The 60,948-nt window shown below is 39.1% G+C and overlaps 1 protein-coding gene across 3 annotated transcripts; it reads left to right on the top strand.

Moving 5' to 3' along the window:
• The first annotated feature begins 1,255 nt into the window (after positions 1-1,255).
• Positions 1,256-34,029, top strand: LOC307145726 (interferon-induced very large GTPase 1-like). 3 transcript variants are annotated; one of them, XM_079849188.1, is made up of 7 exons: positions 1,256-1,331; positions 3,408-3,449; positions 15,074-15,739; positions 23,180-23,221; positions 23,474-24,100; positions 24,706-26,567; positions 28,995-34,029. In XM_079849188.1, exons 1-7 carry the CDS (start codon positions 1,316-1,318, stop codon positions 33,678-33,680), a joined length of 7,941 nt encoding a protein of 2,646 aa, XP_079705314.1. In that variant the 5' UTR covers positions 1,256-1,315; the 3' UTR covers positions 33,681-34,029. The 3 variants fall into 3 exon arrangements, with proteins under 3 accessions (XP_079705314.1, XP_079705315.1, XP_079705316.1); XM_079849189.1 differs by lacking the exon at positions 3,408-3,449; XM_079849190.1 differs by lacking the exons at positions 1,256-1,331; positions 15,074-15,739; positions 23,180-23,221 and having other exon boundaries at positions 3,416-3,449.
• The last annotated feature ends 26,919 nt before the right edge of the window (positions 34,030-60,948 follow it).

Raw genomic sequence — 60,948 nt, 5'->3', positions numbered from 1 at the left:
AAAAAAAAACACTTTTCAGGATTTAATATGCTGATTACCGTTAAAACGCGTCATCACAGTTCGTGAAAGACAAGCACAATTTAAGAAAACAAGATAATTTATCATAACGACTAACATTACTTGCGCGAAAGACTAAACATGAAAACTTTAGCAATCACTCTTGTTGCGAGTCATGTAATATAGTACACATATTTAGCAAAATACTCTCTATAGCTCTTTTTTTTCTAGCCAACATGCTATAGGATATAGACTATATTATGGTCATTAAATGGCTTTCCTGAGGTAAATGTTATGTGACAATTGTTCTCCAGCTGTTTTACCTCTTTCCGCGGTTGAAACACTGATTGATCGATATTATGTATGAGGAATACATTTCGGTAAGTTGGACTGTATCTTTCAACATTGTTCATTTGTGTTTATTTAGCTAACGTTAGTAGAGATGATCGGTTCACGTGCCGCTTGGGATCTGTCACGTCACATTTAAAAGCGCCAAAACAGTATTTAAATTTTATACTAGCAGCTAAGTGAGTGAGAGGGGCGAACTGGGGAGAGGTGAGGTTGCATTTGGCTCTAAGCAAATCCACCATGAGTGTGTATATCTAACGTTACGTATATCCATGTGAGTGTGTTAACGTTATCCTAACGTTAGCTGCTGCAGCGGCATGTTCAACGCTTTGGACGTTGTTTTGTCTGTAAGTAATCCCCAACAGTAACTTAGCCGTAAAAAAGTTTGTAATCTTTGGCAGCGTTGCCAAATACTTATCTGCGTCTTTTCGCTTTTTTCTTTTATTTGAGCCGTTTGGGTAACTTTGTTTCATTTTTGCGTTTAGACTCACCTTGCTAAGTTGCTTCGTCTCTGTTTGTGTTCTTCCCAGTCCTCCTGTCACTGCGTGTTTTATCCAGTCTATGGTTCTATCTCATAAAAGGTTTATCTTTCGCGCCGCGCACCATTGGACTAGTCCATTTCATTGTGAAAGTAGGGGGTGTATGTGTAGGGACAGATAACCATGAACTGGACGTTTTAACTACTACTTCAACGTTTCAACGTATTTTTTAAGAATGTTAATAAAATTTACCATGCTTTTGAAGCGTTCATGATGATAAGGGGCTTTTTCTTTTCTTTTTTTTTTTTCTTTTCTTTTTTTGAAGTTGGTTGGGGGCCCCCCTACTACGACCGCTGGTAGGGCCCCAAGCAGCCGCCTACCTCTAACATAGCGGTATTAACCTCTATGTTAAGACCGCGACACACACACATCACACGTGTTCTCTTCTTCATCTTAGAACAACCTTTTACTTTCGATTAACATGTAGACTAATGGCGTCCAGTTTAGGTAAGACTCAAATCAGACCATATAAATATGTTTAACGAGCCAAAATACCGTATTTACTGAAATCCTAACTGTAATTATTATTTTCTTTTTAAATAATACAATATCTAAATACTTTAAAATGGCCTATGTCGGTACAAGAAGGATAAGGCCTGCTTTACGGAAATGCGCGTTTCTTCTATCGCTATCTAATGGAGCATGAATGAGCCGAATGATGAGCTTCAGCAGAACATCAGACAGTGAAAATATAGAGTCAGCACATCATCAGCACATAGTAAATATAGAGTCAATCTTTCTTAACTGGTGGGTTGCAAGACCGTTTTGAGTAAGTCGAATAGTGTGCAGTCAACAACAAACATAATTCTCTTTTTTTCTGATGCTACTTTTATTTTAGAAAATGTGTGTGAAAGCATGTCAGATGCTGAGAAAAGCGCGTTGCCCTTATTCAGTTAGCTATTCAGTAAGATGAGATGTTGTCAGGCCAAATGTCAGTAAAACTAACTAACTTTCCTGTCATCAGGCTGAAAGCTGTGCTTGCACATATCACGCGCAAATGCGGCGTGCTGTAGCCGTAGTTCTGTCGTCAATTAACTCGAGATTAAATATGTCAAAACTGCATGCATGTATTTGATATATGCGTCACATGTGTCTGGATTAAAATATTCTGCTATGTGAGATCACAATATAAGGCACAAATTGATATGTAATGTTTTAATGTCCAAATAAATGTGAGCACTGTGCATTTAGAAGATAGGCATCCATTTTGCGTTAATTTGTAAAGGACAAACAAAAATGGATAATTTTTAAATCCATAAAATAACTAATTTTACATTCTGGCAACATTACATTTTGAAAAACCTTGTTTACATTCTTGCACAAGGGGATTTAAAAGAGAACTTTTGTTTTCCTTTTTAATTTAGGTATGATAGAACTGTTGCAATTATTCATTTTGACAACAAATATAAAAAGTTAATTTGTTTTTGACAAACTCAGAATTGGTCGAAGATAAAATGCTATGAAGGTTGAATAATCTTTGGACTACAGTAGATATCTGCATGTTATCTCATCCATGAATATGCAACAATGTAGAACAAGCTATTGGAGATTTAGCTATAGTGTGTGCCCTTTTATTACTATTTAATTCATTTTAATATGAGGTGGTGGGTAATAATAAAAAATATATAAAATTCACTCAGTATTCCATGATTCCTATTCACTACTATCTCAATTACAATTAAGTACAAATGAACTTTATTCAGTTGCGTAGACACTAAAACAGTCCAATACATTATAGTCAAATGATTTTTTATGATAAAATAATTAAGATTTCTGTGCCACCCCAGACTGGTTGCTGGCCCTTGCCTGGCCACCCCTATGAAAAAATCCTATCTCCGCCATGTGGTAAATGTGATATAGCCTAGGCAGAATTAATAATAATAAGGCAAAGCTTGTCACCTCGAGAAATCATAAGGTAGCACAACTTTTTTCAGTAACATTTTGATTAACCATTTCATCAAAGGTTGTAACTTTACCATTTTATTTTCCCTTCATTTCGGAACACTCATACAGGGCTAGTAGACATATTCCTGCAATATTTTGCTCATACTGTAACTCATACATAACTTCAAAAGACGAAGTTTCATTTTTAAAAGTTTTTGAGCATGTTGGTCAGAATAAAAAGGGTTACGGAGATCCATGCATGCGCTTCAAAAAAGCATTTTGAATAGGAATAAAAGCAAGAAATAAATAAAGAGCATATTTAACTAAAGATATGCGACTAATCTTTGACAAGCATTGCCTTCAATATTAGATATGGTCATACACTGCAGCCATTCCAGGCAGTATACATCTCAATCAAAAACAGGGAAAATAAAAATATATTTATTGTTTCTTTTATTTGCAATATTTTTCCTCCTACTTGTATTCAATTGACAGATTTGTATTAGTCTGCAAAGACAATGAGGTAGAATAACATGTCGACAAATCGTTATTTTTGTGTGAAATATTTCTTTAATATAAAGATAGAATTTAGTAAAAGAATTTGTGAATTTTTGAATTGCATGTTATTTTCTTTTGAAGTGAAAAGAGGACGGCGGAGTCCATCTCTTGACCGACCTAATAGTAAGTAAACAAATATGATAATTAATATTCAATACTGAAAATATCATCAAAATCCTTAAGAAACTGTATGTGTATCAGGGAGGTTGATATATACCTAGAGAAAGGAGGGGGTTAACATTTCCACTCATCTCAAAGGCATTTACTTAGCTGGTCCAGGAACTGAAGTATGCAATCTGAAATCTGCCATGCCATTGATAGAGTCGGCAGTCTTACTATATCAATACCACGATTAGTTTTTACAGTATTTAACCATTGCATATCAACATAAAATATACTTCCAAATCATCTACATGAATTATAGCTGCGTATTTATACCCTAGAATGCTTTGACGCGCTTAGACATCCCTAAGGGAACCTCTGGCAATTCCACCAAGGTGGTTAAAGCGTATAATTTATTATAATATAATTTGATAAATAAAAATAAAAACCATTTGGTGAACTGCAGAATTACAGGAAGGTACTGGCACAATTTCACCTGTAATAAGTCAGTCTGGTCACCAGGAACCTACCACAAGCTTTGGGACATATAAAAAAAAGAAAACCTTTAGGTGAATTACAGTAACTTAGGTAACTTAACTAATGTTTTTATGAAAAATAAATTGTGTGCTGTGCATATAGGAAGCTATTGGCACAATTTCACCTGTTGTAAGTCAGTCTGGTTAATAAGAACTATACAACCTTTAAAACATGATAAAAGAAAAAAAACATTTTATTATATTACAGAAATTTCCTACAAAAATAATTGTTTACTGTAATGAAGGGAGGTATTGGGTAAAAGTCAGCTGTAGTAAGTCAGTCTACTACCAATCAAGCTTTGGAATTGGAACATGTCTGTTTTTGAATGTTAAAATTTATTTTAATTAATACAAATTATACATTTTAACAACTTGGAAGAATTGGTGGACGTTCCCTTAGGGATCATGCGCTGGTGGCGCGTCAAAGCATTCTAGAGTATAAATATGCAGCTATAATGCATGTAGGTGATTTTGAATTAAAGGTCCCCTATATGCCCCTTTTCACAAGATGTAAAATAAGTCTCTGATGTCCCCAGAGTGTGTATGTGAAGTTTTAGCTCAAAATACCCAACAGATAATTTTTTACAGTATGTTCAAATTGTCATTTTTTGGGGCTCAGAAAACGCTGTTTTAGTGTGTGCCCTTTAAATGCACATTAACTGCTGCTGGACGACACAGGGGGCGGAGCCTCACAAACTCGCGCGACCTCAGTCTCTCAGGACAATTTCATCTCACGGAATGATGATAATATCAGAAACTCAGTAACGGTGTTCATTTCGAGTAGGACAATAATGCCTACAGAGTCAGAGTGTGCTGTATAGAGATGAAACAGGTATAGTTTAATAGTTTAATTACGCTTATAACGTATTTGTCATCTGCTTGTATGTATCCATTATTCGCTAGTTGCACGTAGCCGCCATTTTGGATTTCGGATCAGCGAGGGTATGCTAAGACACTTCTGGTTCTCTTACGAGAGTCCTCTCGTACTGCGTTTTTATCAAAACGCTACGGGAAAAATTGTCTCTTTTCACGAAATACTGAAGCAAAAAATTATCCTTAATTTTCATACATGTAAAGCGCGTTGCAGCTGTAGTCAGCTTATGGCGAGACGGCTTGCTCGCTCATTGGCTGCTCTGCGGCAACTGCATAAGCCTATCGAGCGAGGCCTGAGGTGACGTCAGGCCAATGAGGGCGCTTCGCGCCCTCCTTGCCATTTCCCGCCGAGACGGGTGTGGCTAACCTCTATAAAAGGAGCTCGAAAAGGCTGATTCACTTGATTTTCATCTCTTCAGCGAAGCGCACGCATCGCTGGATCACGAGGAAGCAAGCGTCGTCTGAGGCAAGCACTTCAGCGGGACGAGCCACTTGAAGCCGCTGGCCTACGCCGCCTTCTACAGCCGTACCTGCTGCGCTTTCCGACGCATATCCTTTCATTCCTATTTACTGTTCTTGTGTGTGTGTTCGCCTTGCGACACTCACCCCCTAAAAGAGCTGCGTCTTTTTAAAGATGCCTTCATGCGGCTCGTGCCGAGACCCACTCACCGAGGGAGACCGCCATGTCATCTGCGTCTCCTGTCTGGGTGAGGACCATGCAGCGCTCGCGCTCGCTGACGGCGGCTGCCCTCACTGCGAGCTTTTGCCGATGGTGACTCTGCGGACTCGCCTGGCATTCTTCTCAGAGCCTGCATTCCCCGCCGCGCTGCCGCGCCGTAAGAAGCGCTGCTCGCAGCGGGTCCCGGAACCTGCTCCAGCCCGACTAAGCTCGCCGGTTCGCCCGCCTGCTTCACCGGCTTCTCCCGAATCACTTCCTGATGCTCAGCGCCCGCAGTCTGCCGCCGCTTCATCAGAGGAAGTCGGTTCCGAGGCCGCGTCGGGGGAAAAGGATTCCTGCTCTCTGCTAGCTTCAGGCAGCGAAGACTGGGCGAGCTCCGAGGATCTCGCGCCTGCTGCCTGCAAGCCCACTACGAGAGCCAACATCGAGAGAGAGCTCATGCGAGTACTCGCGCTGGCCGCGGCGAGCCTCGGCCTCGAGTGGTCTGCACCGGAGCTCCCCTCTCGCACCCGGCTGGATGGTAGCTTCCTCCCTGGTGAGCGCACTTCTCCGGATTCAAAGCCCGCTCCTTTTCTTCCTGAGCTGCATGAAGAAGTTGCGAAGGCCTGGAATGCGCCCTTCTCTGCGCGAACGCGCTCGTCTGTGTCACCAGCATTTTCCTCTCTGGATAATGCGAAAGACCGAGGCTACCTTTCACTTCCGCCAGTGGAACAGCGATAGCAACCCACCTTTGCCCGCCCTCTGCTGGACGGCGGACTAAACCGGTGTTGCCTTCAAAAGCCTGCCGCATGACGTCGACGCTGCTCGCGCGAATTTTCTCCGCCGCTGGGCAGGCCGCGTCAGCGCTACACACCATGGCTACACTGCAGATATTTCAGGGTGATCTCCTCCGTAAGTTGGACGAGATGGGACCTGAGGCTATCTGCATCGCGGATTTGAGGAGCGCTTCAGATCTAACACTCCGCGCTACCAAGTCTGCTGCACAAGCCATGGGAAAGTGTATGGCTTCCGCCACTGTTGCTGAGAGGCATCTATGGCTGACGCTCACGGAGATGGCTGATTCCGAGCGCAACGCGTTTCTCGATGCCCCGCTGTCTTCCGCTGGCCTTTTCGGTTCTTCTCTCTCCGAGTTCGTGGAGAGATTTACTGAAGCCCAGAAAGCGTCTCAAGTCTTCAAGCACTTCCTCCCGAAGCGCTCCGGTTCTGCAGCGAGTCGTGGAAAACAGACTCCGCGGAGAGCTCTCAGCCTCAGCCCCCGCCTTCGGCCGCATCCTCACAGCAGCGACAGCAGCGCAGCTCCAGGCCCCGCTCTCGCTCTACCAGCTGACGCCCCGCTCTGCGCGTTCCGCGATCGATGATTGTGGTGAAGCCGGAAGCCCCGAAGAAGTCCTAGCATGCCTAGGAAAGCGCAGGTGTGTGAGTCCCGCTGCGGCCGGTCTCTCACCCAAGCGCGCCGCTGTTTCAGTCCCAAGACTTGCGACTGTTCCAGCGTTTTCTGCAAGACGCAAGCCCGCTCAGCCGCCCGCTTGCCTGCACACAAAAGCCGTTTTTACGGCTACCCAGATATATCCCGAAAAGAGTGTATTTTCTGGTGTCCCGGCCACGGCCAATGGTGCTATAAGTGTAGTGCCGATGCCCACTCCTCAGTGCCCATCTCTACACACAAGCACAGCCCTACACTTAGGGCTCGCGCACATAAAATCGACTCAGGTCGATTGCGCTTCCAACATAGTGAAAGTGCCCGCACAAACACTATGTCTCACAGACCACAGGCTCTCTGTAAAAACGAGACCGGTGCGCGCTCGCTCTGCTCAGTCAGACAGCGCGCCCAAAGCAGTGAATGTGCCCGCTTCCCGCCCACATTTACTCGCAGACATGAGTCCCACAGGACCCGCTCAGCCCTCCCTCACTCAGTCAAGCACTGTAGTAAGGTCGAGGACGAGCGCTCTGCCCGCTGTAATAAGCGCGCCCCCCGCCTCAAATGCCACAGGCATAATGCCTACGTTATTGCGCCCCGAAGCGCCTCTGTCGCACGGCGAACAGAGCGCGCTTCGCATCCAGCCCTTAGCCAGCCATGCAGAAGTATCAAAAAATATCAAATATCAAAACTGATAAGCAAAGGGGCGATAGAGCGTGTTTCCCGAGCTCAAAGCGAAGGGGGGCTATACAGCAGATACTTTCTAGTCCCCAAAAAGGATGGCGGTATCAGACCCATTCTGGATCTAAGACGGCTAAACAGAGTATTAGTGAAACGCAGTTTCAAAATGCTCACGACCAGCAAAATTCTCGCGCATGTTCGCCGAGAAGACTGGTTCATGTTGATAGATCTGAAGGATGCGTATTTTCAAATACAGATAGCGTCACATCACAGGCGATACTTGAGATTCGCCTTCGAGGGTCAGACATACCAGTATACAGTCCTGCCCTTCGGCTTGTCCCTGGCACCTCGTACATTTACGAAATGCATGGACGCAGCGCTCGCTCCTCTCAGACTCAGAGGCATGCGAGTGCTGAACTATTTGGACGACTGGTTGATCCTAGCTCAATCACGATCTCAGCTCGTGGAGCACAGAACCATTTTACTCGATCACCTCGAGAATCTTGGTATCACAGTCAATTGGGCGAAGAGTTCACTGAACCCCAGTCAAACGATTTCGTTTCTGGGTATTGTTCTGGACTCGCAGTCTATGACGGCGCGGCTGTTGCCACAGCGCGTGCTGCACATTCAGCGCGCGGCGAAGTCTTTCCGCCGCGGCGCTTTCACCCCGCTCAGGAAGTTTCAAAGGATGCTGGGTCTCATGGCCTCAGCATCATCAGTTCTCCAGCTGGGCTTGCTCCGCATGCGCCCGCTGCAGTTCTGGTTGAAAGCGCGAGTACCGCGCGGAGCGTGGGTGTCCGGCCGGTTACGCCTCAAGGTCAATCAAAGCTGTGTGACAGCCCTGATACCTTGGTTGGCGGACGGCTGGTACCAATCAGGTGTAAGCCTGGGGACTTCCTCGAGAGTGAGGATGGTGTCGACAGACGCATCCACCTCGGGATGGGGAGCGCTGCTCGAGGGCAGACCGTTCTTCGGCCTGTGGTCGGAACGAGAAAAGCTCCAACACATCAACTGCCTGGAAATGCTGGCAGTGCACAACGCGCTGACGCGTTTTTGTCCCCATATCAAGGACCAACACGTCGTAGTCCGTTCGGACAACACGGCCGTGGTGTCCTATATAAATCGCCAGGGCGGTCTGAAATCCACATCCCTGTACAGGCTGGCGAAACGCCTCCTAATATGGGCTCAGCACAATTTGCGCTCGCTGAGGGCAGTGCATGTGCCTGGGCTCCAGAATGTGGGCCCAGACAGACTGTCCAGGAACAACATTCCCCTGGGCGAATGGTCTCTACACCCACAAACAGTCCGGCTGTTGTGGGAGAGATTCGGCAGAGCGGAGGTGGACCTATTCGCGTCCCGCGAAAACGCTCATTGCCCCGTGTTCTTTTCCAAGAACGACAGCGCGCTGTCCCAGATGTGGCCGCGCTGCCCGCTATACGCTTTCCCCCCCGTCTCCCTCCTGCCACAGGTGTTAGAGCGGGTCAGGGAAACAGAATACCCAGTGCTGCTTGTAGCACCGTTCTGGAGGAACCAAGCATGGTTTCCAGTCCTGATGCAGCTAGCAGACTTCGCTCCATGGCCAGTGCCATTGAGGAGAGATCTCCTCTCGCAGGCCGGGGGCTCGATTTGGCACCCACACCCGGAGCTGTGGTCCCTTCATGCGTGGGCGCTCAACGGATATCCGTTGACCTCGCAGAGGGAGTGATAAATACCATCACTCAGGCCAGAGCGCCGTCGACTCGGCGGCTTTATGCCTCAAAGTGGTCGGTTTTCTCCGGCTGGTGTACAGCTCGGAGCCTATCACCTCTCGATTGTGAGGTGACGGAGGTTCTCTCCTTCCTACAGGAGCTGTTGGATAAGGGCAGATCCCCTTCCACGCTCAAAGTTTACGTGGCGGCTATTACAGCGTTCTCCGGAACAACGCTGGGTCAGTCACTAGGAAGGAACGATTTAGTCATCCGCTTCCTCAGGGGAGCTAGGAGGCTGAATCCACCCAGACCTCCTTCAGTTCCTATGTGGGACCTTTCTACAGTCTTGGCGGCCATGAAAGATGCCCCTTTCGAGCCTATCCAATCTATTAGCCTCAAACATTTGTCTTTCAAAACAGTGTTTTTGATGGCTCTCGCTTCGGTGAAGCGCATAGGCGACCTGCACGCGCTCTCCGTGAGCCCAGCGTGCTTAGAGTTTGGACCTAATGACTCTAAAGTCATACTCAAACCTAAGCATGGCTATGTGCCAAAGTCCCTCAACACGCCGTTTCGGGCTCAGGTTATCTCCCTGTCTGCCCTGCCGGGGTCAAGTGAGGAAGGGGACTCAAGTTTTCTTTGCCCTGTTAGGGCTTTAAGAGCTTACGTGTCCCGCTCCGCTGTCTTCAGACAGACTGAGCAGCTCTTTGTCTCGTTCAGTGGACGTTCCAAGGGAATGGCTGTTTCGAAACAGAGCTTATCCAGATGGATAGTTGACGCCATAGCGCTGGCTTATACTGTCAAGGGCATTCAGTGCCCGTTGGGAGTCAGAGCGCACTCCACGAGGGGCGTTGCCTCCTCGTGGGCTTGGTCCAGCGGGATTTCCTTACAGGATATATGTACGGCGGCAGGCTGGGCCTCGCCGTCTACATTTATCAGGTTTTACAACCTAGAAGTTCCCGCCTTGCAGGCTAAGCTACTATCGGTGTAGTCGATTCAGCTGTCTAACTAGAACACTGAAATCGCATGCGCAACGCGCTACCGACTGTCTTATGGGCAGAATTGTGTAAGACCCACATTTCCCACATTCAGTTCAGGTTCCCCACCCTGTCTATGTGATGTCATATTCGCGTCTGCTGGCGCGACCATATAAGGACGGAGGGAATCCCCTCTTGTCTCTAGACTCTCTCTGTGAGGTCATGTTTACGTCTGCGGACGTTACAGTTTAGGGAATTAAGGTCCCCCATCCCTTATTCCCGGATTCTTTGTGAGTCTATCTGGTGATTATGCACTGTACATCTGGCTTAGCTTCCAGTGATCGGTGTTGTTATCCCAGCACGCACGGCGTTTTACAAGGGGTTCCCGTAGCGTTTTGATAAAAACGCAGTACGAGAGGACTCTCGTAAGAGAACGTACTCGGTTACTAACGTAACCTCGGTTCTCTCTAGAAGAGGGAACGAGTACTGCGTTCTCTGCCGTGCGTACGGTTCACTCTGGTTCGCTTCGGCGATGAAAATCAAGTGAATCAGCCTTTTCGAGCTCCTTTTATAGAGGTTAGCCACACCCGTCTCGGCGGGAAATGGCAAGGAGGGCGCGAAGCGCCCTCATTGGCCTGACGTCACCTCAGGCCTCGCTCGATAGGCTTATGCAGTTGCCGCAGAGCAGCCAATGAGCGAGCAAGCCGTCTCGCCATAAGCTGACTACAGCTGCAACGCGCTTTACATGTATGAAAATTAAGGATAATTTTTTGCTTCAGTATTTCGTGAAAAGAGACTTTTCCCGTAGCGTTTTGATAAGAACGCAGTACTCGTTCCCTCTTCTAGAGAGAACCGAGGTTACGTTAGTAACCGAGTACGTTTCGCATTACGCCCGGTGCAGGGAGCCGGAGAAAGACGAAATTTATCTTTTATAGTTGTTTATAGAATCAATTATCACTTAAAATACTACTAAGATCGATTAATAGCCTACAAGTCTGCTTTTTCGGACCAGGTCCGAATGATGATCAAACATATACTGATGAGTTTAATAAAGTTTATTGTACATAACACAAAAGATGAAGCGTCAGTTTTACTTCAGAAAATCACCTTAAGAGCTGAGTAAACACAGTAAGTTATAAGAAGTGCGCAAGTACATAAACGAATTTCGGTAGAGTTGAGGGAGCATTTTCTTTGAAAACAAAATAATTCCACCTCGTCTTCAGCGGCTGCCTCAGATTTCGAGAGTAATAGAGAGAGCTATGTGGATTAATACATCCAGCCACACAACACACTGCTGACACTGCTGATGATTTATGGGGATTAATAAAAAAGGAGTGAGTGGATTTTTATCACTATTGGGTGGTTGTGTACACACACTGCCAACACACATTTATGTCCAAACAGCATGCAAAAGTGAATTTTGCATAATAGGGGACCTTTAATAAATGTCGATATACAATGGTTATCTTCATACTGTTAAAACTAATAGTGGTGTTGATAAGTTTTTTTAGACTCAGTGGCATGGAAAGCTAACTTTATCGCGCTCCGAGAGCCCTCTAGTGGTCGGGAGCATTTCCGTTGTGTTGCGGCTTTATTTCGTTGTGTTGTACATTTTCCGTTGTGTTGTGGCTTATTTCCATTGTGTTGTGGATTCGTTTCATTGTGTTGTGAATGTGTTTGTTTTTTAAATTTCGTTGTGTTGTGTACTACTGGGCCACCATACAATGGGCTTCTGATGGCAAGCAAAAAAAAACGTAAACATAAAGGCATTGGGAGAAGCTGAAATAAACAAAAAGGGAAGTCCTTAAAATGCAAAAAAATAGGCCTAACAAAGATGTTTGGCAACAGTTCTGCAGTGGCAGTAGCCCTCATCTTGAGCCTGATGAGAGAGCCAATGGTTCTGGTGAGTCTCCTGTCAGGACAGTTACATCATGTTACCTTTGCCCTCCTCTCTCACTGTAGAGCATGTAGCCTATGAACAGCACTATAGTAAAATCCCAGGACATCCCTAGTCCGAACGTTCACTTCTATTTATCACTCGCATTGTCTGACGTGAATATTCTATTCATTCGTAACGAGACAGCAGCGATTTTACAACGGGTTACATTTGACAGCTACTGAGTTAGAAAACAGAGTAAATGAAGTAGGGCTGAACCCGAATATTCAAATATTCGAATAATCGTTCAGTGGGTTGGTATTCGATTTGAAAATTTGACATTCGAATATTCGTTTTTTTTTGTTGTTTTTTTGCACACCTGGGATCCCCCGCGAAACGGTTCTCATTCGCGCTTGAATAAGGCCGGTGACACACTGGCTGCGTGGCGTGAGCGTGGCGTTTCTGTTGCATGTCAGCTGCGTGGCGTTTGCGTGGCGTTTTCCATGTCTTTGCACACCAGAAGCGTGTTTGACGTGGCGCTGCTGCTGCTGCTAGGTGACATATGATAAGCCTCATTGGTGATATATTTGACATATGGGGAGAGAGTTGTGGAAGGCCTATACTTCATGTTAAAAATAAATATATAGCAGCAAAGACAACGTCGGCAGTGTTGACGGCAAAATAGGCTACAGAATATTTCGTTCTGTATTGAGAGGTGCAGTATTTGAAAATCGATCATATTTTTTTAAATTGCATTTATATTTGCATTTATGTCAAACCCTAGACACTTTCAAACATCAAAATGGCATGTATTAATATGTATTCGTGTCAAAATGACATATAAACATCTTTTCCTATTCTATTTTGCCTAGAAACGCTTCCAACGCGTGAAAAATAGGCGTCGGTTCTATTTCTAGCATGCACGCGCGTGTCACGCAGGCAGTTTGCAAGCTCTAACCTGTTAACATGGGAGCCGAAATAAAAACGGACACGCCACGCAGCTGAGACGCTCACGCCACGCATCCAGTGTGTCACCGGCCTTACCCCTCATTTACACTGCACACATCTGCGGCGCATTACGGCTGCGACACGGCTACCGGAGCTGATCGCGCCCATTCTAGTCAATGCTTGTGTTTACACCGGCCGCGACGCGGCGCATTTCAGAAGCTTCCCAGAAGCGGCTCTCTGCGCCGCTTCGCTAAATATAGGCGCCTAGTCTATTTTTGACGGACGCGCGTCCAAGTCGCACCGGGAATACAAAATAAAAGTCAAAAAAACATTGTCAAATTCAAAATAAACACCCTGTGCAAACTCCCAAACGTATTACACACCAATATCATTGGTAGAAACCATAGACTGTATGGTAGAAACCCCAAAAATCAAGAAAAAACACGTCGGACAGGAAAATCACGTGGTCTCGTGCATCCAGTCGCTCCGCTTCTGAAATGCTCCTGGTGTGATCGGCACCGCGTGGAGGACGGAATAAAACCTTGTCGCAGACGTAATGCACCGCAGATGTGTGCAGTGTAAATGAGGGGTAAGGCCGGCGAGCGGCGACACACTGGCTGCGAGGCGTGTCCGTTTTTATTTCGGCTCCATGAAAAGGTTGGAGTTTGCACACTGCCTGCGTGAGACGCGTCTCAGACGCGGCTCGAGCCACGCGGAAAACGCATGCATGCTAGAAATGGAACCGACGCCAGTGTTCCTGAAACGGGAGTGTTCTCTGGCTAGAGCGCAGAACAGCGGAGTTTGTATGGACCGAAGTGCATGCCTGAGCTTGTGTTTTGGGTTAAGCTGCGTTGCTTTGACATTGTGGAAAATAGAATAATAGAAACAAAATGTATTAGCCTTTTTACCCGTTATTATCAATCTAAATTAATCTAGTTTTTAATTGAACTTAATTTAGTTTTTCTTTATTTAAATTTCGTTTTTTCTTTATTTAAATTTCATTTTTCTTTATTTAAATTTAGTTTTTTAAATTATTTAAATCTACCCTTTACTGTGTCAGTAATTTGTTAGTCAGAAAAATATTAGACTACCTTAAAAGTATTGCTTAATTTAACAGACCTGTGCGTTTTATATCACTAGTGCAGTGTCCATTCTCGGAGCATATAAGCCCTGCCCACATGAGGTGCACCGCTTCCCGCTCGCGTTGTTCTGTAGTTTACTAAAAGTTTAAATTCTGAATGTGTTGCGTCTCCTATTGCACCAAATGCGACACTGCACTCCCGTGTGAAGTCGATTGGATGAACGGTTCTCGAAATAATAATAATGCAAACGGACAGACAGACACATAGAGATTCCTGCCTTTATTAGAGAGAAGAATATGTTCAGCCCCCTCTCTCCGAAGCTTCAAATATTCGATGTTCATTACTACCGAAGCTTCGAAGCTCAAAAAATGGTATTCGGACCAGCCCTAAAATGAAGTCGCCTAAGGTGATTGCTCCGATTAACATGTAACATGACAATGAGCGAGTTTGCAAATCATTTGTGCACACATGGTCACTCTCACTCAGCTTGGCTGCAACGTGACTTTTGTAATTGCGTGGCAACAGTAAACGCCAAAACGATATTAATTTGATCATGGCATGTAGGCTAACCCAGCCAATATACAGACGTATGAATATTCAAATTGTAGAATAGTTCTGTTGTTTCAGGTTTCTAGATTCTAGGTCATGTTTATCATTATATGTCATACTATACATTTTTGCATTCTGCTCTTTTGTGTAGATTTCAAGTTTTGTGATGTTATTTGCCATAAATACGATACATTGACTGCTATAATATTGTGAGATAGTAGTGGCTGTTTGTAGTTGTGGTGGGGCCTATTTGGGGGCAAATCCACTGCCGTTTTTTACTCCCAGTCCGTCCCTGACTCAATTGGTCGAGTATAACTGTTATTTCTGTGTTCTCTGTTCCAGTGAGTGATTTGAGGATTGTTCTGCTGGGGAAGAATGTAACAGAAAACAGCAGAGTGGGAAACTTCATCTTAGGAAGAGCAGCGTTTGAGAGTGAAGCGCCTGCTGATGTAGAGCTGCACATTGAGAAACACAGAGGAAAACTGAAGGACAGACACGTCAGAGTCATCAACGCTCCTCAACTGCTGCATCCAAATCTGTCAAACTCTCAGATCACACAGAGAGTGAAAGAGTGTGTGAATCTGTCTGATCCTGGACCTCATGTGATCATACTTGTCCTGCAGCAGAACGACTTCAGTGATAATGACAGAAACATAGTGAAATATGTGCTGAATGAATTCAGTGAGGAGGCTTTTAAACACACTATAGTGCTGACCAATGAGGAAGAGATACACAATAACTGTATTAATCAATTCATAAAAGAGTGCAGAGGTGGACATCTTCAGTTCAATGAAAGAAAATCAGGATTGCACTCTGAGGTACTTGAAAGAGTTCAGAAGATCCTCAAAGAAAACCAGGTCCAATTTCTAATCTGTGACTTGTATGAGGAAGCGGGAGAAGGACCATCAGAGGATGAAGAGCAGAGCAGATCTGGAAGTTCAGTCACAGCAGAAGAAGAGGGAGATCTTGATCACAAAGATGATGGGAAAATTCAGAAGAATACCTTGTGTAAGTTTTGTTGGCAAGAAAGTTAGTTTAACCCACACATACACATCACTCCCTTCAAGAGAAAGAATAAATTGAGAAAAATAAAGAAATTATAATGATAATACAAAAACAGTATTATCATTGTATAATGTCAACAGCAAACTCATACAGTAAACTTACAGATACCCTTTAAGCATATCCATTTGGGGAGAATTTGAAAAAAAATCCCCCAAAAATAACTTTAAGGGACCGTTCGGTATTTATGGAAAGGACCACCGGAGGAAAATAGGGGAGGGTCATGTCTTTTTATTCTTTGTTGAGGGGAGGGTCATCCAACTTTTTTTAGTCTAGGGGGAGGGTCACCCAACTTTTATATTCATGAAAACAGCAACATTTCAAAGTGGCTTGTTTGCTGCATATCTTTTACATGTAGCTCCATGTTTCTCTCGCGGTATCAGCCCCCCATCTATTTCAGATGGGTCTGACCCAACAAAAATCCAGTTTGGCTGTTTGACAGTGCGCGCGCACTTCAGTACGCGCTCAGAAAAAGTGCATCATGTCAGAACAGAACGCCAATGAAATGTTTACCCGGCAAAGCTTTAAAGCACGAGCAAATAATGAACTTTTGTGATTGCGAATAAGTGCACAGTGTCCTGTGAGTGTAACTCTACCGCTGCATTAACATGTGTGATGTGAATGTACGTCGAGTTTTACAGTATATTGGGACTGAGCGCCAGAACTGCAGCTGATAGAATGTGCACTGTAGCGCGATACTACCATATTTTAGTTTCCACAATAATGTTAGTGAGTAAATATACTGAAATTGCCACCATAACAGTGGAGTGTGATGTGTAAGATGTAGGGCTACCACATCTTTAAATTACTATTAGTATTATTTAAGTTAACATAATAAAATACGTAGACCTACACCAAAAAACTTTGAGGATAAATTCGTTAAAATTGGGCAATTCCAGCGTTATGGATGTGACATTTGCAGTCAAAACTTGAAATATAAATTCTCAGAAAATGCATTTAATACCAATATATTGAAACGTCTGTTAATATATCCATACTCCCTTAATTAAGGAGTCAAGACATTAGAAAAATATCAGTCTACACATGCGTTTTATATTTAATATGAGGGAAATACACATGTGTGGTGACACAAAAAATCAGTTTTCAATTTAGGTGGCAAAATAAATTTAGGTGGCAAAATATTTTTTTAGTAATTCTATGAATTACACTGCGCAAACCAAAAGATATATACCCACCGGATGAAGAAGGGTCGGCCTCCACAGAACATAAAATATTCTTTTTATTTTATTTTTCTTGTTCGCATTTATGTGAGAAAAAAAACAATGTTACGGACGTGACAGTTCTCCATTACGGACATGACCGATCTGAAAGCGACTTTAAAAAAAATTCTCAAACAGAAAGCACAAAGCCTGTCTTTAAAGTTTAAAGTGAATTTCGTTTTTTATTAATTGTATCTTAATTTTAATCAATGTTTCATCAACCAATTGCCTGGATTTAATAAATAATAAATATAGTAGAAAATAGATCATCATGACACGGAGGCGCCGGCGAGTGAACTGGACTCTTGTCTCATAAATGAACTGAAACTCAGCGTAAGGTAGGCTACTTGCCTCACAGACCTGAGAAATATATAGAAAGCTTGAAATGTCTACTTTTAAACAGAACAATTCAAAACGAAAGAAAACAGACTGCTCTCATGTAATCCGTATGAAATGTGCATTTCTCTCTGGCGCGTTCTGCGAAGATCACGACGCATCGTCAACTTCATCTTTGCAGTCGACACAGAAAACATTGTTTATTAATAAACAATTAAAATGTCTCCTTGCTATATTTGACATATTCATGATCATTACTTTTGCTGGTTCTTTGTGACAGCTTTTAGATGCTTTATTGGCAGCGCCACCTACATGTTGAACGAGTCACACCGCATCAGCACCAAAAACATGATTTTTTTCTAATCTAAAATCAAAAATCGTGATACGAACCGAATCGTAGGTTTGGTCTATCGTTACAGCCCTAGTAAGATGAGAAAGCAAGAGTTTATGGTTGTACAAAAAACAAACAATGTCTATCTGAATATATTTGCCCAGCGCAAACCAGTACAGAAGTAGGCTAATCAATAAATTATCGGGGAGGGTCATGCCTTTTTTCACAATCATTTTGGAGGGTCATCGAAAAATGTATTGCTGGCGAAGGGAGGGTCATGTATTTTTTTGACTACAGATCTCAAAACTCCTCCGGTGGCCCCTTAAATAAAAAACGACAGTCCCTAATAAACATTATTACTGTAACAATGTTTGGATACTCTTATAGGTTACGTCCGTGGATCACGGCTGAACGCGTCTTCTCCGCACTCATTTACAAACAAACATTTTTTTTCGCCTATCGTGCGTCTACTCTACACCGTACCACTAAAAAGACGGATTATATCCAAGACTTCAGCCATAAATTAGTATTAATATTGATAGCATCACTGGTAGCGTCGTTGCTAACTTAACGTACTGTCCATCTGTTAAAATGGCGAATATATTAGATGTAAGTAGTCTACCTTTTGGTGCAGGTGAAGACACATTTGAGCTGCACGCGGTGCAGTCTGAGCTGGAAGCTGTTGAGAAACAGATCCACGACCTTTTAGTGAGACAGGCCGAGCTGATAGACCGGCGTTTGGCTCTTGAAACATCACGCGCGGATGCACACAAATCAGAGATTAACGTTACTAACCCGCTGACTCCGACCTCGTCTACTCCGTGCGTTTCTCAACATCGGCGAGCGTCGAGGTCGCGATCAGCCATGGTCTCGTTCACTCCGGCTCCAACATGCCACCACGAAGCCTGGATATTTCCGCAGCGGAAGACGCGAGTCAGGCCTAGACCAAGAAAACTCTCTCCGACCCTCCCGGTTTTCGAGATATCCACACAAAACCGCTTCTCCCCTCTTCGCGAAACAGAACGCGATGCTGTGATCATTGGCGATTCCATCGTTCGACACGTACACGCTACGTTAAATAAAAGTAAGGTGCATAGTCACTGCTTTCCTGGTGCTCGTGTTTCTGAAATCGCCGCTCGCGTTCCCGAGATTCTGAACGATAACGAGCGCGTCGGAACTGTGGTCTTGCACGCGGGAGTGAATGACATCAGGCTGCGCCAGACGGAAGTTCTGAAGAAAGACTTCAGGAATCTGATCGATACGGTACGCAGCACATCGCCTGATATAACGATCATTGTGTCAGGACCGCTTCCCACGTACCGACTAGGTCATGAAAAGTTTAGTAGATTATTCGCGCTAAATGAATGGTTAATGTCATGGTGCAATGAGCAGAAACTACTCTTTGTAAATAATTGGAATCTGTTTTGGGAGCGTCCTAGGCTTTACCGTGCTGATGGCTTACACCCAAGCAGATTCGGATCGGATCTTCTGTCAGATAACATCTCCAAAATGTTAAATACCTTTTGACTAGTAACCAAAAGTCCAAATCATAGTCTCTGCTGCACCAGTTTAACTGATATAAATAGTGTAGAACATTGCATAGAAACTGTGTCTATTCCTCGTTTAGTGAGATTAAATAATAAATCTACTGCAGGATCTAGAAAAAATCTAATTGTTATTAAACCAGAAAATGTTGCTATTAGTAATCAAAAACAATTTCTAAAGCTAGGTCTTCTAAACATTAGATCACTCACACCTAAGGCAGTTATTGTAAATGAAATAGTCACAGATAATAGCTTCGATGTACTTTGCCTTACTGAAACCTGGCTTAAACCAAATGATTATTTCGGTCTAAATGAGTCTACTCCATCAGGATACTCCTATAAGCACGAGCCCCGTCTGATTGGTCGTGGCGGTGGTGTTGCAACAATCTATAGAGATATTCTCAATGTTACTCAGAAAACGGGCTATAAGTTTATTTCGTTTGAAGTACTTGTACTAAATGTTACGCTCTTAGATGCTAGAAAAACATCCCTATTATCTCTAGCCTTGGCTACCGTATATAGACCGCCTGGGCCTTACGCTGATTTCCTAAATGAGTTTGCAGATTTTCTCTCAGACCTATTAGTTAATTTCGATAAAGCATTAATTGTTGGAGACTTTAATATCCACGTAGATAATTCAAATGATGCGCTAGGGGCTGCGTTTACAGATTTATTAAACTCCTTTGGGGTCAAGCAAAACGTTACCGGACCAACTCATCGTTTTAATCATACACTCGATTTAATTATATCACATGGAACCGATCCAACCGATATAGATATCATTCCACAAAGTGACGATGTCACTGACCATTACATGGTAACTTGCATATTACGTACTCCTGTAATATGTCATGCTGCGCCGCGTTATCGATTAGGCAGAACAATCCTTCCATCCACCATAGATAATTTTTCAAATAGCTTATCTGATCTGTCTCAGCTGCTCAGTGAACCTAAACAAACAGATGAACTTGAGGAATTAACTAGCACTATGAGCACCATTCTCTCTGGATCATTGGATATTGTTGCACCCATTAGATTAAGAAAGGTTAGAGAGAAAAGTAAAGCACCATGGTACAACAATACTACGCATGTTCTAAAGAGAGAAACCCGTAATTTAGAGCGTAAATGGAAAAAAACTAACTTAGAGGTCTTTAGAATCGCATGGAAAGACAGTATGTCACGTTACAAAAAGGCCCTAAAAGAGGCCAGGGCTGAGCATCTCCGCAAACTAATAGAAAACAACCAAAACAATCCTAGGTTCTTATTTAACACTGTGGCTAGACTAACAAATAAACAGATGTCTCCTGAACAAAATATTCCGTTACAGTTTAGTAGTAATGATTTCATGAAGTTCTTCACTGAGAAAATAGAAAACATCAGAACCACAATTGTAAACGTTCAATCCTCAATTGCGTCTTATAATTCAGCCTCAATTATCACCCCGCAAGAACAATTACAATGCTTTACAACTATAGAACAAAAAGAGTTAAATAAACTTATCACTTCATCTAAAACAACAACATGTTTACTAGATCCTATACCAATTAAACTTTTGAAAGAAGTGTTACCTATAGTGGAGGAGCCTCTCCTCAATATTATTAACTCGTCTTTATCTTTAGGTTATGTTCCAAGAACATTTAAACTGGCAGTTATAAAACCTCTCATTAAGAAACCACAATTAGATCCACATAATCTAGCAAATTATAGACCCATTTCAAATCTACCTTTTATGTCTAAAATACTAGAAAAAGCTGTGTCCGCTCAACTGGGCTCTTTCTTGCAAGAAAATGACATCTATGAAAAGTTTCAGTCTGGATTCAGGCCGCATCATAGCACTGAAACTGCGCTTGTTAAAATCACAAATGATTTACTTTTAGCTTCTGACCAAGGCTATATCTCAATACTAGTTTTACTTGATCTTAGTGCTGCGTTCGATACTATAGATCATACAATACTCTTAGATCGACTACAAAATTATACTGGTGTTCAAGGACAAGCACTAAGCTGGTTTAGATCGTATTTATCTGACCGATACCATTTTGTTTATTTAAATGGAGAAAAATCGATCATAACTCCAGTAAACTATGGAGTGCCGTAGGGATTTGTGTTAGGCCCTCTATTATTCTCAATATATATGCTGCCACTTGGAAATATTATAAGGAAACATGGAATTAGTTTCCATTGTTATGCTGATGACACTCAAATCTATATTTCATCACGGCCAGATGAAAACGCTAAATTATCCAAATTGACAGAGTGTGTTAAAGATATAAAAGATTGGATGACGCGCAATTTTCTTTTATTAAATCCAGACAAGACAGAGGTACTAATCATCGGTTCAAAAAACCACCCACAAAACCTCTTACAATACAACTTTAACATCGTAGGATGTCCTGTTACTTCATCCTCTACAGTTAAAGACCTGGGTGTTATATTAGACTGCAACCTGTCTTTTGAAAATCATATTTCATATGTTACAAGAACAGCCTTTTTCCACCTTAGAAACATTGCTAAGCTACGTAATATGCTATCTGTTTCTGATGCAGAAAAGTTAGTTCATGCATTCATGACCTCGAGACTAGATTACTGTAATGCTTTATTAGCTGGTTGTCCTGCATCCTTAATAAACAAGCTACAGTTAGTCCAAAATGTAGCCGCTAGAGTTCTAACTAGATCAAGAAAATATGATCATATAACACCAATTTTATCATCACTACATTGGTTACCTATAAAGTTCCGTATTAATTACAAGGTATTGCTACTGACTTATAAAGCCCTAAACGGCTTAGCTCCAGTCTATTTAACGGATCTTCTATCGCCCTATAATCCATCGCGCTCTTTAAGGTCACTAAATTCGAGGCGTTTGGTCATACCTAGGATATCCAGATCCACCAAAGGAGGGAGAGCATTTTCACATTTAGCTCCAAAACTCTGGAATAGCCTACCTGATACTGTTCGTTGCTCAGACTCGCTCTCCCAGTTTAAAACTAGATTAAAGACGCATCTCTTCAGCCAGGCATTCATATAATACTTTTAATCTTACAGTTAAATCCGACCTCTAGTTCATAAACGCCAGAGGAGAACTGGCCCCCGACTGAGCCCGGGTTCTCCCAAGGTTTTTTTTTCTCCATTAGGTCACCTGATGGAGTTTTTCGGTTCCTTGCCACTGTTGCCTTTGGCTTGCTCAGTTGGGGATATTTGGGAATATTTAATTGAATTAATCAATCAACGATACTATTGATCAGCATTACCAAACGTGGACGTTCCACTAGAAACAAACATTGATGTATTGTTTTATTACTGTGAAGCTGCTTTGATACAACCTATGTTGTGAAAAGCGCTATATAAATAAACTTGACTTGACTTGACTTGACAATGTTAAAGAAGGAGACAGGAACCGTTAAACGATCAACGTGATGCTTATTCCTAAAATAAACAAACAACCAAACAAAAGTATCATTCAATTTTAATTCATACAAATTGTATAAATCACATGAACATTTTTATGTAACTCATGTAATTGACCTAATAAGCTTATATTAAATTTTCATTTTTTTTTTTTCACTTGTCAATATTGTATTCATTTGACAGATTTGTATTCAGTCTGCAAAGACAATGCAAAGATCCCCCCAACAAGAAATCCAAAAACACAACTGGTGGTAAAAAAAAAAAAAAAAAAGTGTGTTATTTACTTATCCCCCATGCAGGAAATTAACTTATGTCCATCTTGGCCAGGACTCCCTGGAGGAAGAGATTTCTTTTAATCTCAATGGGACCTTCCTGGAAAAATAAAGGATAATAATGTGTTTTATGAAAGAGAGAATATAATCCTGAGGTGGAAAAACATGTTGACAAATTGTTCTTTTTGTGTGAATTATTTCTTAAATATATAAAGATAACAGAATTTGGTAAAAGAATTTGTGAAATTTTTAATTGCATGTTATTTTATTTGTAGGTAAAAGAAGACGGCGGAGTTCATCTCTTGAACGGCCTAATAGTAAGTAAACAAATATGATAACTCATAATATTCAATACTGAAAATATCATCAAAACCCCAGAATAGGGTGGAATCTTTATTCCTATTTCAATGTACATTATCTAAATGCTGCTGCACATTATATAATGACTTTTTAAGATTATTAATAGTTATTGTAGAGGTGATCATTCTATTTAAATTAATAACAATTTTTATAAATCACATCAACATTTTTAGTCGACCCACTAAACTAATGTCATGTTTGTTTTTCAGTGGCAGAGAGTGTCTGTGCTTTGCCAAAGCTGAATGTGGTTCTGTGTGGGAGAGACAGAACATTAAAAGCCTTCATATCAAACCTCATCCTGGAGCAGAGAGACAGAAGATCCGAGCTCAGCTCAGAGTGTGTAAAGCTGGAAGGAGAAGCTCATGGACGTCGGATCACTCTGGTGGAGCTTCCAGCTCTGACTCGACTCTCACAGAAGAAAGTGATGCGTCAGGCTCTCCGCTGTGTGTCTCTCTGTGATCCTGGTGTTCATGTTTTCCTCTTCATTATTCCTGACGGTCCACTTACTGATGAAGACAAAACAGAAACAGAGGAGATCCAGAAAATATTCAGCTCAAAGATCAACAACCACATCATGGTCCTCATAATCCAGAAGTCAGAGCATGAGACAGAAGAACAGAATGAGGCAATGAAGTCTGTCATTCAGTGTTTTGGAGGAAGACATCATTTCCTTGAGCCAAACCCACAAGTGTCCGTGTTGATGAATAAACTGGAGCAGATGATGGAAGAAAATAGGGGAATTTCTTTCTCCAATGAAACATTTTTGGATGCACAAATAGAGAAATTAGAAGAAACGAAGAAGAAAACCTCATTAGACACACAGATTCAACAGCAAGGTAATGATCAGAAAATCATTCTGTCTCACACCCACTTTAAATGATAAAACGTGGACAGAGGAGTAGTTATGGGGAGGAGAAAGTGTACATAATCTCAGTCAGACTATTGCACACACAATCTCTAAAAGACTAGGAAGAGGCTGTGGCTCAGACCTTATAACCTGCTTTTTCATACTTTCTGCAGTGACTTTATGGCTTTTATGCAGAATCTTTAAGCAGAATTTGGTTATGGTTCACCTAAGTTTTGGTGCTCAATAAAGATTTAAAACCATACAGTTGCTGTAAAATTTAGATACATTGAGAATTGTTTTGGAATCAGATCTGAACACCCACCAAACTAGTTTCATTAGGCCATAAATATATGTTAGTTTGGATAAGTAATTTCAGGAAATTGTCACAGATGATGTGTTAAATACATTTTCTTCATGTCACAATTAAACATTCACACAATTGTCAAATGCACATAAAATTCAAATTCTCAATATATTTTATTTCAGTTCGTTCTTTTGTAATTTGTAATAATTCAGACAGATTGCTCTTAAATGTTTGTGGGACTTGACGTTAAAAGACTAGCAGAATGACTCAGGCAGTTTTCTCTTTTTCAGATTCAAGAGAGGATTCAGATGATGTGAGGATTGTCTTGCTGGGAAAAACTGGAGCTGGGAAGAGTGCAACAGGAAACACCATCTTAGGGAGAGAAGCATTTATAGAAGACGTGTCTCAATATTCAGTTACTAAAGAGTGTCAGAGAGAGACGGCTGAGATTGATGGCAGACACGTTACTGTGATTGACACTCCAGGACTGTTTGATACTAAAGTTAGTCATGAAGAGATCCAGAGAGAAATCACCAACTGCATCTCCATGATTCTGCCAGGACCACATGTGTTTCTGTTACTGATACCAGTGGGACGATTCACTGAGGAAGTTGAAAACGCTGTCAAGATCATTCAGGAGACTTTTGGTGAAAGCTCAATTATGTACACTATGGTGCTCTTCACCAGAGGAGATGATCTGAAGAAGAAGAAGAAGAACATTGAAGAGTATCTGGGTAAACCTGAATCTGCTTTGATGAACCTTGTTGAACAGTGTGGAAACAGATATCATGTGTTCAATAATAATGAGACTGGAGACCGTGTGCAGGTGTCGACATTACTGCAGAAAATCAATGACATGGTGACAGCAAATGGAGGGAGTTGCTACACATGTAAGACGTTCAGACAGATGGAAAGAGAAAAACAAGAAGCAAAAATGAAGAAGCTAATGGACAAAGTGGAACAACTGAACAGAGAGAGAGAAGAACTCCTGGCCAAACATGAAGAAGAGAAAGAGAAAATAAAGATGAAGATTGAGGAAGAAAGAAATAATCATGATGCAGAGAAGAAGAGAAGAGAAGAAGAATTTGAGAAAAAGAGGGAGAAAGAACAAAAAGTCTGGGATGAACTTTATCAGAGACTTAAAGAAGAAAGAGATGAAATCAAAAAACAGAAAGAAGATCTTCAGGCCAAACATGAAGTGGGAATAGAAAAAATGAAGAAGATGATGGAGGAAGAAAGACTGAATCATGACAGTGAGAGGAGGAGAAGAGAAGAAGAATACAGAGAGATTGAAAAACAACACAAAACACAACTAGAGAAATTGGAGTCAAAGTTACAAGATGAAAAACAGAGGAGGGAAGAGGAAGATGAGAAGAGGAAGGAGAAAGAACAAAACATAAGAGATCAATGTGATGAGAAAATAAAGAAAGAGAGAGAGGAAATAAAAAGAGAAAAGGAGAGGATAGAAAGAGAGAAAGATGATCTTCTGGCCAAACATAAAATTGAAATAGAAAACATGAAAACAAAGATGGAGGAAGAAAGACAGAATCATGACAATGAGAGGAGGAGAAGAGAAGAAGAAATCAGAGAGAATGAAGAACAACACAAAAGAGAAATGAAAATAGAACAAGAGAAATGGGAGAAAAAAATACAAGAGGAAAAAAAGAGAGGAGAAAATTTTGAGAAAAGGAGGGAGAGAGAACAAAAAAGGTGGGATGAATCTTATCAGAGACTTAAAGAAGAGAGAGATGAAATCAAAAGACAGAAAGATGATCTTCAGGCCAAACTTAAAATTAAAATAGAAAACATGAAAACAAAGATGGAGGAAGAAAGACAGAATCATGACATTGAGAGGAGGAGAAGAGAAGAAGAATTCAAAGGGAAAGAAGAACAATACATAAAAAAGATAAAAGAACAAGAGGAACAAATGCAAAATTTGACCAAACAATATGAGACACTCACAACAGAAATACAGAATGAGAAATATCTTAGAGAAGAACAAAGTAAGATTTATGAAGAGAAAATTAAGTTAATAGAACAACAGAAGCAAGATGAACTAAAGAGACTAAAACAAGTGAACTATGAAGAAGACAGAAGAAAAGACATGGAGAACATGAAAATCTGCTGCTCTCCAACAGCCTCTTCTCTGCTGGTAAGTGATCAATGTAAATCAAGGGTCAGGAGCATTAGAGGACTTAGAGGTTTTATAACTGTTAAAGCCCGGGGCACACCAAGTCGATGGTTGACCGTTGGGCCATTTTTGAGCGTTGGTCGGCTTAGTTTTTGTCAGTTTGTCATGCACAGTTGACTCTAGTCGGACTCCAGTTCTCGAGAATCGTTGATTCAGAGCCGTCGGTGAGAGAGATCACTCTGATTCAATAGAGTCTGGCTGCAGACCTGCACTTGCACTCTCAGACTTGCACTCTCAGACCTGCACTCTCAGACACCAGCGCTTCCTCTGCCTGTGACGTCACTTGCAATCGACACAAATTAACCGGAAATATGTTTCCAGCAGTAATTGTTATATTAATTTTTTCAGAAAAAAAAAAAAAAAAACGGCATATTTATTGAGTTATTAAACATTGTATTGTTAAAGTTGGTATTATACCTTATATTGCTATCATATACTGTTGTGTACCAACATTTACACAACATTTCCAACATTTCGGATTTACTAGATTTATGACTTGGGAGCAGGGAGATACGAGGTTACGCTGTCATTATAAGAATGGTACGGACACAGACGTCGCTGCTGCCGGCAGTGTTCATCAAAGTCTGCGGTCGCATTGAGCCTTTTGACAAGAGATGAGACTTTAAGAGCTATTCAAATCTAATGATTGTGGTTACATACATCTTCCTAAACTCCATTTTAAACATTTAAGAGATATGAGTGATGCAATACCAAAATAGGCCTACTAGGCTGTCTAATAGGCGGAAATTAGCCTAATCTAAAACTTACCTTCGTGGCTCACAGGCTTCCTTCTGCACCGAAGCATTACAGCTATCGATTTTTAACAAAACATGCCTACTCAAATGTATCTAACCTAACTATTTTCACTCGTTATTGTCTAAAAAACATACAGAATTATCCAAAGATAGGTTTACTTGGCGCCAGTAACTTAGGCAGACCTTTTTTCTCCCATAAATTAAAACCTTGCTACTTGGTAATTTTATATGCACAATGCCAACTTCGAGTCAGTAAAATAATAATAAAAACAATAATTTAATGCTGGTATCCAAAACATTTAATTCAAGTATTATATTAGATACCTTTTTAAAACTTCAATGCACACGTGTAATAAGTAGACATTTAAAATACATCTATAACTGATATATAGTTTAACACAGATAAAATCAGAGTTGAGGCTTGCTTTACGTGTTGCTCGACGAGGATTTCTTAATCTTGAGGAGACAAAATGTCGCGAGGCTCCCGCCGCGGAGTGAAGAAGAGGTGGAGTTACGAGGATTCTCAGACAGTTGAAGTGTCCAATGGAGTTAAGCGATTTGCTCTCTAGCTGTTTACAACACTTTAGATTGGTTAATAATTTGTGAAAATAAAAGAACCACGTGGGGACTGACCAATAGCATCGATTTGTGAAAAAATATGAAATTGACAAACTTTGGACATACAAGGTTTCCGCCCGACAGCGACGATATATATTTATTTATATGTATATACTTACAGAAACAATTTTTTAACGACATTGGGAGCTGTTCTCAGTCCGACACAAACCACACTATGTGTCGATTGCAAGTGACGTCACTTGCAGAGGAAGCGCTGGTGTCTGAGCGTGCAGGTCTGAGAGTGCAAGTCTGGGAGTGCAAGTGCAGGTCTGCAGCCAGACCCTTCTCCTCTGATTGGCTGTTCAGCTTCACGAATCAGCGCACAAGAAAAAAGAAACTGACGAAAGCAAACAAGCAACAAACTTAAGAGGGAACACTGCAGACACTTTTCATTATTGTCAACTTGTCATTTTTGAACAGTAGGTTATTTTATTAATAACCAAGGGATGACAATGCCATTGACAACACAGACATTATTGAAAAAGCTACACAAATCAGTCTGTTATGAACACTGCTTGCGTTGTATATCCACAGTAATAATCCAGTAAAAATCCATGGGGCGGAATTAATAGCGGGTGGGTCCTCTCACGCAGGTGTAAAATGCACGGGCTAGTTGGCCGTTGGCTGTAGTCTGAGCAGTGTTCAAGTGTAACTTTTTTGCCCCCATGCAGGCGAGGCGAGGTAATGCCACAATCGGCTTTTGCTGCTAGTTCTTTGTCGTCGGTTCAGTGTGTCCTTACCTTAAGAGCCGAGAATATGGACAAATACTCCAGATTTAGAACCTACAAACATAATGTATACACTTGACTTGCAAATATAACATCACAAAGAAATTACGTTTTCTTCGAATTTAAATGACAGGGCCCTAAATTAACTTCATTTTGTCTATAATCTCAAAATGCTTCTTGAAAAATATTTCTTATCTAAATTTTAATTACTGTAGTTCTTCACTATAATGTTTTTTTTTATTCCCTAAGCTAATGTGTTTTATTTGAATGTGTTCATGTATTTACAGAAAGATGAAACTGAAAAGCTTGGACCAAGAACCAATGAACAGCTCGAAGAACTCTATGATAGACTAGATCTGACAAAAAGACGTCAAGATAAAATGAAAACGGCAGACGTTCTTCAAATCACCAAGTCTTCATTTCAGTCTCAGGAGCCACTGGAAGAGAATGAACTGGTAAACTCATTCCTACAAAAGCTGATTAACATGAACTACAGAGCAAGATACACAGCCATAAAACACAGAAAGAAAGAAGATAACAAAGACAGAGCAAGCCCTGATATTCACCCAATGGATGTTCAGATGGCCGTGTTTCATTGTGCTGATGGTTTCCTGAAGCAGCTGATGGTGACTAAACTCTCACAGTGTCAGTATTCACTGCCTCTGCTTGTTCCTGATCCATTCACACAACAGATTGAGTTTCCTCTCTGGACATTCAGACAAATCAACAAGAGTTGGAAGAAGAAAGAGTCCAATAATGAAATCATCAGTCAAACTCAACCGGTCTACAAGGCTGAGACTCCAATGGTGGCTTTCTTCAGGTTTGGTTCAGTGTCTTCATCTAAGTCTCAGCTGATAAACGGCCTCATCAATGAGAAACACCAAACGTTCTTCCACAGGAACTGCTCAGGCAACAGCAGAACCAGATTACTGATGGACGGAGTAGTGGAGATCGCCTGGTACTGCCCTTCTGGGAAAAACACTGAGGCATTTGATGACTGTGTGGCTTTCTGTAATCTTCATGGTGATGCAGGAACCAATGAGAAACAATATGAGATTCTGACCAGCATGGCTTCAGTAAACGTCCTCTTCTTACCTGATTTTGGACAGAAGAACCAGTACAAGGGTTTGGTGAGATCACTCTTCAAATCTCATCAGCCTCTCATTTGTCTGCTCACTGACAATGACTGTGATGAAACTGAACTGAGGAATGGAAAATTCATAATTGGTCTTTTGGACAAAAACCTGTATGATATATCTAATCAGATAAGGGAGATGATCAGAGTGAGTTTGACAAAGCAGAAAATGAACTTCAAACTTGAAGATGTGGCCAAACACACAGGAATCAGAGTAGATGAGGAGGATCCAAAGTGCCGGAGAGGGAAAGAGGCAGCGATTCAGATCATGGGATTACTGAGAGGAAAGGATCTATCAACAGTGAAAGAAACAATCCTGCCCTGTCAGGGGAAACTGTGGCATGACTGGTGTAAAATCAACAAAGAGCTGCATCATCTAGAAGGAGAAAATCTAGAGGAAGATAAAAGTACCAAACTCAAGATCATGAGAGATATAAGAGAAATGCAAGTGGCCAAAGGAGTGAGTAAGTTCATGAAAACATTTATTGAAACAATGAAATCACAGAGAGACAATGAAAAGAACTATGTCCTCATATGGATGATGAACCTGTTGAATGACTTCACTTCAGAGAAGCTCTTTGGACTACATAAAGAGTATGACAAGAAATGGCATGAAGTCTCAGCACTGAAAAAAAACCCTGATAAAATAGATCATCTGCAGATTGAACAAGCAAACCTGGAAAACATATCAGAGCAAATCAATAGAACAAGTTTTGGCTTGGAGCACATCCTGAGAGAGTTTGGTCAGATCTATGAATCGTGGTCGTCTGTGAAGAAAAAGACAAAGAAGAACAGTCTGCAGTTTGACTTCTGTTCTCTCCCGAGTCTTGCAGCAGAGATGATGATCTCTGGATTTCCAATGGAGCTGATGGATGGAGATGCTGCTCATATTCCTCTCTCCTGGGTCTCTGCTGTTCTAGGTGAACTTGTTAAGAAACTGGGAGACCAGAAAGTCTTTGTACTGTCCGTTTTAGGGATTCAGAGCTCTGGGAAATCCACCATGCTGAATACCATGTTTGGACTGCAGTTTGCCGTCAGTGCTGGAAGATGCACCAAAGGAGCTTTCATGCAGATGGTCAAAATATCAGAGGAGATGAAAACTGAGCTGAAGTTTGACTATATTCTGGTTGTTGACACTGAAGGACTTCGTGCACCAGAACTGGCTGGAAGGTCAACAACACATCGTGACAATGAAATGGCCACATTTGTTGTTGGTCTTGGAAATATGACCCTGATCAACATCTTTGGAGAAAACCCATCTGAGATGCAGGACATTCTTCAGATTGTTGTTCAGGCCTTCATGAGGATGAAGAAGGTCAGACTGACTCCCAGCTGCAAATTTGTGCATCAGAATGTCTCCGATATCACAGCTGGAGAGAAAAACACAGAGGGAAGGAGACGACTGCAGGAGAAACTGGATGATATGACAAAACTCGCTGCTAAAGAGGAAGTCTGTGATGCAGAAGGATTCAGTGATGTGATTGAGTTTGATGTACAGAATGATGTGAAGTATTTTGCTCAGCTCTGGGAGGGCAGCCCACCCATGGCACCACCAAACCCAAACTACTGCGAGAACATTCAAGAACTGAAGGACACTATTCTTACACACGCTTCAAAATCAAACGGCATAATGTTGACCCACCTAAGAGACCGTATTCAAGATCTTTGTGAGGCTTTGCTTAATGAACAATTTGTGTTCAGCTTCAAAAATACTCTGGAAATCGCAACATACAAGAAACTAGAGACTGAATACAGCAAGTGGACCTGGAGCCTCCGGAGTGCCATGCTGGACATTGAAAACAGACTACACAACAAAATAGAAAATGAAGCAATTCATGGTGTTGAGGAAGCTGATCTTCAAACAGAACTAAATCCAAAACGTAAAGAAGTGGAAAAGACATTGTCTGATTTCTTTGAGAAAGACAGAGACGCAGCTGTACTGAACCAGTGGAAAGGTTTCTTTGAGATAAAAATCAAACAGCTTCAAGAAAACATTGTGAAAGAAACTAAGAGGAAATTAAATGGGGTTCTTCAGAAGCGTTACATGAAGAAAAAGATGGATGCTGAGAGGACACTTCATGAAAACACACTCTTTGAAAAGAGCAAAGAACTTGCTTTAAAATTCAAAGAACAAGCAAATGATGAACATTTCATGAAAACAAAGTTTGATTTATTTTGGAAACAACAGACAGCTGAGATCATCAAAGACACTCCTTTAGTCAAAGATATTGACATATTAGGAGATGTGAAAAAGATCCTCATTCAGAACTATGAAAGTCTCCCTTTAGACTGTATGAAATTGAGCAGTAAGCACAAATATATGTTCTGTTTGCCAAGCTATTCAGAATATGTACAGTTAAAGAAACACAGAGGATATACAGCAGCTTTTAAAAATGCCTACAGAGGAGCTAAAGTGATGATTGGTCGTGTTTTATCTGAGGAAGATGAAGTCCAGATAAGATCCTTAATCACAGACATCGCTGAACACACAGATAAAATGATTCAGTCATATAACATTGTAAAGATGGGCTACAGCAACAGTTGCATTCAACAACTCGTAGATTACATAAAGGCAAGAATAACACAGCATCAGGAAGGGCCAAAAGTGAAATATGTGTTCAAGAGTGAATTCTTCATAGATCTGGTACTTTTCATATTCCACAGCACAAACAAGACATTCACTGATCAATACAAAATGTTCAGGGAAGCCAATGATCCTGTTCTCTATTTTGAGAGGAAGAGTCAAGAATATTACAGGATTTTTCAGAAATACTGTAAAGGAGCATCATCAGCTGCTGTTTTTGGTGAATTTGTTTGTAATAAACTTAAAGAGCCCATTCAGCAGACGGTCTACAAAAAAACTGCCAGAGATTTATCAGATGAAATGAGGACAAACTGTGAATCACTAAATGGGAACCGATCAAACCTGGAGAAACACATCTTGAGGACACTGGCAGAAAAAAATAAATTTAAAGCATGCATGATGTACATTAACAATCCCAGAAAACACTTCAAGAATTTCATCAGAGATGAAGTCAGTCAGTACATAACTGAAAGATTTGAAGACAGTGTTCGACCCAAGATGGAAAACAGCATTAAACAGCTGGAGCAGAGGATCACAAACGCAGCACAACAATCCACCAAACATGTTAAAGAGAACAATGGAGATGCTCATCTGTGGTTGCGTCATTTCACACTCCAACTCTCTGATGTGCTGGTATTGTCTCTAAAAGACCTCACTGGAGTGAATCATGATGATGTTGAAGTCAACTTCGTAGAAGAAGTGATAAAGAAAGAACTTCCTTCTATAATATCTGACATACACAGTAAATTCAGCACAGAAACTTTTCCAGTAAAGCTGGAACACACAGACAGACCAGATGAGCTTCTGATCAATCACTTCTGTGACTGCTGTTGGGTTCAGTGTCCTTTCTGTAGAGCGATCTGCACAAACACAATAGAAGGCCATCCTGGAGATCACAGTGTTCCTTTCCATCGTGCTACTGGAGTAAATGGGATGAGTTACAGAGGAACGACAAACCTATCTATCAGCATCTGCACATCAGCAGTAGCCAGTGATCGATCTTTCTATCCAAATAGCTCAGATGATGATGGAGTCCTCTGGAAGGAATACAGAAAAGGAGGTCCTAAATATGCGTCATGGAGTATCACCCCGGATCTCTCTGAGCTGCCGTACTGGAAGTGGTTTGTGTGCAGATTCCAGAAAGATCTGGAAAATCACTATGGAAAAACCTTTCAGGGAAGTGGCAAGATTCCAGATGATTGGAGAAGATACTCTCGAGAAGAAGCTATTGAGAGTCTGGATAAATACATTTAATGAAACAATTAACAAGGACTCTGATACACAATACACATCTGAAATTAGATTATGTCCCACACTTCAGTGAATGAGGAATATACTAAACTAAATATAGCACACTGAAACTGCTCAAAGAAGGAGTCCACAGAATAGATTCAACATTTTAAAGAAATATATAATCAAAATGTTCTGTTCTACACAGCAGAAACTGATCTATACTTGAAGGCAGATGTTCAAAGAATATACCAAATATGTACATTATTATTTCATTAACTCACTTTCTCACTAGTTTGTGTCCTGTGGATGTATTGCCAGATGTATACTACTGCTCTACAAATATCATTCAGCTATAATAAAATGCATTTCAATGTATACGTAAGCATTGATTTTTGCCTATAGATTTAAGCAGGACAAAATATTGCACTGAACCACATGCCATATAAACAAATGCTTGAATATAATTTGCTTGGTTTGGAAAGTAGTTGCAAGACGTACTATGTTTATAATGCACAATATAAATAAATGGTTAAAAATATATATGATAAAAAAAAAACTGTTTAGTTAAATTAAAAGAATCTCCAAAAATTCTGTTTTGAGCAGATTTATTTAGCTTTATGTTTTATTAATTTTGTTTTTGCATTTTGGCAACATTATAAACTGTTATCAGAAGTATCTGTTTCCATGTAATGTCTATATTTCAGAAATGTACATATACAAATCATGCACTAATAATGTATTAATTTATGGCAGAAACAATGATCTCATTAAAGCAATTAGTACAAGTTGTGAACATAATGGTTACAATATATGGAAAATAGCAGTAGTGCATGTTGATTCAGTTTGATTTCAGTTTGCATCATCTGAAGTCTTCGCAGGAGTTGAAATCATCTCTTCACAGGTGTTATGATCATCTGAAGTCTTCATAAGAGTCTGGATCCAAACTGGAGCTGGTGTGTGGGCATCCCGAGGTAGAAACAGTTAAACACATGGAAAATAATTAGCGAGGTTGTGAATGTAGTGTTCATAACATTTAAAGCAACGATAATCATGTGCATTTGATCTGATAACTAATAAGGTTATGAGGTGTATTATGTGAATGCTTGGCTAAAGAGATGCGTCAGATTTAAACTGGGAGAGTGAATCTGAGTCCTGAACATTATCAGGAAAGCTATTCCAGAGTTTAGGAGTCAAATGTGAAAACGCTCTCCTTCCTTTAGTGGACTTAGATATTCTAGGTACAACTAGAAGCTTTGTGATCTTAAAGAGCGTGATGGATTGTAAGGCGATAGAAGATCAGTTAAATACAGGAGAAAAATCATTTAGGGCCTTAAAGGTCAGTAGCAATACGGGACTTAATAGATAACCAGTGTAGAGATGATAGAATTGATGTTGTGATTATATTTTCTCCTCCTGGGCTGTTTCTCAACTTAGTTCATCTATCAATATTGGTGGCAATGGTTATGATCTACTAAATAATGTTGAAACAATGGTAGTGTCATATGACTGATTCTACATTACTGCTGTTGAATCAACATTGAAATTAACAAAAATAAACATTGGTAATGTTGTTTGATCAATGTTACAATGTGATGCTGATTCTACATCACTTTTGTTGAAATACAACTGAAATGTACAAATGTCAGTTAACACTAGAATCATTAACACTATTTAAATAATATCCATTAATTCTAAAGAATTCTAAAAAAAAAAAAAAAACCTTCAATGAGTAAAAACAAAACCAAACAAACAAACCTAAACTAAAATGTCATATTGAAAATAAAACTAAATTAAAGAACTATAATAACGCTGCTGTAAACTTACTGTATGTGCTGTTAAAGCTTACAATACAAAAAGTACAAAGGAAACGTTAAAAAAACTGTGGCAGGAAAAGGTCATATCACCATCCCCTACATATATGCTTTTATCATAATTCTATATTTACATTATGCCGTTGTCATGACCACACCCAAATAATTAACTATTTAGTTTTTCATGAAACTAGTGACAAAATTTCTACATATAAAACCAAAAATAATTTCTCATCCTCATTAAGTTTCATGTTTCTCCAGACTAACCCATGAAACGTGAAACAATGGTTTCAGAAAATGCTGTTCAATAAATCCACTTAAACAATGTTAATCAATAAAATATATTTAAAAGATTTATCCTACCCTCCACACTGATGAAAAATACGATGAAAATCCAGATGCTGATGGACATTATGAACAATGATCAGGTATTATAATAAGTTGTGTTGCTCTTGATGATGAACCTCAACCTGATCTGATGAACATTCAGTGAAGATTTAAAGTCTCTGTGACTTTCATCAGGAAGTGACACATTGACCACAGAATCAGATGTTACCTGCTAGATGGGAGGTAAAAACCTTTCAACAAAGACCTTTTAATCACAGCTTTTCACTAATACAGACCATAAATCTACCCAGCAGTCACCCAATGCCTTTACACCTTTACTGCATGCATTTCAGTCACTGTACAAATAATAAAAAATAAAAAAATGGTCAACTGACTGACAGCAACGGCTGCCAAACAAAAAAATGTAAAATTAAAGTTAAAATATCTTAATTTAAATAAAATGTTTACAGAAATTTTCATTAATCGTTTTAAAGAAAAACACTTATTTACAGGTATTTCCTGAATTATTATGATCAAACATTTTTACTGTAAAATGCAGATCTATAGCAACATCATTCATGAGGTAATGAGGCATGAGCTAATGTAATCTAGACACCATTGCATTAGTGATTACACAGTTATTACCTTTAAAGAAAGCAACATGCAGCATAACATCAGTATTTTCTGAAGCACAGAAATGGTGACCCACAAAATCAGACAACAGAAACCCTTTAAATCCCCACAGAACATTAAACACTAACAGATCGCAGCACTAATCACAATCCAGCTTAACTTTATTCTTTCATACAAAAGTTCTAATGGTTTCAAGTAAAAGTGGCCTTTTATTGTGGGCAGCCTAAGGCACACCTGTGCAATAATCATGCTAATCAGCATCTTGATATGCCACACCTGTGAGGTGGATGGATTATCTCGGCAAAGGAGAAGTGCTCACTAACACAGATTGAGGGTGCTTTCACACTGGCAGTTTAGTTCGGAACGGGGCACGGTTCACATGAAATATCGCTAATGTGAATGCTGTCATGCGGACTCGGGTGCGCACTGGGGTACCGAACCCGAGACTGCCTGGAGGAGGTGCTCTGAGTTCGGTTACACTCGATCCGTGTCACGGTTCGCATGAATGTGAAAGCAACACGGACTCGGGTCGCGCTTGTTCAGGAAGTAAAGTGACCTGCCCATGCGTTTTAGCTGATTATTATGTATTTAGTTAAATAAAACACATGTAAAGGATGATTGATGATGTGTTGATGATTTACCTTGGACACGAGTGAAAGTGAGCCTGCAGTGTATTTGCGCATAGCGCGTGGAATCAGGGCAACAAATGAATGGAAATCCACTGTCTCCTCAAAAGAGTTTTTTTGCAAGCAGCAGAAAGCCACTTTTTGACACACAGTAAACCTGTGTTGTTCACTCAGCTGCACATAATAGCACCAAATTAATAAAAAACACAATATACTGACCCGCGTTCTGTTTTCTATCATGCGTCGTGCACGTTTGCTATGACGTAAGATGCACGCAAACGCACCAGGGTTCGGTAGAATCAAGTTGAGTGTGAAACCAGACCAACGCTGCGGGGGGCAACAGGAACAAACACGCTCCGGCTCGGATCGCAGCAAACAAGCCCAGTGTGCAAGCAGCCTTAGACAGATTTGTGAGCAATATTTGAGAGAAATAGGCCTTTTGTGCACATAGAAAAAGTCTGAGATCTTTGAGTTCAGCTCATGAATAATGGGGGCAAAAACAAGTGTTGTGTTTATAATTTTGTTCAGTGTGTGTATATATAAATTCACATATATACTCAGAGATTAGACACTGGATGAGATCAGTGAATCAGGCCACTATATGATGATTATATGATCATAGACAACTTCAATTTCTCTTGCACTTTTGGTATAACAAACATGCTTTAGAAACACATGCACAATTAAAGCAGAAAAAACTATAGTAAAAAGTCAAGGGTCAAGAGCCCAACTAAAGAAAACTCTGATCTCCATAATGGTGACTTCAAACTTAATTATTTATAAAACATCAACATCTAAACCTCTGTTAATTTCCAATAAGAACGTATGAAAGAATAAAGTCAAACTGGATTGTAATAAGTGAAGATGTTGCAGTCTTGAGAGATCTGTTAGTGTTTGTTCTGTTGCTGTCAGTCATTTCAGTGTTTCTTTTTAAAGATTTTTTTACAGTCAAGATATTTGATCGTAATTCAGGAAAAAAATGTAAAATAATTGTTATTCTGTAAAGTGTTTAGGCTAATTCAAATTTTAGTTGCACTTTTTAGGATATTTTTCTTTAACGTTTTTTTTTTTTTTTTGTCATTTGACTTTTTTGTTTTTTTTACAGAGTGAGCAGTGATGCCAATTTGCACCATCTGGTGGTGATTTTTACAAACTACTATTTGATTTAGCAAATTATAATTTTACATACATTTGTAAGTAATTTAAGAAAACAGAAAAATACTGTATAAATAAATACAGTTATGTTTCAGTATTAAAATCTGAATTACTGAAATTCTGATTGGCCTGTTGTTTTCTGAGTGACGCACGGCCAGACCAACCACAGGTAACTAGTGTCATATGCTGTATCCTGCTATGGCTTGGTGATGCTCACAAGTAATGTAGCCTAAATAAAACACCAGTAGGCTAATGATGGACATTGCTGAGGGAAATGTTATCCGGCCTTATATGTTCGAGTCGGACTCAGATCCCGAATCTGCGACAACAGGACACAAACAACCACCTCCTCAAACACACTTACAAAAGGATGTTTCAGAATGGTAATTAATGTTTTTTTTTGTTTTTTGTTTTTTTTTACTTTCTGCATTTTTACTTTCTGCAGAGATCAAACCCACCAGTCGACCCGTCACTAAACCGGACTCAGAGTGTGGAGATTTTGTTTTGGTGTGACTTTGCTGTGGAAAGCAACCCTCTTTTGTCTTATACCTGTAGGTTTTTAGTTTTAATGCTCCAAGTACAGTTTTGCTTCATTTTGGTTTTGGAAGAGACTAAACATGAGGATTCGATTTTAAAGCCCTCACTGCTATAGACTGAGTTCATTAAATCAAGAGAAATTAATTAAGTAACTCATGCTCATCATCAAACTGATATATTTTGGTTACAAACTTACAAACTTGATACAACAGATGTGCTGATATTTGTGGAAAAAATACAGTGTGATCCCATTGTCTCCTATAGTCACTGTATGTTTACAGTGTCTCTCATTAAATGACCGAACACATTCAACAAAATGCATTTTGATACGAGTAAATTCTTGAGATTTAATGTGAATGGATTGCTGTATTATCAAAACAAAGTGGCCAGACTCTATATAAAATGACAATTTCTAATGTTTAATTTGCAGATGACTGAACATACAGTATGTGTGTTTATGCTTTTGATCATCACTGAGATAAAACATCAAATGGGTAGAATTCTGAAATATATATATTTTTTGATGGATAGATAGTGATTTGAATCTGACACACTATTGAGCTGAAGCCATCTTGTGCTCTGTGCCCACTGTCTACATTACACTGAAAATTCTGCTGAAATAACCTTTGCTATTCTTCTTTTGCAGGATAAAAATGAACTCATTCTCTTGGTAACTAGTTTGTGAATACTTTATTGAATGAATAAACAGTCAATGGGAAAATAAACCTTGTGTTATACAGTTGATTGGCTTCTTTTCAAACTGTGAACTTTCATTTGTTGTGAAGAGTTTACTGCTACACAGGACATGCATCTCTATACCAGTGAATCACAACTAAAGGGTACGAGAACATGGGCACTTAAAACCATAAATTGCCTTTGGTAAAGGAATGTTAAAGTGATGTTTTTGGCAAATTGTGTGGATGGCATTTAAAGTCAAATATAACATATATAGCCTATACAAAATATAGTCTCATAATAATAGTACATAATCAAATATTCTATGGTTAGAAAATAAGAAATATATGATGCATAAACAATTTTGCTAGCTTTTTATGTAATTACTGTTTGTAACAGGTGTTTTTGCTACTAGCCTTTTAATGGAGTCCTCCTATTGTCGTCGTATAGCCTACAAATGGCGTGGAAATTAATACGATTAAACATCCTAAAAATAAACGATATATAAATTAATAAATTATCATGTTCTTTAGGAGTACAACATTTGACTCGTTTATGCTAGCGCTAGGCTAATGTTCAGTCCACGATAAGTAAAAACATGAGTAAAACAGATTGCCTAAGTTTAGAATAACAGAACGGAGACTGAGAGTTAACTGAAATGAAAAACTAGTATACCGAGAAGTGGTAGCTCAAGCCTTAGGCGTTTGGCGAATGGCACACCTTCTCGAATTTGGCCACACGAGGACAACACACCACTAGGATCACCCAGTTGAATCAGTGATTGGCTGAGAGTGCCTGTCACTGTAACCTAAACCAATGAAATCGGCTGCAGTGCAGGGCGGGATTTATATTCTACTTTTCGCGGGAAACCCAGTCAGCGCGTTGTTTGAGCTACGCAGGTGTTATTTAAAGTCCCCACCACCACTCCACATCCGATAAGGTACTTTGAGAACAGCTTTTTCTATCAGAATTGGAGGACTACAGAATGATAATCAAGATGATCGGTTATCTACTCTCTTTTTTCCTGGTAATTGCTGTAGCAGGTAGGTCGGAAGTTCGTTAACATAGTAAAAAAAAAAGTGATGTGAGTCATACTTGCTTAACTTACATCGTATATTAACAGTACACATATTTTTTTTAAGATCCAGATTGTATTGGTGGGATCAACTCTCAGGGGATGGAAAGAGGAGAGAACATCACTTTCCCAATAGATCACGACACCAAATCGGGAAAAGAGTTCGATGTCACCGTTGCTTTGAATAGCACTGCAATCGCTCAGCTAACTTGCTCTAATGGCATCTGTGAGCTCCACCGCAAGACATCTGGAAGTCGGATAGATTATGAAAATGGCACAGTGATCATCATGAACTCCAGCAGACCTGACGAGGGGATTTACGAGATTAGCTACAGTGGCGGCTCTCGCAAGAAGAACGAGACTAAGAAGTGTTTTAATGTCACAGTTATAGATGATGGTAAGTATGATGTCACAATACTATTAATATTTTTCTAAAGTCATTTCAGGTGAAGTGGGGGCATTTAAAATGGATTGTAGCCTACTGTCTGCACTGTCGAAGCATATTACCGCGAACATTCGTTTATTACAGCAACTTGTGTTGAATGAGTAACGTTAGATGAATCCACACAGATAACAGATGGATATGGCTAGTAGGGTGCAACTAGTAAAGGCACACCTTAGGAAAAATGAGCTTTTCACTACTCCCATAGTGTATGAGTATGTCAAGCCGTTTTAACATTTAATCTTTAAAACCTACTAGTATATATTTTCATGCTACTAGTGCTTATTCTTTAGATAATAGTGCTTATTCTTTAGGTACTAGTACCTTTTTAAAGATACTAGTTCTTTTTTATTAGATACTACTTATTCCAATAGTGTCTACTATTATTTAATTATACCTAACTCAAGAAAAAATAGAACTAGTGCTTATTTTTTAGTTACTAGTAACATTTTAGATCAAAGATATCCTTACCTCAATATATACTAGTACTATTTAAATAATCAGTATGCAAATATGTATATTAATGAACCAACAACATATCAAAGAGAGATGACACAGGAAACGGACTGAATTGAACAAGGCCGTAGGCCTACTTATTCATTAGATACTAGTGCCTATCTTTAGATAGTATTAGTTATTCATTAGATACTAGTGCCTATCTTTAGATAGTATTAGTTATTCATTAGATACTAGTGCCTATCTTTAGATAGTATTAGTTATTCATTAGATACTAGTTCTAAAGTTAGGTATAATTAAATACTAGACACTATTGGAATAAGTACAAGTATCTAATGAATAAGTACTAGTATCTTTTAGAAACTTTGAACTTTTTTTGATCCACGTTTAATGTAGCTATTATTCACAGTGATTAAAGACTATTAAAGGTGAACTAAGTAACTTTTTTTATCTTAACCGAACAGCTTCGGAGTCATTGGAATGGTTATATGCAGGGGTGCACATAACTGGTGCTCACGTGTGGTAAAAATAAACGACGCGCAGCAGAAAACATGGAAGGAAGCGCTTTTGAGTACCAACATTTTGGGCCAAAATGTTGGTACTCAAAAGCGCTTCCTTCCATGTTTTCTGCTGCGCGTCGTTTATTTTTACCACACGTGAGCACCAGTTATGTGCACCCCTGGTTATATGACTGTTTTCGGGTTGAATGGTGGTCTTCTCGCACCCCTCGAGCGCCTGTGAGACGAAAAACCACCCTTGCAACTTTGGGCCGGCGAGTCGCCGGCCGCAGCATCAGGAAGTATCGCGTGATATCAGGTCTCGCGATGTAACAAACTGCTTTACGGCACTGCACACATATACTATCTAAACATTTATATGCTGGCCTTCTGTGTATTATACATACCTCAGTGGACATGGCTCCGTGCGTTCGCCGGGTTCTTTGAAAACAAATGCACATGACCAGAGGAGAAGATGGGACGAGCCAACGAGTTTCAATGACAGTGTTGTCAAATATCTATTCCGAAGCTGTAGGGGGAGCTCTATAGAGAAACCCGCGAGCAAAAAGCGAGAAAACAGCGAAGAAGTCGGCAAAGCTGCATAATGCAGCTTTAAATGAAAAGATTTAAAAATGATTGCACAACCACCAAATAGGTGGCAATATGCACAATGTATGTAAATCAGCATTTAAAGGGATACTCCACTTTAAAATGAAAAATCTGTCATCATATACTCAGCCTCATGTTGTTTCAAACCTGTATGAATTTATTTCTTCTGCTGAACAGAAGGGAAGATATTTAGAAGAATATCAGTAACCAGACAGTTTCTGGTCTCATTGACTTCCATAGTATATTTTTTTCCTACTATGGAAGTCAATGGGACCAGAAACTGTCTGGTTACTGACATTCTTATAAATATCTTCCTTCCTGTTCAGCAGAAGGAAGAAATTCATACAGGTTTGAAACAACATGAGGGTGAGTATATGATGACAGAATTTTCATTTTAAAGTGGAGTATCCCTTTAACAAGAGAAGAAAAGTAGTATGGCGTGCTTTTTCTTAGCGTCTGTTTCCATGGTGACTCGTCGATTCGCAGCTCTGCTGAGAATGTCTGGTGTGTTAACCATAGATATCATATATAAACGCTAGATGTCTCGTACGCGCTGCTGGCCAATGGATGTCGACGTCCGCACGTGGCGGCCATCTTGCCACAGGCAGCTCGCTCACTCGTTTAATGGTGCATGTACTTTTAAATAACCATAACTTGCTCAATTTTCTACCGATTTTCAAACGCTTTGGTTTGTTATAAACGTCAGAGATGTAGTTATGACACTGCATACATATGAATAATTGTAACATACATGTTCAAGCATTCGGAATTATAGCCACATTAATAACGTTTGTAAGAAACCAAACCGTTTGTAAATCCGTCAAGATTTCAGCGAGATAAGAGGATTTGTGTGCGTGCTGATCACTCACCTTACATTAAGCCTGCCTGTGACAAGATGGCCGAAAGGTGATGCCGGAAGTGACTGCGCCATAAGACATCTAGCGTTTATATGATATCTATGGTGTTAACCATGACCATGAACATATTCCCGGATGCGTTTTTGGAACCAGCATACCTTGAGTAAGCAAGGTTTGGTTTAATGAACCGATAGTTCAGGGTATGTTTGACGGTAAGATAACCTTGCTTTCTGGAATACACCCCAGGACCCTATCATAAAGCAGTGCTTTAGCAAACTGTCTACACTTTGACTCAAATTTTGTCTTGAACTTTAGTTGCTTTTGTTTTTATTCTAAACAGACAATCTGCCCAGTACCATCAGCCCAGATCCTCCATCCAACTATCCATCTACTACACCTGCGGAATCGTCTGTGGGGTCACGCACAAACAGCCTAGAACACTTAACAATAATCGGAGTGGCCGTCGGAGTGGTCATCGGAGTGGTCGGAGTGGTCATCCTAGCGGTCAGATTGGTCGTTTTTGTCATCAACTGGAGGCGTCAAAAGGCAAGTATTATCACAGGAAAATTAAGCAACAGTTCTGTTTTTTTGTACTGATATTGTAATGCTTTTTAACAGCAGTTTTTAGTGAAGAACATGTATTCAACAGTGCACTTTTGTTTTAGAAAAATTTGTTTGAATATTTGTGTGAGAAACTTGTGAAGTTTCTTGATATTTTGCTCATAAAGGATTCCATTTAAAGTCATAATAGATCATTAAAATGTCATTCATTATTTACATTGATTGGTTTATTTGGTTTATATGATATTTTTATATTGATAACGTTTATGTGCAGTTGCAGTAACAGATTGTGATTTGAAACTTTCTCATCTCCATACAGAAGAAGCAAAATAATTCTGATGCTGGTGTCGGTGCAGGGGATTCTGTGATTTAAAACCAATCTTCAAAGGAGGTCAGTCCACTAGATGACTCTCTGTTTTGCATCATGGACAATTTCAGGGTTGCCAACTTTGCCTGGTTGAAGTGAGATTTTGATGATATGAGCTAAATCAATCACACACATCTAGTTAAGGTTTGAAGGATCTAACAACTCATTTTAATTTCATCTTAATATTGCAACGTACCCAATTTATATAATGTGTATATATAGGTGTCTGGTGGTTACACCATATTATTTATTATATTATTTTTATTATTATAAGTGGAAATGAATGGTGCATAATTTAGAGGCCAATATTGTTTAGTACCATGAAATCCAAAATGTTAAATTAATAAATAATATGGAAAATATAGTATATTCATTTCATTAATAAATAACACTTCTTGTAATCGGTCTAATATATTTTTTTTCGATTAATCAGATGAAAAATCTAAAATGTATTATACATAAAAAATGTCAATAAATTTTAATCGATTAGCATCGATTAAATTAAACTTTTATATAAATTTAATCGATTATATTAAACAATATTATTACACATCCTGCCCAATGCTGTCCTCCAAACTATGTGTAATATAAAATGAAAAAATGCCAATGATCAAAATGTTCCTATGAAAACCAATATAGTGAATATATCAGGGTTTTTCCTGCATAGAGAATTATGAGGCGGCCGCCTCCGTTAAATTTCGCGCCGCCTCCGGCTCTCGACAAAACTCAGAGAGACAGTCACATGGTCAGATACACTTTTCCCAGCGTGACGGATCTGATGCGGTTACCGCTTGTGTCCATTCTCAAACCGTACAGTGCTACGCGGATAATCCGCGGGTCGGGCGGGCCAAGTAATAAAACACTCCATTCCAATTAATCGAGGGTGGATGACAGATAAATCATTATAATGTGTTGAGTTTAATAAAGACACAGAACTCTCATCACGGTAAAACGCAATGAACGTGCGTGACTCTTTTACTTTCGTTTTCAACAACGTAATTCTCTTCAGGGAAAACAAATCATGGAAAATATATAAGGGCTCGACAGTAACGCTTGTCCGGGACACGTGTGTGTTTTTTTTTCTTTTTTTTGAAGGGAAAAGTGAGAGAGAATTGTAGCCAATCCAGACAAATGCCCTGATTAAATATTTTATTAATATAAAATAAAAAATAACTAGGGAATCACCGAAAACGTGAGGATGGCGAAAATAGTTCCAAACAAAGATCACCGCAGAACCATAGCGCATCTCACAGCAACACTTGTTGCATTACTGAATGATTCAGTCAAAGATTCAATTAACCATTCATAAACTGCCTCATTCTGAATAAATCAGCCGTTTGAACGAATCGTTTGAATGAATGACTCAATGACTCGCTCATTAAGACGGTCGCCTGCCGCCTCCTACTGGCGGTTTAGTTTCATAAAGTATCATTCTTTTCAACATTCCTTATTTGTATATTCAAAAATATTTAAAATAATCACATTTAATACAGTTTTTCAATGTAAATTATTTAATTTGATTGGTAACAGCCTAGTGTCTTATTATTTTAATTGAATATATTGATCAAATTTAAGACTTTGAAATGAAAGATGGAGCAAACATTTAGGAAAAAAATGCCTTTTATAAAGGTACAAAAAATATTAACAGTGTTTTCAAACAGTGATGTAATGAAACATTGACAATTTAATTTTGAAGGGAGTAAAGTCTCTGTTTAGGCTATTAAGGAAATGTAATTTTGCCAAAAGAAGAACTTTTATTTTAAATAAATGTTCATTTTTAATTAGCCAACTTCAATGTGATATGTTACCATATTATCATGCTTAACACTGAGAATTTGAATAATTGTAATGTGATGATCAGATGCAGATATCTAAATCAAAGAATATAGGTGGTTTGCGGGTGGATTATTTATTTTTAACAGTGGATTCGGGTGACTCAAAGTGCACCAGATTAATGAATTTATCTTTAAAATGTACAAAATTTTCTTCCGGTGGGGCACGCCCCCAGACCCCCCTAGTGGTTCCAAGCTCCACCCACAAAAATGATGTGGGAAACACATTAGGTTATATGATGATCTATGAAAAATACTAATTTAATTACATTAATATTAAAAGACATTATTAGGATTTTACCACCTCCGCCTCATTTTGAGCCAGGAAAAACCCTGTATATCCATGTCTATGCTGTACATTATAAGCAAAAAAGGGTTAAAATACAAGCATTACATTAAAACTACTAAAAACTACCAATTGCTTACTATTTAAAGCAGAAATGAAAGTAACTAAATAAAAATGTATACTTAAAATGTTAACTTGTACGAGGTAAGAAGAACACGCATTCACTCGTCTCTCCCTAATATTACATTAATGGGCTAGGCCTATTCCAAGAATAGTGCCTTTGCTGTTACTGCTCTCATACATACAGTATGATTACTTCTTTTACATGTATATTTTTAAACCTACAACTTAATTTGAACAAAAAATATATTTGAGTGTGTATTTTGTGTATTTGTGTATTTTAGTCAGAATTTTGCGCTATTCTCCTGCGCTCCTTCTGTTTGACGCACGTGCGCACACCGGCACTCGTTAATTGAAGTTTAAAAAGACCTGGCTGCTTGTTGTCAGAATATGCAAAATGGAAATACTCGTGGGACTTTCTAACATTTACAGATAAGGATATAACCAAAAAATGTAAGTTATGTGCTAAGGAAAACAGGTGTCAGAGGCACACACAACAGGACAAGATGTGGTAAACGCTTATGCTTTTGTTTGAAGCATTAATCTAAATATAAAGCATTCTCAAGTTTTGGACAACTTTGATCATGTAGCCTACCTTTCCCGCAGCAGCTCTCTCTGTGTCTTCCGCTTTATCCATTAAAAATATGTTATTCACTACTGTAAAGCGACTGGCTGATGGTTTCCCAGCCACAGAGCGCAGGCGTGACTAATCGATAATCAAATTCATTATCAATTATTTTCATTATCGATAGTTATCATATAACTATAGCGCATATTGGATCTGAATCAGATCGGTAAAGTGAAAATTTTCCTGTCGTAAGGTAATGTTTATATTATGTTATGTTATAACACGTTTATGCATAACAGGGATTACGTTCATACACCGTTTATTTCATAGCACTATGTTATTTGTTTGTACAAAATAACTGCTCTTCTATGATTTGCACGGTTTTGATATATGATAAGCGATCGTTAGATTTAATCAGCGCGATTTACTGCAATGCTTTTTTTCCCCCTTAGTTGATCAGAACAAAAGTGGATGTTACTTGTTCAGACGACATTTTCCATTGAAAATTCTAATATTGGTTATACTTCCAAAAAGTATATTCTGTGATTCTCAATGCCAGGATCCACAGTATCCACAGTGATTGACAGCCGCACACTCGCCTCAAAACATTGGATTCATCTGCGCTGTTTCATCCTGATGTATAAACCACGTAAAGTTGATAATTCCGCAAATAACTGCAATTGCAGATTTCGAACAGAGATGGCGACAAAGAGGAAAAACTGCGGACTGCAGCTTTAAGAATTAACGCAGTAGTAAAGCATTCGACTTTACCATGTGATCATCTTTAGCTTCAGCGCATGCAGCTCAAACATCAATGCACATTTATAACTATGATTGGGACTGTCATATTACATAACATTATAGAGAACACAATAATGAAACAAATTCTTTGGATTTAGTAGTTGTGTTTCAGCGCGTAATGAGAACAACAGAAATTGCACATTCAAGTAACTACAGTAACTTTAAGTTCACTTGTGAATTTGTATTTTTTCTGCAGATATAAGTCATAAAATTGCAATCAAAAACATTGATGCATTATTAATAACTAGCACTTTTATTTTTCTCATTATTTTCATCAACAATATGGTTTGATTAAAATAATTTCATTATTGTCCATGAATAGGCTATTCGTTTTTATTTATTTTTTTATTTGTTTGTTCTTTTATACATTGATCAATGAGTTGTTTGCATTATTTAGACATTATTTTATTTCTTTGTAAGGCAATAGAATTTTTTTTTTTTTTTTTTTTATAAAGAAATTTGGCCATCGGAGTGTAAATTAATTTAATTGTGCCCCTATTATAATTCCTAATTTTGATTTGGAGTCTCCTACAACAGGTTTTTATGTATATTTCTAATTTATTACGGTTCACATGTGGGAACTATATCAATAACAGTGCATATATTAGCCAGTCACTAACGTGAATGACTGATGTAACATAAACGTTGGTGAAAGAAATCTTGCTCCATCCTTTATCTTTACTCAAAGTAGTGATAACAACAGACAATCTGCATTAATAGACACAGTTTTAGGTAATGGTGAGCCACAACTGATTAGCCGGATGACCCAAGTGAACAACGTACAACATATGCAGGCGTTATGCAAATGTATCTTCTAGTGACGTAGAACCGTAAAGCAGGAGGATTATGCTGCGTTCCAGGCAGGTTTTTGAGCACGTAAATCACGACTTCAAACCACGACTCACGACGTTGTAGCGTTCCAGGCAACCTGTAACCCGTGTTTATCCAACCTTATACCCGTGAAAGTGCACTGGAACGGCAGTCAAACCCGTGACTTCCCACCCGTGAACTCGTACTAGATCGATGTACTCCCAGTTACGAGTTGGAAAAACACGGGTTACAGGTTGCCTGGAACGCGGCATTAGAAACAAAGGGTGCTTTCACATCTGTAGTTCGGTTCATTTGGTCCGGACCAAGGGCGAAGAAAATGATACATTGTAGCATTTTTCAGGCGTTTCGGTTTCGTTTTCACACCACACTGATTGCTCTGGTCCGAATCAGTTTATGAGTTGATAAAACGGACCAAAATGCAGTCACGTGACAGCATCCACATCACTCGTTGGCCATATGTTTTGAAAGCATTCCCATAACTGCACTTCGTTTGGTCAGAATTAACTTGCGGAAAATTCCAACAGAACTCCCAGAAGTAATCCGGCAGACAACACGCCGCTGTTTACTATGGAGAGACGACTGCGTGGGCTGATTGTATCCCTGGTCATATTTTATTATATAGTTAGTTTTTCTACACCACTTTACACAAACAATAATATTTGAGAATGAAGCGATATGCGGCTCGAAAATAATGTGTTAATGCACTGCACCTCTTCGAGGAGGTCTCGGTCCGCTTGTTTGGTCCGCTTTTGGTGCGCACCCGAGTGCGATTGCCGCATTCACACCAGCCCAAACAAACCGCACCAGTGGGGAAAACGAACTCTAGTGCGATTCTACCCAACTAAACGAGGCAGGTGTGAAAGCACCCAAAAACAACTCATATTGGCGGTTCAGAGTCGATTCTTTCTTTTGGGAGACAATAACTTTCTTTATCTTGCACTTTTGACTTTTACGTTCTTCAAGGAATTTTACACTGGTTCAAACTAGGCTACTGTGCTGTATATGTTTGATTTATGTTGAAGTGCTTGGGACATGGCTTTTAATGGTGAGACTTTTGTTTTTGTAATCAGGGTCTCAAGAAATAATATAAAAATTTGGATTTATAGCTATCTGCCAATATATATCGGTTATTGGCTTTCAAATGTAAAGTTATCGGTATAAGCAAAAATGATCATATCAGTGCATCCCTAGCGGGAAGAAATTTTATTGGTGCAGAATCTTTAGACCAGTGTGTTATAATCAACAAATCCAGTGCTAGTCTGAAAATAATATGAACAGATTCAGCTGTTTATTTTGCGTAGTGTCAGATTTAGTCGGACGACATGAGGAGCCTCACACCAATATGTGAAGGTTGGCACCCCTGAAATATCATGCAATTTATAAGGATTTGACATTTTACAACCAGGGCCCAGTTTTTCAAAAAATGTAATCTGGATCAAATTGATCCGGATTTGGAAATCCCATGTTTTGCTATCCAGGATCACCTGGGCCCAGTTTTTCAAAAGTAATCCAGTGGGATTTCGGATCACGGATTGGATCAAATCTTGGAAATGGGTTTTTCAAAAGCAAAAGAGGGATTCTGAACTAAGATCAGATCATGTAATCCGATCTTAAATTTGATCTGGATCAAACCTGCCCTTTGGGTTTTTCAGAACTTTGAACTCGGTTTGGGATCTATTTGATCCAAAAAAACAGGATTATCCTGATCCAATCAGAAGGGTGGATTCAGTTGTAATTTTTCGAACCAAATAAAACCAGAGAGGTTTTTTTTTTAAGTGAATGATCACAAAATCAATGTTTACTGATGATGTATACATTTCTTCATATTTGAAGCATATATGAAGCATGTCACATCTAATGAGATATGGTAAAACAACAAAATCTACAATTTAACATTATAACAAAATAAGGAAAGTAAAATGTTTCTGTTTATTACAGTGTTTCTGTGTCTTAAAATTAAAATAAACAATGGTTATTTGTGGCCACCGGTATTTTGCCAACTGTTGTTCTTTGCTAAGCCAGTAGGCTACACTGTTGGTTCCATTTAAGGCTCTAGTAAACAGGATTTGGTGATCCTGAAAAGTTCCTATCCGGATCAGATTGATCCAATCCGATGTTGCTTTGAAAAACTGGCTCAAAAGTAAGATGGATTACGTGATCACGGATCGCAAAAAAAGGGATTACTAAATCCGGATCAATTTTATCCGGATTAAATCTTTTGAAAAACCGGGCCCTGATCCATTTTACTTTTATACCAGTTTTTTAAAGGAACCTTGGATTGGATCACTGTGATTCAAATACCAAATTTCAGGATTACCAAATCCTGTTTACTAGAGCCTTAAATGGAACCAGCAGTGTAGCCTACTGGCTTAGCAAAGAACAACAGTTGGCAAAATACCGGTGGCCACAAATAACCATTGTTTATTTTAATTTTAAGACACAGAAACACTGTAATAAACAGAAACATTTTACTTTCCTTATTTTGTTATATTGTTAAATTGTAGATTTTGTTGTTTTACCATATCTCATTAGATGTGACATGCTTCATATATGCTTCAAATATGAAGAAATGTATATATCATCAGTAAACATTGATTTTGTGATCATTCACTTAAAAAAAAAACCTCTCTGGTTTTATTTGGTTCGAAAAATCACAACTGAATCCACCCTTCTGATGGGATCAGGATAATCCTGGTTTTTTGGATCAAATAGATCCCAAACCGAGTTCAAAGTTCTGAAAAACCCAAAGGGCAGGTTTGATCCAGATCAAATTTAAGATCGGATTACATGATCTGATCTTAGTTCAGAATCCCTCTTTTGCTTTTGAAAAACCCATTTCCAAGATTTGATCCAATCCGTGATCCGAAATCCCACTGGATTACTTTTGAAAAACTGGGCCCAGGATTAATCTTAAATGTCAAATTATCAGATATTTTTAAGAAACGTACTGACCTTGACAGATAGTCATACGGGTCTACAGGGGTCATCGCTATGATGTCATTTCCTGCTTTATGGTTTTCTTGTCACATAATAACAAAGCATCTTTCTGCCTGTTGTTTATCACCCTGACATTTTCTTTGGCAAGGTTTCAAATATTTTAAATCAAAACTGCTTATTTTTTTCTTCTTCTTTTTTTTAAACAATTAATAATAGGAAATAATGCCAAACCATTCCTTACAATCTCAGGATGGTTCTTTTATCTTTTAAATTTTTCAATTGCATTTAATTTTTACAATTTTTACAAAGCACTGCAAATAAACTGAGTTAATAACAAACAAAAGTAAACAAAAAACTAAAATAATGTATGCCCTAATTTCCCCCCATTCATTATGCATATATAATAATAGTAATAATTATAAATAATATTAATTTATGTTCATTTAAATGAAGTAAAGTATTCCATTAATGCCATTGTATTGTAAAATATAAACTATTTATTAATAATTACAGAAGTCTATAGAAGCTATAGAAGTCAATATATTGTTATATGGCCTGAAGAAGGTGGGACACAAACCTGAAAGCACAAGACATTGGGTGCCATTTGAAGACAATTGAACGTCTCATAAATGTCACCATCAGGCAGAAGTTTTTCTCTTAAATAATTCTCTCAGATGCTCAACCAGAAAGACAACAGTGGTCAAAAGTGTCAAAATGTTTTGTTGGTTAAAATTGAGAGAGACAAATAAAGCTAAATGTACATGTTGTATTTTCATATTCATAATGCATACAGTAGCATCAGATTTTTAAATCACAATATATGAGGGCACAATGTTTTTATTCCACTAGCATTGTGTATACAAATATTTTGCTTTTGGTCACACTAATCTGTTGTAATTCTTCTCATTACAGGCGGGAAAAAGGACAGGACTGTTTCTTAACAGTGTTGGCGAGACCTACTTTGTCTTACATGTGTAAAAGTTAAGTTTACTATCATGGGATAAGTTACCCTATCATGAAATATTTCTATTTATTTTATTTATGTGTAATCTACAGAGGGTGGACAATGAACTTAAAGCTATATGAAAAAATAACACAAATCCGTATTGAATATACGTAAATGAAGGAAAGAATGTCAGGCTACTTAATATATGAAGTAGATGGTGTAGTAGCTTGAGGCCACAACAAATGAACCTCAAACTGAAGAGTTTGCAAGCAAAAGTGACATCCAAAACAACACGATTGAACATCAGCTTGGCTTCTCAGAAATACGTTTGAGTTTGCAAAGCAGTGTTGTTGCCAAAATGTAGTAACATTGTGAAAACAATGTTTTAAACTAGACAAAATAATAGCAGCATAAAGCTATTTGCCTGCTCATAAGACAGTTTTTACTTGTCTTTCGTTTTTGAGGGAGTTTCAATGTTGTTAGTGACGTTTGCACTGATAAGGAGCAGCCATCAGATTCATCAGCACAACTTGCATAATGACCAAAACTGTTCCTCCACAAGTAACTTCTAATTTTATGCTTCAACTACTAGTTGAGAATATGTAGTATTGTCCACCCCTGATGTTGATAATGAAGTTCAACATTTTTATGAAGCAAATTAATATATGGTAAAGTATATAGTATATGTTTTTAGAAGCTATTATACTTCAGTTATTTGAAGTTTTGAAGCATGTATTACTTTTAAGGGCTGTTCACGCTTCAAAAGTTCAATTGTGAATCCCCCCCCATACCTATGCACATTTCACTTTCTTCTTTTTGCTTTTTCAAATGTAGGTGTCTTTTTTTTTCTTGAAACTTTTTTTTTATTATTATTATTAATTTTGAACTTCATTGAAAAATAATCACCAAATAGAAAAGTGGTGAATACTATATCGCGGGGAAAACAAATGAAATAAATAGAAATGAAAATAGAACCTTAAATTTACTGCGTTAATGAAGCCATGTCAGGTCAAATTGTAAATCTACTTTAAATGAGTTTGTGTATATAACACTACAGTAGAAAGACATTTGACTTGAAACTTGATGATAAGGGGTCAAGCACCTGTTTTAATCATTAGTAGTTTCCTTCTGCTCTTGAAGTCCATGGCAGCCTTTAGAATTATTGTAAAGTTGTGAAATTTGGATCTATACCCCAATTCATCTAGAACCACCAACTGTTTTCACTCATTTATATGCTAATAACTTTTGAACTGTAAGCAAACATTTATTTCCTCTTCTTCATTGGCTCAAGACAATTCAGTTGCACCCTATGATATAATTTTCCCTAATGAAAATGTGTCCTCCATTTTGAATTTTCGGAAAAAAACGACTTTTCCGAACTCTTAGAGCATTGCAACAAATCATTGAATGAAGAGCATGCCAAATGAACATGAGGCTATATCTGTACAACGCTTTAGCATATTCAGACCAAACTTGGTGTGTTATGAAAACCATGGATGGTACCTGCTCAGTCTCGGCGCACACCAAGTGGTCAGGAGATATAAAAAATGGCTGATTTTTGCTTATAACTTCTGAATACTGAAGGTTTTGACGTCTTCCCTGCACCACTCCAGTTGGCCATTTACATTTTCTTTAAAAGCATATTTTGTAAAACTCCACCTAGACCGTTTGTCTTATTGTCACCAAATTTGATTTAGATCCTCTTCACACGATGGTGACAAACACTTATTGATTTCGGACCATAGACCATTGTGTTTTTGTATCAATGAATTTGATCACATAATGCCAACCTGCATCTGAGGTTGTATCTCTGACTGACACCAAACTTTGTGTCTAATTGTCTCTTAACACCATCAATTTAATGCCAGATCAATTTGGTGTCAGCAACTCCTACTGGTCAAAAGTAAAAAGCACATGTCACATTACAAGTGATTTGTAATTATAAGCTTTCAACCATTATGCTGTAAATCGTCTCCAGATGCCTTTACTCATTTGTGCAGTTGGTCGGATGCTCGCTGCCTTGATTTTTAACTCTTTGTTCTGCCTTTGTGGTGCTTGGCCCCTTTGGTGCTGCTGTAAACTTAACATTTGCACAATTGTTACTTTAAATAAAATATTTTATTTCATAAACATGTTTTGTGACAGTATATTGTGTGAACTTCATTGCATCAGATCAAGTGTATCCCTCATCCTTCCCTCGTGTTTTGTAACAAATCCTTACCTGTGGGTCAAAATGACCTGAAGCCCTAAAATTATTCTTCATTTTCTTTGTCCAGAAAGCTTATTTTGACAACAAATAACAAAAAATCTCCAAAAAAATTGCATTCAAAAAATATATATTTATATTTTATTTACCTTTAAAATTACTAGATTAAATCAATTTATAATAAATAAATCGTAATTTAGTTTAAGCACATTCTTTCAACTTAAAGGGGGGGTGAAATGCTCATTTTCACTCAATCTCCTGTTAATCTTGAGTACCTATAGAGTAGTATTGCATCCTTCATATCTCCAAAACGTCTTTAGTTTTATTATATTTATAAGTTAAAGATTGGCTGTACCGAGTCTTTCCGGAAAAAACCGAGCGGCTGGGGGCGGGCCGTGTGGGCGGTGTGCTATAGCTGTGCTAACTGATCTAACAACAACACAGAGAGACATTTGAAGTAGTTTACTCACCGTGACTGCTCGATCCTTAAGCATTAGACGATCTGCAAATAAGTCGATCTGGGCTTTGTTTATAAAACAATCATCGTCGAAATGCAGGGAACAAAGAGTCGTGCACAACCTCCGTTGATGCTTCGAAAAAACAAACTCCATCCACTATTCCCTTAACGCTGGGTTCTTTGGGAATCTGTGCAGGGTTGTCTTGCCCTGCCAACCAAAAACCCACTTCTTTGGTGACATTGACTTCCCTAAAAGCCGAGCATAGTGCTTTGAGGTAACGTACTGCTTTCGCTCTCTTCTCTCTCTGGTCTGCGAGTGCGCGCGCGGCCTCGGAGAAGTGCCCTTAGGACCCATATAAGGAAATTCCGCTCTATCTTACGTAAGACAGAGCCATACTCGAAAAAAACTTCCAAAAATACTCCTTACGGTTTGTCACAAGTTTCGGAAAGTTTTTTTCGAGTATGGCTCTGTCTTACGTAAGATAGGGCGGAATTTCCTTATATGGGTCCTAAGGGCACTTCTCCGGTAAGATCGCGGCCGCGCGCGCACTCGTAGACTAGAGCAAGAGAGTGAAAGCAGTTCGCCATCAAAGCGCCCTGCCCGGCTTTTGGGAAGTCAATGTCACCAAAGAAGTGTGTTTTTGGTTGCCAGGGCAAGACAACCCTGCACAGATTCCCAAAGAACCCAGCGTTAAGGAACCCGTGGATGGAGTTTGTTTTCCTGAGCATAAACGGAGTTGTGTAACTGTTAGACTGTTTGTTCCCTGCATTTCGACGATGATTGTTTTATAAACAAAGCCCATATCGACGCTGCCGTGCAAAGGCAAAAGACAATACTTCGTTTTTGGTCGAAAATGAGTTATTTATATTTTTGGCACATTCAAGACCTTCTTTATCATGTGGACAAGAATCTTGTATCAATTCCGTTGTTTTTTTTTTTTGAGAAAATAATGATTTGTCTTAACAGTAACTTCCAAAAGCCCATGAGAAACCAAGGCAGAACACCGTAACATCAGTTACCGCTCTTTGGCTTTGTTTTGGAACGCTCAAATTACGAGTTACGGTGCTCTGCCTTTGTTTAGCCGCGCGTCAATATGAAGTTATACCGGTGTTCAATCAAATAATGCTACCTACCAGATTGTACGGTTATCTGCCTTTGTTTTAATGTCCATTAAAATTAAAATTACGGTGTAGCCTGTGTACTTTGTACAGCTGCCATCAGTCGCTCTAACTTCTGATGTCCTCAGACAGAGCGGTCAGAACATTTAGTATGGTCTGCTCCATCGACAAACGTGCGATATCGATCGCGAAGGATTATGCAGAGTTGACAGAAAAACGTTACACATTGCCGTATCAGATGAATACAACCAAGAATTAAAGCTCGGCAAACTAGCTGGCAGAGTGCCAAAACTTCGCCTTCAGCCCCGCCCTAAACGCGGTCGAGTCAACGCTGGACTAATAGGTATTTTGTCATGTCAAATGTATTAATAATGCCATCAGAATGCAACCAAAGCACAGGATAGCAATAAGTAGATGGCTATAAATAATTGTAAATCATACAAAATAAATGCCATGATCACTAGATTTTATACAGGTATTACTATAATGATTTTGTTAATGGTGATCAGCAACTAAATATTGATAATGTGGAAGTTACTGCCTTTTGCCTTGGCATGACTTCTCACTTTTTGCTGACAATACAAAGGCAGAGTACAGTAACTTTAAAATAGTGGTCAAAAGTCAAGTTTGAGCTCAAGATTTTTTTATGTATATAATTTCCATTACTAAAACATCTATTTGCCAGATTTCCAGTGTCCTACCTATAATTAATTTAGCGGGACAACTAAAAATCTTTAAAGTCATTTTTCTCAGTTCCACACTCTAGCGACATAAGGTCTTTTGCCTTTGTAGGGCAGGACGGATTTGCAGATCGTCTAATGCTTAAGGATCGAGCAGTCACAATGATAAAGGTTCGCGGTCGTGCGTTGGAACCGGACGGTGAGTAAAACTGTTGAACAAATGTCTCTGTGTGTTGTCACTAGCTTGGCGCGTTAGCACAGCTAAGCTTCGCCCACACGGCCCGCCCCCAGCCGCTCGTTTTTTTCCGGAAAGACTCGGTACAGTCTATCTTTCTGTTAAAAATGTAATAAAACAAAAGACTTTTTGGAGATATGAAGGATGCAATATTACTCTATAGGTACTCAAGATTAACAGGAGATTGAGTGAAAATGAGCATTTCACCCCCCTTTAAACTCAAAAATAACTAAGAATTTTATGCTTAAAATTTGGGTGTCTTTGCTGACCTCTTGTGGAAATAAAATAATATAACATGAGATTTCATGACTCTGGCCTTATAGCTCTATATGGAGCAAATGAGCTGTTCCGCTGGGTCCTCACATACCTTAGACGTACGTGGCTCACGTAAATTTATTCATTTTTCCCGAAATACATAAAAATGGGAACATGGGAGAAGAAAAAACTTTGTTTCATACACAATGTGCATCTGATAAAACACATTGTCAAATTATAATTGTAAGGATTATTATCGCAGCTTCCATAGACATCAGTGTAAAAACTATAAATGTATTTTTATATATAGGTTCTAATCATTCGTGTTTCAGGGGTGAAGGGGACACAAATCAGATCTGAAGGGGCAATGCCTTTGTGGCACCAGCCCTGTTATAACACTGCATGAGAGATGTTCTCAATATCTTTCTATCATTTTTACAAAAAATTCATACAAACAAACCAAAATAATAGACATGATTTTCTCAGGCCACATCTCACATGTAAAATTTCATTAATTATTACAAATATTATTAAAATGAATACAAATGCATAATAATCGGGATAATCATGAAACCACAATTATTCCTCAGACTATAGTCGTACCAACAAAATCTATAATCGTTGCATCCCTAGTCTGAAAGTCAGTTTCTCTTCAGGATGCATTCAAATACACATGTAGATTGTTTTATTATTTAGAAAAGTTTTAGCAATATTAGTTTGAATCTGGAGCATTTTTAGGTTTTTCTATGTGTACTGAAGCATTCCTCGGATTCCATTCATTCCTATGGGGGTCAGTTTGACCCGAGGGAAGGATTTGTTACTTTTTAAAATTTCAATCACAAAACTCCTCGAATCCATTACATTTTTTGTGTGTGTATTCATGGTTCAAGTGCAACAAAAGTCATGGGGTCTTGGACCTCTCCGATGAACACTCAATTTTTTCAAACAAAATGTCCAGGTCAAAATGACCCGAGGGAAGGATTTAAACATGGCCATTTAACATTAAGTCAAGTCAAGTCAAGTTTATTTATATAGCGCTTTTCACAACACAGGTTGCATCAAAGCAGCTTCACAGTATTAAATTAAAACAATACATCAATGTTTGTTTCTAGTGGAACGTCCACGTTTGGTAATGCTGATCAATAGTATCGTTGATTGATTAATTAAATTAAATTTCCCCAAATATCCCCAACTGAGCAAGCCAAAGGCAACAGTGGCAAGGAACCGAAAAACTCCATCAGGTGACCTAATCGAGAAAAAAAAAAAAAAACTTGGGAGAACCCAGGCTCAGTCGGGGGCCAGTTCTCCTCTGGTGTCTATGAACTAGAGGTCGGATTTAACTGTAAGATTAAAAGTATTATATGAATGCCTGGCTGAAGAGATGCGTCTTTAATCTAGTTTTAAACTGGGAGAGCGAGTCTGAGCAACGAACAGTATCAGGAAGGCTATTCCAGAGTTTTGGTGCTAAATGTGAAAATGCTCTCCCTCCTTTGGTGGATCTAGATATCCTAGGTATGACCAAAAGCCTCGAATTTAGTGACCTTAAAGAGCGCGATGGATTATAGGGTGATAGAAGATCCGTTAAATAGACTGGAGCTAAGCCGTTTAGGGCTTTATAAGTCAGTAGCAATACCTTGTAATTAATACAGAACTTTATAGGTAACCAATGTAGTGATGATAAAATTGGTGTTATATGATCATATTTTCTTGATAAGAACTCTAGCGGCTACATTTTGGACTAACTGTAGCTTGTTTATTGAGGTTGCAGGACAACCGGCTAATAAAGCATTAAAGTAATCTAGTCTCGAGGTCATGAATGCATGAACTAACTTTTCTGCGTCAGAAACTGATAGCATGTTACGTAGCTTAGCAATGTTTCTAAGGTGGAAAAAGGCTGTTCTTGTAACATATGAAATATGATTTTCAAAAGACAGGTTGCAGTCGAGTATAACACCTAGGTATTTTACTGTAGAGGATAAAGTAACAGGACATCCTACTATGTTAAAGTTGTAGTGTGAGAGGTTTTGTGGGCGGTTTTTTGAACCGGTGATTAGTACCTCTGTCTTGTCTGGATTTAATAAAAGAAAATTGCGCGTCATCCAATCTTTTATATCTTTAACACACTCTGTCAATTTGGATAATTTAGCGTTTTCATCCGGCCGTGATGAGATATAGATTTGAGTGTCATCAGCATAACAATGGAAACTAATTCCATGTTTCCTTATAATATTTCCAAGTGGCAGCATATATATTGAAAATAATAGAGGGCCCAACACAGATCCCTGCGGCACTCCATAGTTTACTGGAGTTATGATCGATTTTTCTCCATTTAAATAGACAAAATGGTATCGGTCAGATAGGTATGATCTGAACCAGCTTAATGCTTGTCCTTGAACACCAGTATAATTTTGTAGTCGATCTAAGAGTATTGTGTGATCTATAGTATCGAACGCAGCACTAAGATCAAGTAAAACTAATATTGAGATACAGTTCTTGGTCAGAAGCTAAGAGTAAATCATTTGTGATTTTAACGAGCGCAGTTTCAGTGCTATGATGCGGCCTGAATCCTGACTGAAACTTTTCATAGATGTCATTTTCTTGCAAGAAAGAGCCCAGTTGAGCGGACACAACTTTTTCTAGTATTTTAGACATAAAAGGTAGATTTGAAATGGGTCTATAATTTGCTAGATTATGTGGATCTAATTGTGGTTTCTTAATGAGAGGTTTTATAACTGCCAGTTTAAATGTTCTTGGAACATGACCTAAAGATAAAGATGAGTTAATAATATTGAGGAGAGGCTCTTCCACTGCAGGTAACACTTCTTTCAGTAGTTTAGTTGGTATAGGGTCTAATAAACATGTTGTTGTTTTAGATGAAGTGATAAGTTTATTTAACTCTTTTTGTTCTATAGTTGTAAAGCACTGTAATTGTTCTTGCGGGGTGATAATTGAGGCTGAATTATAAGGCGCGATTGAGGATTGAACGTTTACAATTGTGGTTCTGATGTTTTCTATTTTCTCAGTGAAGAACTTCATGAAATCATTACTACTAAACTGTAACGGAATATTTTGTTCAGGAGACATCTGTTTATTTGTTAGTCTAGCCACGGTGTTAAATAAGAACCTAGGATTGTTTTGGTTGTTTTCTATTAGTTTGCGGAGATGCTCAGCCCTGGCCGCTTTTAGGGCCTTTTTATAACGTGACATACTGTCATACGCGATTCTAAAGACCTCTAAGTTAGTTTTTTTCCATTTACGCTCTAAATTACGGGTTTCTCTCTTTAGAACATGCGTAGTATTGTTGTACCATGGTGCTTTACTTTTCTCTCTGACCTTTTTTAATCTAATGGGTGCAACAATATCCAATGTTCCAACGCATCATTTGAAT

Source organism: Squalius cephalus, assembly GCF_949319135.1.
Source record: "Squalius cephalus genome assembly, chromosome: 18".
NCBI classification, from domain to species: Eukaryota; Metazoa; Chordata; class Actinopteri; order Cypriniformes; family Leuciscidae; genus Squalius; species Squalius cephalus.
This window is presented reverse-complemented; position numbering and strand designations above follow the sequence as displayed.

Coding starts and splice junctions, on each gene's coding strand:
- LOC307145726 (XM_079849188.1), top strand. Junction 3,450..15,073: donor ATCTCTTGACCGACCTAATA/GTAAGTAAACAA, acceptor TCTCTGTTCCAG/TGAGTGATTTGAGGATTGTT. Junction 26,568..28,994: donor CAACAGCCTCTTCTCTGCTG/GTAAGTGATCAA, acceptor ATGTATTTACAG/AAAGATGAAACTGAAAAGCT.